The sequence below is a fragment of the Vidua chalybeata genome, chromosome 6 (assembly GCF_026979565.1).
Source record: "Vidua chalybeata isolate OUT-0048 chromosome 6, bVidCha1 merged haplotype, whole genome shotgun sequence".
In the NCBI taxonomy this organism is placed as follows: domain Eukaryota; kingdom Metazoa; phylum Chordata; class Aves; order Passeriformes; family Viduidae; genus Vidua; species Vidua chalybeata.
In genome coordinates, this window is record NC_071535.1 from 46,256,035 (window position 1) to 46,319,009 (window position 62,975).

At 39.9% G+C, this 62,975-nt stretch overlaps 1 protein-coding gene across 1 annotated transcript; it reads left to right on the plus strand.

Annotated features, from left to right (window-relative positions):
• The first annotated feature begins 1,110 nt into the window (after nt 1-1,110).
• Nucleotides 1,111-54,590, plus strand: MUC2 (mucin 2, oligomeric mucus/gel-forming). Its single transcript, XM_053945859.1, has 58 exons — nt 1,111-1,177; nt 2,820-3,084; nt 5,509-5,623; nt 5,774-5,864; nt 6,258-6,367; nt 6,589-6,805; nt 7,247-7,372; nt 8,058-8,175; nt 8,490-8,628; nt 9,157-9,267; nt 10,248-10,317; nt 10,681-10,818; nt 11,362-11,526; nt 12,079-12,173; nt 13,064-13,190; nt 13,849-14,104; nt 14,569-14,621; nt 14,888-14,997; nt 15,411-15,562; nt 15,983-16,121; nt 16,686-16,796; nt 17,097-17,276; nt 18,255-18,494; nt 19,757-19,913; nt 21,100-21,228; nt 23,073-23,223; nt 23,936-23,979; nt 24,549-24,755; nt 25,108-25,137; nt 25,502-25,939; nt 26,518-26,700; nt 27,772-27,933; nt 29,101-29,694; nt 30,349-30,501; nt 31,652-31,876; nt 32,833-32,970; nt 34,141-34,371; nt 35,173-35,334; nt 36,502-37,095; nt 37,750-37,932; nt 41,337-42,184; nt 43,368-43,542; nt 44,099-44,346; nt 45,470-45,653; nt 45,776-45,980; nt 46,617-46,795; nt 47,441-47,510; nt 47,834-47,934; nt 48,094-48,125; nt 48,300-48,474; nt 49,100-49,204; nt 49,805-49,845; nt 50,471-50,593; nt 51,035-51,133; nt 51,787-51,915; nt 52,607-52,646; nt 52,925-53,054; nt 54,164-54,590. Exons 1-58 carry the CDS (start codon nt 1,111-1,113, stop codon nt 54,336-54,338), a joined length of 10,035 nt encoding a protein of 3,344 aa, XP_053801834.1. The 3' UTR covers nt 54,339-54,590.
• Nucleotides 54,591-62,975: the final 8,385 nt, after the last annotated feature.

Consider the following 62,975-nt stretch of genomic DNA (forward strand, 5'->3'; position numbering starts at 1 on the left):
GGAGGAAGTGTGCTTTGCCTCAAGGAGCCTGTGTTTTGTCTTCTGGAGAGAGTTGCAGAAAGACCTTCTAAATAGAACTTCTCAGCACAAAATAATGTGCATGTGGAAATCCTGTATTTCTGAAACAGCATTCTGAACTGGTTCCTGATTCTGTTTTCTGCTTTCTTCTTCTCCCAAGGAACTTCCCATCTTTCTCTGCACAAAGCTGACCCTATGACTTTTGTAGGATCTGATGTGGGACAGCAGACTGAAATTTTATCATTTATGTAGAAAGTAAGCCAGAATGAGCAAGAACGTTTAGGAGAATTAAGAACAGTAATGTTTTTCCATTTTCCCTTCTTCTTTTTACTTTTTCTCTAAAGCTTAATATTATGTGAAGATCTCTGTAACTTTGATGGACATTCTGTTACACCATGATAAGGTTTGAAAGAGCACCTCTTTTACTGTAAAATCCTTGAACCTACTGTTTCACCCAGTCTCGATTATGTTTTGGGCAAAATATGCAGTATGGGCAGTATTTTGGTTTAGACATTCCTAAGAGCTGTAAAAATTAAAGAAATCCAATAATTGCCTGCAAAATAATTTTACAGCACATGATGTGCCATTTTATTTGTAAGGGTTACTGTTAATAACAAAGTGCTTCAAAAACATCACTTAATTTTTACAGAAATAATTCTATGTGATGATGAAAAATTAAAAATTCTTTGGTTTTGAAGCCTTTATTTTAAGGTCTCACCTTAAAATTTCTTCAAGGGATTTCTTTGTTCAGCCACCCAAAATTCATTATTTGTTATGGGAGTTGCTGAAGGTTAAACTTGGTGTGAGTGTTTGAAGGATTTAAAAGCACAGCATCCTGTAGATGAAATAGAGCAATAAAAAATTACATGATTACTGAATCAATATTATAGTTTCCTGTATGCTGAATTCCTTCATTTATGGTGAAAAATGATTGTCTGTTTACTTCTTATCTTCTGCAAATACCACACCTGTTTTTTCACCCCTCCTCTTGCCTCCTCCCTTTGAATTCCCCTGTGACAGAATCAATTGCCCCAGTGGGTATTATAAAAAGCTGAGGTTCCAGTGGTGTTCCATTCACCCACCTTAGCCACCATGGGGCTAAGAGCGGCCAGCCTCCTCCTCTGGCTGGCTCTTTCCTCTGCTAATGAAATAAAAAAAGGTAAGCTCTGGAGATAAAAGGGTATCAGATTGCCTCCTGGAAAATAAGGAGAGAGTTAAAATATTGCTGTGGTGCTAGAAGGAGGCAGTGCATTTAAATAATGCTCTGGAGTTTTAGGATGCCTTAAATTGCTTAAGCTTTCAAATACTGAGACTGCATTGCTTAGAAAAACTTGGTAGCTCCTACTTTCTTTGGAGAGATTAGTGCCTATCTCTACTGCATTGATTTCTAGTTTGATGTGCTTGGAAAATATTTTCAGTGTTGCTTTTCTTTCCATGCATTGAGTCTATACTAGTTATGGCAAGAAGGGAACTGTAAGGCAAGAAAGGAACTGTAAGGCAAGAAAGCAACTGGGAGAAAGGAACTGTAGGACTTTGAGAGGTTAATTGTTAAAGCAATGAAGGAAATGGGTGATTGTGTTGTCTGTTGCTTTGGAGCAACGTAAATTGTTCTTGAAAAATGAATGTAATAACATTGAAAAAAGTTTATTTTGTCATTTAGGACATTTTTAACCCTTTTGCAAAAGCTCTGACTTACCGTATTTGCTATCAAATTTGAAGTGATGGAATTGAGCACTTGTACTGAAAACTGCTTTTTAGAGGAATAAGTGATTAATTATATCCAGTGATCAGGTTTGGGCTATTGAGCTTGTCTGCTGTGTCTTGAACTTAGCAAAGGGAGGAAAGCTTTACCTTGCATTTGGTTTCCCAGCTGTGAGCTCTGGATGGATCTCTGTGCAGCCTTCCTTCTGGGGAAGGAAGTGTTTCAGCTTGGCTGGATGTATCTGGTATGATTGGTACCATCAAAATACAGTAACCTAGAGGTTTTTTTAGCAGTTTTGCTTTCTCATGTTAAATGCTGCAAGAAAATCTTGTGAAATGTTAAGATTCCCAAGGAAGCTCAGCTTTTATGATTCGCCCCTAATCTACAGTACAGGAGATTGATCAGATATTGTTGTTAATTTGTATTTGTTTTTTTTTTTTTTTGGTATAGATAGCAGGAAAAGGAACAAATAATCTTCATACTTTGGTATTGCAAAAACTTTTTTTTTCTTCTCCTACTACAGCTATTTTCTGACCTATCTTCTGAAAAATTCCTGTCTTGCAGTAATAGAAATCCCTACTGCTTTTAGGAAAAGAAAGAATTCCCTGAAATCTCTTGTTGTGCAGAAGCCCTTTCATAACCTTGAGACTATTAGTCTTCCAGAGTTGGTAGTACTTTCTTGGTTTTCTACGTGTTTTGTTTCTAGTACATTTTGCACCAGGGAAGAAGATAGTTCTTGGAAAAACTTAATATTGATAAAACTAATACTGTGATTCAGAATAAAATAGTATGCTTGGCACAGAAGCCAAGTTAGTGATCAGTATTAAGTTTCCTCACCTGTTGCAGGTAAGTTTCTTCACCTCATTGAGGATTAAAGGATATACCCTGGTCTCAGAATTATTTATTAACATCTTATTCTGCTTTTGAGATTTCCATATTTTCAGCTGACCTGGCAGATACTTGATCCTGCTTGAAATCTGTGGAATCACTGTGAACATAATTGCAGATGGTTCCTACTGTAAAATGGAACACAGCATTTTTCACATTGGATCGTTTTTTGCACTTCTTTTCATCTCTATTTCTTTTTCATCACTAACAGGAAGGACAAGAAGCCATGGCCACTATGTCTGCAGCACTTGGGGAAACAACCATTTCAAAACTTTTGATGGAGATGTCTACCAATTCCCTGGTGTTTGCGAGTATAATTTTGTTTCCGACTGCCAAGAGGCTTACAAGGAATTCTCTGTCCACATCCAGCGTGCTCTCAACAGCAATGGCCATCCTGAGATCCAGTATATTCTGATGAAAATCAAGGATATAATGGTCTACCTCAAACCCAACCTGGTTGTGGTGGATGGGCGGATGTAAGTTCCTTTATTATAATGGTATTCAGAGAAATGTGCCGGGAAGATAAAAGCAGGATTGATTCTTTTCACAACTGTCTGTGTACCATTACAGAAACTGCTGCAAAGCATTTCCACAGACAAACAAACAAATAAACAAACAAAAAAGCCTTTTGAAATTCAGCATTAAATTGCTTTGGGGAGGGGCTTTAGTACTAATTATCATTTCTACACAGGCATAAGGGATTATTTAAATACAAGTCAGGAACAGGTTTGAGTGAATTGTTCTTCCAGTTGTGCAGAAAACAGTGCAGCTCATGAGCCAGATTTTTCACTGGCTTAAAATGACGTAGCTTCATTTGTTTAATTTAATTTGTTTAATCATCTTGAGTTTACCTTAGCAGATGGTCTAGCAAATCCTTGAAAAGGAAATGCATTTCTCTGGGATCTTTTCCTCTTATTTTCTGACAGAAGAGAGGTAGTTTTTTCTGATCTTAATAAATAATTTTTAAAGATCTGATGGCCATTCCTCAGGGGAGTTTAACAGATATAAGACAGGTCAAAATTCACACTAATTTATCTGTGGCACTATGTACTTTTTCAGACTAAGCAGTGTTATTTTTCTCCTCCTATAACATGATTACACAAGAAACTCGTCTGACACCATTACTGATGCTAAGTAGTGTCTTAACCTAGTCTTTCCTATCATTAGCTTATCCTTGTAGTGTGTGCCTTTATAGTCTGAAGCAAGTGAAGCAACTCATGAGTTAATTAGTATGTTTTAACATAATTGGAAAAAAGAGAACTTTTTAATTGTCATTGGAGAACTTGGTTTTGCCCAGAATTCAGCTTTTGCTATAAAGTTTGGAAGACATTACAATGAAAATATGTTCAAGGATTGAAAGTAATATTCAGATTTCCAAAGATCATACTAGAATGCATAATAAAATGACAGAAAGTTACAAAAAATACATTATTGCCTCAAATTGGAAAAGCTCTTTTTGTGTACTCAAGTCTTAAAAAGAACTCAATGAAAAACAAGTTAGAAGTCCTTTTAAAACAGTTTCTCTTAAATGGAACCATTTTTGTCTCAGACCTTTTTGTCATAAAACAACAGATCCCTGCCAAGCTGGCTTTTAGTGCTTGGAGAATTTTTTTTTTTTTAAATTTTTATTTTTTTATAAATTATCTATTGTCATGTAAAATAGCATTTCACAGTGCTGAAATGAAAACTGTAAAGTAGAAAAGTGCATGGATTAGCTTTCAGGTACCTGATCTACTGATTGATCGAATGTCCTACTATTAGAAAAAAAGATAAATATTCTGTGCTGTGATACCAAAAAGCTGAGACGATGTCCAGCATTTTATGCTTCCCCTCAAGAAACGTAATCCCTCAAGACTTCATTGTTTATTGATGAACAATGCAGTCAAAAGCAGAAAAAATGATCTCTGAGTTTGCACCTAGATATGTAAGTCATTTGAGCATGTTAAAAAATGCCTGAGGTAAATGCTGTAAAAACCCCAGTGACAGAAAATCAAGAGAAAAATTTCTCCCAGTCAAGAGACTAGTTAAGAGATGAACATACACATGCATAAATCTTGATGGATAACAATTACATTGGTAAATCTGTAGAAAAATCACCAGTTATTTTGACTGGATTCCAGTTTACATTACTTCTGTTTGAGCAGACTCCAGTTCTCTGGATTTCACAGGATAAGACTGCCTGCCACAATTCTTTTATTGCTGAATGAAATTCAGCAGTTCTGTTTATATGTAAGACAGACAGGAATTATCACACAAAAATATCTATGTTCAGCCCTCTGCAAAGTGTCTTCTGTCACCATTAACAAGCTCAGTCCTGTCCACTTAAAACTAAGTAACTAACTACTGAAACAGCTACTGAATTTCTCTTAACATGCTCTTTTCCTTTCAAAATTGTGTTGGCAGTCCCTGTAACTGCCTGTGCATTCTGAACTCTCTCTTAAGGAGGCAGTTCCTTGCAATGAAACATTAATTCTCTCTGAAATGATTATGAGATATTTTGGTAAAGAAATGCTGTAAATTATGTTGTAGCTCCTTTCATTGATGTAAATTATTAGTGAGTATTTGGATATCCTCTGTTAATACCACAGTGATGGTGTTTTTTCTTTGATTAATTTGAAGACATCTGACATTTTGGACTTTTTTAAGTTAAAGAGCCCGAAGTGTTGGGTAGGCTTTTCCTCTGATATTGCTTTGCCTTTTAAATGACTTTTTGCAATGAGTTATTGTCCCGAGTGTCAGAGAGAGAAGACTTTATGCCTCATTAAAACAAGGCACCCTGTGCAGTTAGGATGAGGTAGTCAGACTAGTTTCTTTTTTCTTGCGGTATTTGGCTTATTACAGACATTCATGTCAACCCTTAAGTTTCCTAACTAATGCAAAGTCTGTGATTTTCTTCCTAGTGTGAAGACACCATACTACAGCTCTGGTGTCCTCATTGAGAGCAATGAAATTTACACCAAGATTTATGCCAAATTAGGCTTGATTCTGATGTGGAACCAGCAGGATGCCCTGATGGTATGTATGATCAAAGTATTTTTAATTGGTCTTTCTTGGGTTTCATGGGATATTTCTCTGTCTCAGTAGGAAAAAAAATAAGGGGGGTGAAAAAAGGGAGAAAAAAAAGATAATTATTTTATGTTTTTCCTTTGTCTTTTCATTATTTAGGTGGAACTGGACAACAAATTTAATAACCATACCTGTGGTCTCTGTGGGGATTACAATGGCATTCAAATCTACAATGAGTTCATCAAGGGAGGTGCGTCATCCCACCATACTGACAGCTGTCCCCGGAGATAGGCTGACAAGCCCTGTGCATATAAATATCACAGGAGAGCAAATTTTACTTGAGAGGTTTCTGTGATTGTTCCAGACTAAACATTAAGTTCCAGTGTTGCATTCCTGGAATTCCTGCATTCTAAGTTAATTCTGTTCTAGATTAATCTTTTTGTTCTTTACCAGCCTTTTCCTGTTTTCCCTTTACATTTTAAAGCACAGTTAGACATCATTCAGAACAAGTACCTGTGTCTAACAGGCATATTTGTTACCATAGTAACTGCTTCCCTTGATCAGTAGAGTTCCAGGAATCAGGTGTTCCTTGTTATCAATTTTTGGGGTTCAGCAAGTTCTCTTTCTACTTTTTTTCTCATAGATGCAAGCTACAACTCAATTACATATGGGAATATGCAAAAGATCAGCAAACCAAATGCCAAATGTGAAGACCCAGATGAAACTCAGGCTCTTCCAAGCTGTAATGAGCATGTAAGTATTTCTTGTGGTGAACTTCCTTGACATGGGCACATGGAGACATCCTTGTGCACCAGGAAGTTAGTTGTCAGAAGCTGGGAGGACTGTCCCTTCCAGGATATATGGTTACTTTTTCCTAGCTGTTCAAAAGACAACAGTTTTTTTGGTAAAATAAGAAATGTCCAGAAGCTCAGATACCTGTAAATCCCTTAAACATTATTCCTCTTCCTCCTCAGCATGACGAGTGTCAGAGGTTGCTGACTTCCCCTGCATTTGCTGATTGTCGGCTGCGTCTTAATTTGGAAATGTACATCCAAGCCTGCATGCAGGACAAGTGTGCCTGTAATGGGAAGGACGACTCCTTCTGCCTCTGCAGTACCATCTCCGAGTATTCCCGCCAGTGCTCGCACGCAGGCGGCCGCCCGGGAGAATGGAGGACACAGAACTTTTGCCGTAAGGAGCTACACAAATTTTACAAATATCCAAATGTTTCATGCATGTAGCACCATGAAATTTAAATTCATTACTTCTTTACAAAGCTGTTGGGATGTTTTATAAATTTCATACCAGTAGTGCTAAAAATATTATGGTCTCCCTGTTTTCTTCTTCTATTACTTTTACTATTAAGAAATATTTTTCAGCAAATTCTGTTCCCATTAAAAAACCTGAGATTTCATGCTGCAGGAGATGGGAATAATTTGAGCTATTTGAAACCAAAAGAAGTAAATGTAACAACCAGGGAAAGCAGTTCAGATTTAGATAAACATGCTTTGCATGTGGAGTCTGGCTTGAGACACCACTGACTTCAAGGGAGTAGGGTGTATGATTTGTGGTTTCTCAGGAATGATGGACGTAACACTCAAGTGACTCCTGGTGTCTTTCTTATTCATTCAGCCAAGACCTGTCCTGCTACCATGGTCTATAGAGAAAGCAGCTCACCCTGCACGGATACTTGCTCACACTTGCAGATCAGCAGCCTTTGTGAGGAGCACTACATGGATGGCTGTTTCTGCCCTGAAGGCAAGTGTTATTCTAGCCGTTCCATCTGGGACAAAAGCAAGAGCCGTGGCTAAGGAAGTCATACGAAAATACTACATGTAGTCAAATTATACCTCAGAAAAGAGTAGTGATACTTATTATTCCCCCCCCCAGAGTAAAATAACTGTGAAATTTTCTAAGGAGGTAATAATTGATTCATTAATAAATTACTTAATAGTTCAAACATATTAACACAGTGACAGGTAATAGGCCTGCTTTTTAATTCTCAACAAGTGGGTTTTTGATACTAAATAGTAAATCACGCTTTTTAGGTTGAATAGTTCTGAGACAATGGACATCATTTGCCCAGAGAGTGGCAGTGAGGGACAGTGAGTGAAATTCTCAGGCTTGCTGTCAACCTTAGGAAAGAAGTTTACAGAGATAGTCTTCACAGCCAAAAAGACTAAGAATCTAAATATGTGACATTCTGAGATTGTTCTTATATGCTTGCAATAACCTTTTTATCTGTGTATAGTTATATAAATTAACAGACTTGGATTTTCAAAGCTGAATAAAAGTGCTTTCCAATTGTCTTATATTACAAAAAATAGAGCCAGTATTCTTCAAGGTTTAGATAATCTCAGCCTGTGCGGCAAATTAGAGTTTTTCCTCTGTGGAAATTGCTTATTTGAAAAAGAGTTGGAATAGTAAATGTTGTGTTTTATAGGAACTGTATATGATGATATCAGTGAAAAAGGCTGCATCCCTGTTAACCAGTGCCACTGCAAACTCAGTGGAAAGGCGTATGCACCTGGAGAAAGCATTTCCAAAGAATGTGAAGAATGGTAAGGATCCTGGTTGTTGTTCACCTTTCTTTGAATGATTGTAAATGGGCCTGCATTTTTCAAATTTCCACTTGGTCATAGGAGATGTTCTGAAAAATCTCTGAATTTAATGTTTATATTGCATGTCTATAGAACAAAATTTCTGGTAAGTTTCTATGGCATATGTCAGAGGGAAAATCTAAAGGAAATGGTCAAGGATACAGTTTTAAAACACCTGGGGATAGCTTGCTGGTTGCCAGATATACAGATACTTTCAGTGCTCTCAGCTCCTGTAATAACTACGAGCATTTTTTGTATTATTTGTCTGTTTATAGCACCTGTAATTCAGGCAGATGGACCTGCAAAGATCTACCCTGTCCAGGCACATGCTCAGTGCAAGGAGGTTCCCATTTTACCACCTTTGATGGGAAGAAATACACCTTCCATGGAGACTGCTACTATGTGTTGGCCAAGGTATTGTATACAGTGGGGCTGTTCTCTTGTAGAGTAAAACAGTGTCTGTGGGCTGATGTGTGTCAGCTGGGAGTTGTTATTCTATTCCACTTCCATAGAAGAGGGAAGCTGAAATGCTGGAAGTTGAACTTTCAGGAAAATTCAGTATTTAGTTGTAATAGCCCTAAGGGGAAGCTGGGGACTTACTGCAATGGGTGATTAACTCAGTGAGACAGAATACTGCCTATGCTGTCATTATCCAGTGGAGTCCTTTGTATATAAGAAATTGAAAGGTCTCAGGATTAGAAGATTTTGGCCACTTCTGTAATAGCTATTTCTAAGTCTGAGTGTCAAAGTCAGTTGGGGAAAAGAGGTAGGCAGCTGTTTCATTCATCCCTAAAATATCTGGTGTCCGCTCTTCTAGAGAATGAGGAAAATCTTGTTGAGCTAAGAAAGTTATTGTAACTGATGAATTTAGTCTTTGTTATGGAAATCATCTCATGAGAGTTTTAACATGACTAATGGGCATTTCTTTCCCCGTGATTTTAGGCTACTGCAAATGAGAGTTATGCTCTCCTGGCAGAGCTGGCTCCCTGTGGCTCCACAGACAAACAGACCTGCTTGAAGACTGTTGTGCTGTTAGTGGATAACAAAAAGAATGTAAGTGCTGTTCTGTGGATTCTGCTAGATATGTTGAAAATTAACATATTTCCCTTAATGTGGGTGAATACTTTTTTCTTCTGGAGTCATTATTGTGGATAGATAAGGAACCTCAGACAGGCTGACAAACAGCTCCGGTTTCTGCCTTGAGAATTCAAAATAAACATAAACTTAAGAAAGCATGAGATTCAAAACAACTCACATTTCCCCCACTTCTTTCCTCTGCTCTGTGCAATGTGATTTTTCTCACAGGATTCCAGGTGTCTGGAAGGAAGGGTACCTATTCTTTTCTACCTCATTGTTTTTTTCTTCATTCAGATACAATTTTATAGTTCTACTTGAGTCTTTTTCAGAAGAAGTCCTGTCTTTGAATTGTGATACAATCCAACCTTCTTAAATATTCACTTTAGCATTCTCTTTGTTTATGAGAATATATAGACTATCTCTATACATAGACACATGATTTTCCTCACATATTTATGGACTTCCATGTCCTTGCCAGTATTACTAGAACATAAGATAACCAAATCAAAACCCAATAATTTTATGTTTCTGTATGTAGAGTAGCATTTTTTGAGGAAATTTAATAAACTGCTTTCTTACCGTGTCAGAATCTTATTAACCATCACACAGAAGCTGTAGCACATGTTTTAATAAGGAATAAGAACTTCCTACAGTTCCTGAAGACCTAATATTTGTTTCTATTTGCCAAAGTGCCCAATATAAATGAGTTTTTAATTTCATTATTGCTATGAATTCTTGCAGGCAGATGTAAGAGAAACACTGAATAGCAAGACAAAACCTTAGGCATAACCTATAGGGCTGCTGCCATGTTCAATTTTCAGACAGGCTTTTCCTTTCAAAAATTTGGAGTTCTAGACAGTCTAAATGTACAAAATGCCCTTGCTGTTAATCTTATTTGTATTAGTTTGTTTTCCTTAGTCCCTGGAACCTCACTGATTCCATTTGCCGTTACACAGGTGGTGGTTTTCAGATCAGACGGCAGCGTGCTCCTGAATGAGATGACAGTGAATGTGCCTCATGTGTCAAGTAAGGGACACAGCCTTGTATGTCAAGTGTCACACACCTGACTTCTCATGTAGGGGTGTATTTCTATAGAGGCAAAAGTGGAAGAGAGGTATTTAGCACTTTCCAAACCTGGATACATGGTGTGGGCATGCCCATTTGGTTCTGATCCCAGAGACCCTTCTTTATAAGTAATTAACTTGTTAAGTTTGTAAGCACTAGCATCATATCTAATTGGCCAGTGATTTTTAAAGGAAAAAAGATATTAGTTTGATCCTGGTCTCAGAGATCTCATGCTGGGTGATACATGAGAATCTAATAAGAAGTGTTTCTTTTGGTAGCCTGTGTGTGTTGGTTTATTGCAACAGTTCATATTTTGTTTTTCAGCCAGCTTCTCAGTATTCAAGCCATCTTCCAACTACTTTATTGTACAAACTCCTTTTGGGCTTCAGATGCAGATCCAGCTGTTTCGAGTCATGCAGCTGTTTGTGACTGTGGATCAATCAGTTAAAGGAAAACTTCAAGGCAAGTGTCTATGCAAATGGGAAGCAAAGTCATGCTGTTTCACAGCTGAATAGTCATGTATTCTTTATATGAGTGATAACTCATGTTACTTGTTGGTTCAAGGGGAGAAAACGGAAAGAAAATTGACTCAAGCAAACTTGAAATATGTTTTTATTTTTTGATATTGAAATAACCTATCACTCTATTGCCAGTACATAAGTATTTCTTAGAATATTCCTAACTTTTGTATTTAGTTTAATTTTAAACTATCCACAAAACCAGGTTTATGGTGTATTTTGTGCCTTCAATATCATCAGAAGGCATAAAAAAATATGCGTTAGAGTAGTAATCTCTTGAAGCACAGATATCTTCATGATTACTATTCTTGAAGATGTTGAAGATTTAAACCAGGACTTCTAAAACTTCAGTATTTGTAGTATGTATTAAATTGATGTGGAATAATCAGCTGTTTCTAGTGTTCGTGTTCAGTTGTCCCTTTCCTTTGATCTTTCAGTATGAGAATAAGTAATGCTTATGTAAGATTTTTACCGTGTTCTCAAATAGGTCTTTGTGGAAACTTCAATGGAATGGAAGGTGATGACTTCAGAACTACCAGCGGACTGATTGAGGCTACAGGATCTGCCTTTGCTAACACGTGGAAAGCTCAGTCCACCTGCACAGACCAAGTAGAAAAGCTGGAAGACCCCTGCAGTCTCAACATTGAAAGTGGTAAGCACATTAATAAGTCAGATGGTTGGCTTCTGCCAGGATGAGCAGAGTCTGCTGTGTGTTACTGCAACAGGCGTGTAAGAGTTTAGTGGGGCATTGAAGATTTTTTACAGGACTGTAACATTAATAATTAATATCTGCAAGTATGTATAGATACAAGCACTTCATCAAACTGAAGTGAAAATATAAGAGGTGATTAAAAGAATCCTAAGGTGGAAGAATGGGAAAAACAGACATTAATTTGTATTATCTGCAAAGACAGCTTGTATCTCCTATCATTATCTATCCTTATGTTTAACTTAGCTTTATGGTCCCCAAATGGAAAGAGCTGTGTACAAATTGCAAAAGTACAGTGCAGTTTTTGGTTTTATGATTGCATGTCTCTAAATCAAGATTAGAAATACATGTGTGGTGATTGCATGCAGTTTCTCCACTCCCCAAAATGCACACAGTTCTCTCATTTGTATTTCTGCTCTGCATTTATGTGTCAGCATAACTAGGCATGGCACAAGGAAGATAAGGAAATGTGATGAATTTATCTTTTTTTTGCAGCAAATTATGCTGAGCATTGGTGTTCTTTGCTGAGAAATCCAAAGGGTCCTTTTGCAAGATGTCACTTAGCCATTGATCCTTCAGAATACTATAAGGTATTGTAATTTTGCACTCTTTTAGTACTGCCTTATTTCAGATGGTTAACTGTAGACATTTATCACTGTTTGAACATTTGAGACATCAGTGAGTAACTTGTCCATAAGAGATGCTGAAGTTTTTCCATTGACTGATTCAAGCAACATAGCATCCAAAGTATCTCATATGATGAGATCCTTATGGCCCGCTGCTGAATAATAATGTACATTTGTTTTGCTTTTTTACTTTTGTGACATGTTTATTGGCTTGGATATGTGGATTGAAAAGAAGACTCAAGAGTTGCAGATGTACACAGTTTAAGTTTAGAAACATTAGTTTCTATGAAGTGTGGGGGGGAAATTCCAACCATATATTGGTTGGAATGTAGCACCAAATCATTTTCATGCCAGAATGTCCATGAATTCTTTTCCCCCATGCTCATCTCTGTTGAGCAGTAACAGAGGCTCACCTGAGGAGAAGGAATTCTAAAATCATTGCTTATGCTTGGAAGTCAGTATGAGCTCAGATGTTGTAAAGGTCTTTGTAGACCTGTTTAATATTTTGCCTTTATTATTCTAGTTTTTTGTGGATCTCTGCATTTCTAATTAGTAACTGGGAACGAATTGTATCAATATCCTTTAAAAAATGTGTTCTTAGGAGGCTGACTACTTTTTAAAGGTTCAAGAGACTTGGCTTAGGTTAGAATAAGCATACAAATATTTTCATTGTGTATGAAATGAAGCAGCACTTTAACTCTACGGTCTTTGTCCGTTCCTTTCATTGTTTTCTGATCATGGGAATTAATACAAACAACATCAGAAAAAGCAGACAGGACATTTTGTAGCAATCAAGTTGCAATTGCCCATTGATCTCCTGTGGAGTTATTGACCCTTTTGTTCTTTTTTTCCAGAAATGTAAATATGACACCTGCCTCTGTGAAGACAATGAAGAATGTTTGTGTGCTGCCCTGTCCTCTTACTCAAGAGCCTGTGCTTTCAAAGGGATCATACTGGGAGGCTGGAGAAAGAGTGTCTGCAGTAAGTAGTGGAACAGTAATCCCTGTGGAAATAATTAACCATGAGAAATAAGCAGGCTCTCTCTGAATTTGGTTGTCAGTGATCTATTTCACTGGTAAGGGATTTGGAGTATCTTAGAAATGTCTAATGGACCACAAAGAGGCAATGCTGATAATGTTTACTAATTCATGTTATAGTCTTCATATGTAATTTGAAATTTTTATACTTAAAAGTAGAAAGCAATATTTTTAACTTTCATCTTCTTTCCCCAGTCTAGCTAATATAATTCCATTTACTAATGGAATCCCAGCCATCAGGGCTTTTACTGTGCGTTTGTTTATCAGTGTCTTTGTTTCTGATCATCCTTGCTTTACATCAACAGTTCAGTATATTTGAGACTAGCAGTTTATTATATTGTGCTCCCTATCTGATTATCAGTATGTGAAACAAATAGGGCTATGAAAGTAGAAACTATTGGTAGCAGGTAAAAGTAAGTATTCAACTAGTAAAGTTAGGTTAGTGTTACTTGTGACTTCTGATATTTTTGTGCTTTAATGAAATCTAAGGGGATGTTTTTATCATTACATTTGGCACAGCCAAAGAAACCAAAATGGAGATGTCAAGGCCAAATTGCCCATCCTGCATCTCTTATTTATCATTTTGGTTTTTTCCCCTCCAGGCAGTGAAGCGTCTTCTTGCCCAGGAAATCAAGTCTTCCTTTACAACCTTACAATGTGCCAGCAAACCTGTCGCTCCCTTGCTGATGGTGAAAAGTATTGCTTGCAAGACTTTGCTCCTGTGGATGGCTGTGGCTGCCCACCCAATACATACTTGGATAACCAGGATAACTGTGTGCCTATCTCCCAGTGCCCATGTTATTACAAGGGATCATACCTGGAATCTGGGGAATATTTCACAAAAGATGGAGAACGCTGGTATGTTTTATTTTGCCTTCTTGTTTGTGGGGAAAAAGCCCTTTAAAAATTGCTTGTTAGGTGTAAGGTGCTTAGGTTTTTTTGGTACTTTAATGAGTGTTTGTAATGCCTTTCACAACATCTTCATGCTGAGCAAAGCATTATTCTATTGCAATGCAATTTATTAATAATTGAAAAGTGCAGCTTGCTTTGGAGGTGTGAGTATTGGCCTTCACAGACAAATGTTATTCTGAAGCTGCAGTGTTAATAAGGCTTTGTTAAGCAGAACGGTGAAATGAAGATAAAAGGCCATCTATGTGTTATGTTTGCTTTTCTAGCAGACACGGATTGCTTGTGTTTTACACAGGAGGAAGGTCCCCTTAATATGTATTCATTGTAACACAGGCTTTTGAAAATAACATACATGACTCTGTTATATTTTCCCATGATCTCTGGCAACAGTTCTACTTACTTCACTTTTCTAGTGTTTGCCGAAATGCAAAGATCCAGTGCACTTCAGTGAAAATAAGAATGAAAAGTAAGTGACATTTTATAAACGAAACTAGAATAAAATCCATAGCCAACCTCCCAACCCAAACCTACATCCCTTTTGAATTCTCCATTTACTTGTTTTGCATGTTTTTTTCTTTTTATGTAAAACAGTAACACATTTTCACTTTATTCTCTCTTCACTGAACCCATTTTTTTCATAAGGATAGACTGAGATTTCTGTCTGAGAAACTACCACCTTTCACTAACATTTCTTTTGCCTTGATTGATCTAAACCAACAATGTACCTTTCAGGTGAAAAAGAATGTTCTTCTAGCAAGACATACTTTGACTGCAATGCATCCTCAAAGTGGACTTCGCAAACACCTCTTCAACTTAGCTGTCATACTCCTCAAACTGATCATGTATGCATTCAACTTTTCTTTGTGTCTTGTTTTTTTATTCCGTATTCTTTACCTCACATGGTGCTACACAGCAAATACAGTTGTAACTAGCAGTTTATTTCTCTTTGGTTTAATCTACCCTTCCCCTCCCCCCCCCCCCCCCACCCCGGTGTTAATCTGTTGCCATTTTCACAACGGTTTCCCTCTCCTCTTTACTGTGTCTTCAGTAGTCATAATTTCCAAGTAAAAAAGAATTTGAGTTCTTAGACAATCAAAAAGGAAAAGACAAACATTAGAACCTAGAAAAAAAGAACCTTATAAAACTAATCACTATTAGACTGTGTGGTTTTAAATGCAGTTTTTAAAGAGTGAAGAAGTGGAATTAAGATGCAGTGCTTTGTCATAAGGTAACCATTTCTCTTTATATTCCTTAGTTCCAGACAGAGTGTGTCTCAGGCTGTGTGTGCCCTGAAGGTCTATTTGATGATGGCAGAGGGGGCTGTGTTGAGCAAAAAGATTGCCCGTGCATTCACAACAATGAGTGGTATTCTTCTGGAGACAAGATAAAAGTGGACTGCAACACCTGGTGGGTTATAAGTGAATACTCTCTTCTAGAATATATTCTGTGCAGTATATTCATAGCCATAGTACTAGAGTAGCTGCAAAATTATCATCCTTAATTTTCAGGAATACTTTTTGCTATCTCAGTAAATACAGATTCTGCTGGCAGTATGGGGGTAGTAGTTACCTCTGTTTTCAGTAGGCATCTCTTGTTGGGAAAACTCACTCATTTTTTAAAAATAAATGCTATCAGATCTAAAGATTGTAGCTCAGTAGAGTAAAAATCACGTTATAGGCTTAAAAACAGGCTTAACAATTGAAGTTGAGGCTTGGATATTTTGCTCAGTATCACATTATATCAGGCAGTTGCTTGTTTTGTTCTCCAGTTTTAAAACCACACACTCTTGGTGAGATCTGAAAATCCAACTTCTCTGCTCTCTTCTAGCACCTGCCAGAAAGGAGTTTGGAAATGCACTGATGACGTGTGCTATGGGGCTTGTATGATATATGGAAGTGGCCATTATAACACTTTCGATGGGAAATTCTATGACTTTGATGGGAGCTGTGAATATGTGGCTACTCAGGTAATGCTCATCAGGAGGGCTGAAAAGGAATTTGATTGCCTTGAAAATCTACTTTCCTCTTTGGTTTTGTCATTCCTTATTGCCTATCATCGTTGTTCCCAAGGGGTTCACACATTCTGCCAGGATAAATTGTGTATTTTCAGTGCAGGCAAGCTGTGTGAATGTGTTTTTTTTGGTTTTTTTTTTTTTTCAGATATAGATATCATAAATTACATGTAACAGAACTACGTTTCAATGAGAGCTAATTATCATTTGTTAAATAAATCCAAATTCTAAGCTTAGAAACTTGAAACTTTTATTTAAATATATATTCCTTGCTTTGTTTTATTGTCCCACTCTTTTTCCCAGACTGAGACTGTGTTAACTGCTTATGTGTATGCATGGAAGTATGCATTTATGGCTATGCATCTGTAAAAATATGTGTGTGTAGGATGTCACATTTGAAGGAGCAGTAACTATTTATACATTGTGAAGATTTAAATGATTGCAATTCTTATGAGATTGAACTACAATGAAATATTCTTCCTAATTTTCTCATGTTCCTTTTTTTTTCTTTTTCAATAGGACTTCTGCGGTGACAAAAATTCCAGCGGCTCATTCAGTATCATCACAGAGAATGTCCCTTGTGGAACTACAGGAGTCACCTGCTCAAAGGCTATCAAAATGTTCCTAGGGGTGAGTGACGACAGTCAGTACATATCAGGAATCAGGCATTACCAAAAATGTAATGCTCTAAAGTCATGCCCCTAAAAGCAGCTGTAACAAGCATTAGAGGCCCTATCAAATTATTCTGTAAAGGTGTAGGTTCTCAAGTGATGACAACTCTCTCAGAGGTGCTACACCACTCCCTGCCATCTTGTGAGTCATTGCAGAGGCTGAGCTACTGGTTTCAGAATGAGTTGCATTGTTACAAGTGTCTAATATTTTGTCTCATCATAGACGTTAGTGTTACAATACTTCTTTTTTATCGTTCAGAAAACTGAACTGAAATTGGAGAACAAAGAGTACAAAGAAATTCAGCGAGATGTTGGCGATGATGTGAAGTATTGGAACAGGACAGTTGGCCTGTACCTGGTTATTGAGGCTAGCAATGGTGTGATGCTGATCTGGGACAAGAAGACTACTATTTTCATCAAGCTGAGCCCTGATTACAAGGTTAGTGCCTGTCTGTCTTCTTCTGAAGTAGTATTGTGAATAGACAAGGAAACAAATGTTCTTTTATTCTGACTCCATGTCTACTTCCTATATCCTCTGTGCACTGATGGTTAGCTGCATTATTACTGTCATAGCTTGCAGAAGTGCTTCTGGGGTTTCTTACAGTATGTCACAATGCATTGCACAGGATGCATAGGATGCTATTCCAATAGAGATAAACATCTCAGGCAATACTCTTGAGTTTATGAGTATTGATAGTCAATCATCCAGAATAATTTAGGGGATGTGGACTGACTGCACACATGCTTGGAAACTTACATGCAATCTCAGCCCTGTTAAAACCAAACTTCCTCTGCAATGTATGGCCATGGTTCTGTTTCCTGAAATTCAGCATGCTGAATTGGAGAATATTGAGGCATTGTACAAACAGTGACATACTGTTACTTGAGGGGATTGGTGGACCTTAAATAACACTACCAAAAATTCACCATTGAGGGCAGATTGATACATTTTCTTTCAAGAAAAATGGGTCCCAGTCATTTCTTTTCCATGAATGAAGAAATGGTGATCATTATGTTAAAAATTTTTAATAAAAACTGCTTTGAGCAGAAATTAATTACCTCAGGCTTATATTATTGCGTTAGTTATGATAAATTGAGAATGGAGAATAAATAATTCTTCTCAGCTGTAAGAGACTTGGGCACCCTTTAATGTTTTAAGTTGGATATGGAGACAGAGATATGGGAATACACTAGATATAAATGATTTCAAGGAGAGAAAACATGGCAGCTGAATAATTTGCTGACGACAGACAAATAAAAATTTATTTTCTGAACAAATTATTTGACAGTAAAGAAGAAAGTAATCATTTACACAGACAGTCATTTGTTGTTTTTCATGTCAGTGTTTTGCTCTTACTTTACCAGAGCCTGTTTCTCATTTCCATGGTATATTTAAAAACTCAATTTTCTTTTCCAGGGCAAAGTGTGTGGTCTGTGTGGCAACTTTGATGACAAGGCAAACAATGACTTTACAACAAGGAGTGGACTGCAGGACAGTAATCCCCTGAATTTTGGAAATTCCTGGAAACAATCTCCCATGTGCCCAGATGTCACACAAGAGATTAAGCCCTGTGATCTGAAACCACACCGGAAGTCCTGGGCAGAGAAAGAATGCAGCATCATCCAGAGCGAAGTCTTCAAAATTTGTCACTCCAAGGTTTGTAGAAGACAGTAGGTGATGGGACAGCACAGTGCATTTCTGATAATGCAGAACCAAAAAGCCCACATGAAATGAATGAAGAGATGGTTAAATAGATTGATATCTTCAATTAAGTCTCGAGTACAGCTACAGGTGTCAGAACATTTCATGTGGCCTTAGTCAAAGTAGTCTGAGTCTCTGTGGCAATGGGACTGTGTTAGTGGTGGTGGCAGCCCCAGCTGTACAAACCCATATTCATCACCACAGTTTCAGTGCTACTACTCTGCAAGTTAGCTTCAGAAATGTATCCTGAACAGATCTGTGTTTGCTGCACTTGCACCATCTCTTGTTGAGAGATAGTCAGTATTACAAGTACTGAAGGGCCTTACAATGATCAGATCCATCTCCTGATGGAAATTCATACCAAACATGAAAGGTGGCTGTTGAAGAGGCTACTACTTATTGTAGTATTCAATCCACAAAAGGATCTTTTTAGACACCACTGACATCATAGTTTAGATATACAGCTGCTGGTACTGTGCCTCCAAATTGTCACAACAAACACTGTGACAGCCCACAGCTTCCAGAGTACAGTGCACAGAGGGCACTCCTCTTTATTTCTCATCTCTTTCCTGATGTATGGTAATATTAACAACAGTTAATTACCATTACAACAGTTTGTTCTTAACTCACAGTGGAAAAGTCACAAACAATTATTAATTTAATTAATTTGTTATATGTTTTCATGTGGTTTCCTTCAGCAGCAAAAATCCAGTCTAAGTTTCTCCTCTTGCAATCTCAAATTAAAAAAAAAAAAAAAAAAAAAAAAAAAAAGCTTTTTTTAATGTGTCATTGGATAAACTCCAAAAACTGATAGGCACAAAATTACATGCTTTATATGTGCTGTGAATGCAGCCTTTCTGACATTGTTCACCATTTGGTTGGCAAAGCTTGCTGGAAGATAAGACTTCACTGGCATCAATTCAACTTGGTTTTGGGAGCACTAAAATGGAACTCTATTAGAAAATGTGAACACTGCCAAGGACTCTTACTTAGTTTTTTCAGTCATAGCAACTTATGAAGGAGCTATATTATTTTAAGTCTATCATTCCCCAAAACATATTGAGCAGCTTCAAGCCTGTAAGTGTGTGTGATTTGGTAAGTCTTAGACGCAGTCTCATTCCTTCCCAGCTCAATTCCCATATATCAAGAGCTCTCAAACATATTAATTTGAAAACTAATTTGGAGATGAACTGGGGCATCATTTCTTCCCCTGACAGGTGGACCCACTTCCTTACTATGAGGCTTGTGTTCATGATGCCTGCTCCTGTGACAGTGGTGGGGACTGCGAGTGCTTCTGCTCTGCAGTTGCAGCGTATGCCCAAGAGTGCATCAAGGCTGAGGCCTGTGTTTTCTGGAGAACTCCTGATATCTGCCGTGAGTAACAGACAAACACAACTGTATCTTTCTAGCTGCTGTCAGAAAGCCGGTCAAATAAATCATTAGTACTGTCACTGCAAGGTCATGCTGGCTACTTGGTGAAACCTTTCCTCAGCATATCAGGGAACTAACAGGCTAGTAAATTTGTGTATTTCAGCTGTCTTTTTTTCAGCCTGGCTCTTCTCTTCTCTTCTCTTCTCTTCTCTTCTCTTCTCTTCTCTTCTCTTCTCTTCTCTTCTCTTCTCTTCTCTTCTCTTCTCTTCTCTTCTCTTCTCTTCTCTTCTCTTCTCTTCTCTTCTCTTCTCTTCTCTTCTCTTCTCTTCTCTTCTCTTCTCTTCTCTTCTCTTCTCTTCTCTTCCTCCTTCAGTTCTTCAAATTACTCAGAATTTGATTTTAGCAAAAAGTATATATCACTCCCATTCTTTAGCACTGAACCTAATCAGTGCTATGTATATTAAGCGGGGTCCATTAGTGGTGCTAGTACTCATACCAGTACATCATAAATTAATGTAAAATAGTATTTAAATTAATATTACCTAAAAAACACTCAAATCAAAATTTTGAGATTCTAAGTAGCATAAATATATAATTATTTTAATTTTAAAAAATAATTCAGATTCAGAATTTGGACTAATTGGAGCTTTTAAGTGTAAGAAGCCAGTGAAACAAAAATTATAAGTTTCATTCAGCTCTGATACATAAGATAATAAAAGCTCCTTCCTCTGTCTCTAGTCATCTAAGTTAAATTTAAGTTGTATTCATAATGGCTCATATGCTTCCTCTTGGAATTTCAGCTTGTGTGATACAGCAAGATGGAACTATTTTGTATAAAATTGAAAATATTTAGGAGTTTGCTAGTAGCTATGGAAGAAAAATATTCTCAGAAATATACCTTTAATTTTAAACTAAAATAATTTTTAAAATAGTTTTTCTTTATGATATGAAGCATTTTTACCAGTGCCCTGAATATTTAAAATTTCAGTCTTTGGCACCAGTGTTTTGATGTATCCTAAATTTAAGCAGAGTAGCAGAAAGTCCAAGATAAATTTGGATAAATTGGATAAATTTGGATAAATTTGGCCAGCTTAACTTGTCGATTGATGTAGCTTGTACCTTTAAAGACCTGCTCAGAAATGCATTCTGGGAACCTTGTTTTTAATCAGCCTCTCTCTTTTCTCATCAGCAATATTCTGTGACTACTACAACCCTCGCAATGAGTGTGACTGGCACTACGAGCCTTGTGGCAGTAATATCACAACCTGTAGGATGATCAATAATGTCAGCACCAACTTTACAATACCACTGCTGGAAGGTAACAAATTCCCTGTCACTTTATATTGTGTTTTGTATAACTTTGTTCAGATATCTTTTAATAATTATGGACTAGTCAGTCAACTTGATGAGATGTTCCCAAATCTGCTACATTGAGTTTGCCTCCAGTCTTACATAAACATTTCCTATAATGTAATTTATTATTTATTAACATCAATGAGTGATAGTTACATTGCTGTCAGCCATAAAACTAGTTCTCTGTTTGGATAATATCCTGAAACATGCATTATTATTACATCACGGTTATTTTGAATCCCATGCAAAAGTATTTCAAAAGCAGGAAAACTTTGATATGGCAAAGAAGCAAGTCACTGATAGTTGGATGTTTTTAACCTTACCATTTTTTATGTACCAGATCATCTTACTAGATTAGTTGGCAACATTCACCTTCCTTTACACTGGAAAATATCTTTCATAGCAGACACACTGATGCTGCTATATATTGGATCTGTACTGGAGATTCTGTTTCCTTTGTAAATGAGATAGTAGGTGACAGTCCTTGTGGTTGATAATGCAATAGGAATTTCACATTAAAAGGACAGCAGTGATCCAATAATGTGAAAGACTTTACAAGCATTTTCTGGTTTACCACATGGTAAAACTGGAGAAAGAAGCTGTGTTTTTAGCCATAGAGTCTTTTTGGTCTGTACTGAAAGCACTTATCTCCAGTTTAGGAACTGGCAAGAAATGCCTTGAGTATGGCTTTGCTTTGAACTGCTAGTAAAAAAATTAAAAGGAAAAAATAAAACAAACCAAAACTCAAGAGAAACAGAACAAACCAACCAACCAAACAAACAAACAAAAACAACACCAAAAAACATACCAAAAATCAACTAAAATCCCTAGCCAAAATATTTTTTAAAAACCCAACAAGCCTTTGTATTTTAAAATAATTTATCTTATTAGATAGATAAGATTTGGGAGATGTCAGAAGGCAGATTATTTTATATCCAATTATCTTTCTTAATTTTTTTTGTTGTTGTTTAATTTCAAAAGAAATATAGAGCACACCTATTTTTCTTAGGACACCTTAAGTATAGTCTGGCAGTTTAAAGTGACTTTTAAGTACCAGTTAATTACATGGTGCTTCAGTTTAAAGGCTATTTAGAGCTCCAGTACAATAAAAAGAGAACTTCATGTCATTAATAATTGGAATTAATAAGAGTTTATTTGGAGGAAGGAGATACAATAATAGCAACAACAGAATAATATTTTAAGGTGTACTTACATAAAAAATGGAATGACAATTGACAGTCAATTATTCCCTTGCAGTGAAGTTTGGATCACTTCCTGAGGGTAAGGAAAAACACAGATAAATTATCTGTTTGTAGATAATTACCTGTACACCAGGTAGAGATACCTGGTATATTCAAGACATATAAAAAAGGTCTAATGTTGCAAGAAATGTAGTGAAAAACATGTTTGTTAGTGAATTTGCTTCCATATTCCACACAAAAATATTATTGATATAGTGATCTATACAAAAATTGGGGTATTTCTTTGTCTTAAAATTACTATTTGCCCATAAAAATGAGTATGAATTAGGGGTTTCTCCAAGGTATTGAACTAAGAAAAAGAAACTTCACTAGTTTTCTTAAAAAAACTTCTTACTTAATTCTCCTCACACCACTATTATCAGTGAGAACTGTTGAAGTCTTTTGGAAAGACTAATTGTCCACAGTTTGATTTGAATGGGAAGTTTTAGAATTCTTTCACTATGCTTGATTCAGTGAGAATAATTTACCTTCAGAAGGCATCATATCACTGTGTTAACTTTTTGTACTTTTTCTTCATATTGTATTCTGTTCTACCTGTCATCAATAGGCTGCTACCCCAGATGCCCTAAGGACATGCCCATTTATAATGAAGAGACAAAGCATTGTGTGACTGAAGATCAATGTGGATGTTACCTCGAGGATGGAACTCATGTACTCCCTGGGCAAGAAGTACCCACAAAAGAAAACTGTACAATATGGTATATAAAAATTACTTGCAGTAATTCACTAAATAATTAGTGTATGCTGAGTCCTTCATTTACTTTACTGGCCCTCAAACAAATAGAGATGCAACTTCAGGTGAAGAGCTGGTATATTCTTGCATTTCATAATTTTCCAAGCCCATAATAATCCAGATTTCAGGTTGGTAGTGTTATTATAATAAGTGCATTAGCAAATTCATTAATTATATCTGTCAACTGTCATAAATTATATAATGAAACATCAATGAACTTCTAAAACAACCATTCAAATCTCATTACTCATTGGGAAGAGAGGGGCTACTCTGCCTTGCATTCTCACTTAAAACTGGGACTTCAAAATCACTGTAGTCTAGAATACTCTTGCCCTGAAAGAGATAGTTGAGTCCTAATTGTTCATGCTTAGAGTGTTAGCAATGACAGCACTTACACCTCTGGCTCCACGTGGTGACCAGAGAATAATCTGATCTAGCTGTAAGTTCACTCTGCAAAACAGTTGTTATTGCAGTATTGCAACTCACAACTGAACTGAAAGTGGTGACTTAGTTTGAAAGAAAAATGGTAGGCAATACTAGAAAATATACCAAGAAAAATATCCAGCAGTGTGAATGAAGATCAAATGACAAATATCTATGTTTCTGTGCTCTTGACTCTGCTAACAGGTGTCATAAAATATCAGCAACATTTTAATTTTTGAAATTTTTTCTTTTAGTGTCTGTGTCCCGTCAGGATCCATACAGTGTAAACCAGTCCCAGGTAAATAACATTTGGGTTTTTCTGGAAACAAGAAGAAAAGAAAATGTACAGAACTGCTCTGTCTGACTTTACAAAGGCTTAGTATTTATTTAGAATAATTCTTTCCAGTGCTAGTGAAAGTTGTGACTAAAGAAAATTTGGCAGCACTTTTGTTGAGCCTTGCTGTTAGCACTTCTGGTTAAACCTTTTTGTCGTGCCCTTTCAGTCTTTCTCCTTATGTCCCATATCCAAACAAATGGATTTCACTACGAGTTTGCATTTCCTGAACATATAGTTAATAATGTAAAAGTGTCAGATAGTAAATTGCAATTATTATTTCTCTTAGAACGTTTAAAAAAAACTACTTTCTAAGTCTGTACCACCAGGCATTTTATTCAGGACTTGATTAAATATGTTCTAACATTGCTTTAAATGTAAAGATAAATTAGCACAATATAGTAGATCTAAGCTCCAGGTACAGGTCTGAAAAACATGCATGACTCATGTAAATGCTCTCTTGTCCATCAGAATTTTGCCTCTGCCTCTTATGTGGTAGTAGAAAAATTGCACAGTAAAGTTCTTTCTTGCAGGGTGTCCTTGTGTCATCAATGGAACAAGTTATGAAGTAGATGCTACTGTGGGAGTAGTACAGGACGGAGACACATGTATAAGATATGTTTGTGCAGAAAATGGCTCTGTAGTTCCTGCTGAAGTCTATCCTTGTCCAACATCTTCACCTACAACCATTTCAACCTCCTCCCCTCATAGTACTCTTACCACCACCACCACCACCACCGGTAAATCATCAATAGAATTGTGATCTAAAAATTATTTTCTTTAAGGAAAATATTTTAAATATAGAATATACAATTTTACAGGATTATAGTTGACACAGATAGAGCAATATTTATGGATTGTTTTATCACACCACACTAAGAAAGACTTGTAGCATTTTGAGTTGATTTATTTCTCATGAAAGAAATTGTAAATATAAATCTATAGGGTGCCTTCCTATTTTTGAAAAAAAAAAGTTAGCTTTTCCATATCCTAATGGGAGAGTAGAAACAATGTTAGGAGTGTCAGAAAAAAAAAAACCCACAAACTATTTTATTTCTTTTGAAATGATGATCTCTTTTTGTTCTATTTCAGTTTCCACTACAAGCCGCCCAGTAACTACAAGTAAGTTATAAATACAAAACAAGGTTGTTAAAAATATCAAAGGAATATTTAAAGGAAAAATAATTTAAAGACAATCAATACAGAAAAAAATACATTTTAAACAAAAATGAATAATGTTTTTATAATTTCAAAAGTGCCATTAGTATAAAGAGAAGAAGGACCTTTAAAGGCTTCAGCTTGGTGATTTTATTTTGATGCAAAACTTCCAGTTTAAAGACTTGGTAATACAGAACCGATTTTAGAACTCTTTTTGGAAAGATTACAAATTGTAATGCAGTCCTCTAGTCCTTAATGGAAGAAAACAAAAAATGGATCTTCTCAGGATGTTCTCTGTAAAGTCTGAAACCTCTGTCTTCTCTTGCAGCTCCATGCATAGTCACAGAACTAATCTGTGATTGGACTGAGTGGTTTGATGTTAGTAAACCTGAAGAAGGTGGTGGTGACTATGAAACATATGATGAAATAAGAAAACATGGAAACAAAATATGTACAGCTCCTGAAGAAATTGAATGCAGGGCTAAGGATAAACCTGATGTTAGCTTAGAAGAACTTGGTCAGAAAGTAGAGTGTAATGTTAAATATGGGCTAATCTGTAAAAATGATGAGCAGGATGTAACTATGTGGCCACTTTGCTATAATTATGAAATCAGAGTAAACTGTTGTGAGTGGCAACAAAATCCTTGTGAGCCTACAATTACACCTACTATACCACAAACTTCCACTTCAACTACCATCCAGACAACAACAACCAGCACTTCAACAGAAATTACCACCATGCCCATACACATCCATTCCACAACATGTGAGTATAAACCATCAGTCCCCACTCCAGTAACTTCAACATCTACAGCTATTTAAGAGAAAAATACTCTGTGATCTTACTTTGCCTTTGGAGAAATAAAGGGCTATTGGCTACTAAAGTCAGGTCACAATCCTAGAAAACATTGGTCTGCAAGGAAGTCTTACTTAGGAGGGTTTGGACTTTTAAGCTTCTGCTGGAGACAATATTTCCAGAGGGACCTGCTGTGTGAGAAAAGAGTAGTCCATGCTTCAAACTCCTGTTGCTAGAGGCATTATCTGGGTGGGGCTGCACAGGCTTCCTTCTTCAGGCTGACGTGGTCTTGCTGATTTTGTGAGAAGCACTTTCCAGCACAATGCCTAATCTCTTCACTAGGAAAAAAGGGCCATGACCCTCTCTGTGCATGGATTCTGCTTTCTGGGGCCAGAAAAGGAGGGCTCATGCTAGGGACCTTTGCAGTGCTAAGGGTGGGCTGAACTCTCTAGGTCTGTGCCAGCTGCTTCATGCACAGCTTCTGTTCAGTTCCTATTGAGTCCCACTCATGCATTCGTGTCTTTGTTCTCTGTCCCTGCTGTTTCTAGCCCCACCTCCACCCACACCAAGCACACCAAAATCAACAACCACTACCTTGCTGACGGAGACTCCCACCACCACCAGTGCCCCGACAACAACAACCACTGTTACTGGACCACCAACACCCACCTCAACTACTTCAAGCACATCCTCACCAACAGCAACATACACCATCACCACCACAACTCCAGGTACTTCTCTGGACTGTTCTCTGATGTGTTCCTTTGCTATGGGAGAAATGAAGGTGCCTTGGCCCCTCCTTCAGTGTGTCTCCATGGGATTGCAGATTGGAGGAATTACTGTTCATCCCCTGAAGTGCCCTGTGTTCAAAGCTCATCTTTCAGCCAGTGAGTTAAGAAGAACAAGGATTTAGGGGTCCTAGGGTGAAGGTCTTTGTTTCCCTGACTCAAAAAACTCCCAGGCAAAATTTCATGCTAGTGCCCAGCTTAGACAGATGCTGAACTGATGGAAATTCTTGATTTTCTTGCTGTTGGACCTTGTCCTTCAGGTGGCCAGAATGTAGTCACTGGACCCACACATGCAGGGAAATTGGAGTGAGGCTTTAGTCTGTGACACTCATTCTAGGAACAGCTGGGCAGACTTTCTTCCTTTTCTCCTTCTCCTTTGGCATATCAGTACATGTGCCTGACAATGGTTCTAGATCTTAGAAGCAAGGCTTACACTGGGAGATTTTTGGAAACAGTCTTACACTAAAAAATGCCACTTCTTGTGAACTGTAGCCTTTTGCAGATGACATCTGCTAGAACTCTGGTAAGCCCTTCATTAGGCTGACATTCCACGAGGGGGAAATTTCATGATGGTCAATGCAGGAACTTACTTCTCTTCACACTTCCATCTCTGATGATGAATTCATCACACAGCTCTTACTGCAAGGATTTGTGAGGTGTTAAGATAGTGAAGCAGAGATAGAAAGTCCCAGTGACATAAAAAAGCAATATGCCTCCTCATCTCTTACCTATTGGTATGTCTCTCTGATTTGTGAGAAGCACCTTCCAGCACCATCCCCAGTCTCCTAGTTAGGAAAGGAGGGCCATCACCCTTTCTGTGCATGGATTTCAAGGATTCTTCTCTCTGGGGCCAGAAAGGAAGGGTTGGTGCTAGGGATCTTTGCTGATCTACATGTGGGCTGTTACCTCTAGGTCTGGGGCACCTCCCTCATGCACAGCTTCTGTTCAGTTCACACTGAGTCCCACTGATGCCTTTGTGCCTTTGTCTGTTTTCTCTCTCCCTGCTGTTTCTAGCAGGCACACCCAGCACAGCATCTCCTACACCAGAAGTGACACCCACTTCCACGTCAGCAGAGACTCTCACCACCACCACCACCACCACCACCACCACCACCACCACCAGCAGACCAACGACGACAACAACAACTGTTACACCAACCATCTCAACTCCTATAAGTATGATCTGAAACCAAGTAATTCCTGCCAAAAGCCCTGTGCCTCCAACTACAGCACCAACAAATAATTCTCTGGCTTTGTTGTCATTTCTGGCCTTGCTGTGGGAGTAGTGAAGATTCATGAGCACATGCATTTGTGGCTCTGGAAGGGATCAGGGATGGGTGTAATTTCTGGGCAACCTGTGGCCAAGTCTGGCCCTTGTTCTGGCTATTTCATAAGGAACAAGGATTTAGGGGTCCTTGGGGAAGGTCTTGTCTTCCCTGATTCAACAGTGCTCCAAGGAGGTATTTCATACTTGTGCCCAGATTAGACAGATGCTGAAGTGATGGGAATGTTGCTTTTGCTGCTATTGGACTTTGTGCTCCAGCTGTCCAGAATGTAGTCACTGGACCCTAGGTGTGCAGTTGGAGTGGGGCTAACGTTTGTGGCGGTAGCACTTCAGGCTCTGTTTGGTCACAGCTGTGCAGACCTTCTTCTCTTTCTCTCCTGTTTTGTTTCTGTGGCCATCTCTACTCCTTACCAGCTGTTTGGGCTGTGGGATGCTTCCATGGCTTTTGCTGGCTGAGTCTGGGGATTGGTTTCAGAGCTCAGATTGCCACATTTGACAGACATAAGCTCTGGGCAGCATTCCCATTGGTGCTTGTCTCCATCGATCTGTGTGCTGCTGGGAAGCGCTGGGAAGCACTGGGAAGCAGCTGAGGCTTAGTCAGCAGTATGTGTCCAGTGCCTGCTTTCCCTGTCGTTGGGTGCCTTCCGAGTGGTTGTTTTCTCTGTGCGATATTGAGGTGATATGCATGGCCCAAGCAGCTGAGGGAGTGGCAGGAGTGTCTGCTTAGTCCCGCTCTGCCGCCTGTATGGGTCTTATGTGAGAGGTTTATTGCACACGAGAGTCCATACAAAGCCACGTGACCCAGCTGTGGGGGACACACACATAAGTCATGAGTGCCTGTGTCCTGATTTGGGCCAGGAGTGGTTTGTAGGGCCAAGGAGGAGAGGCTGGCCACACCATCGAGCTTTCTTATGGCCAGTGTTGGCTGAGTGCAGTAGCAGCCTGTGGGGCACTGCTGAGTGCAGGGGATGCCCAGAGCACGACCTGAGTGTGAGGTGGTGCCCTGCATTGTTGTCTCTGTCCTGTTTCTAACTGTCTGTCTCGTTGTCACCTCTCAGAATGTGAGTGCATCTGGTCAGACTGGATCGACGTGACTTACCCGGATGGTTCTGACAGGAACAGTGGTGACTACGAAACCTTTGAGAACATTTGGAAGCAATACCCCTCCTGGGAGTGTGCAAAAGTTGAGAATATTTCCTGCCGAGCAGAGAAATTCCCTAGCTCTTCCATTGCAGATTTAGGGCAGAAAGTGGAATGTAATGTTAACGTAGGGCTCATCTGTAACAATAAAGATCAGCAGATAGGAGGTATAATACCAATGCCAGTCTGCCTCAACTACGAGATCAGTGTCTGCTGCACCCCCAACAAACCAGAGTGTCTTCCAACTCCAAGCACCACAAGCACCACAACTTCCACAGCTTCACCCACAACGAGCAGTGTGTCCCCTCCAATATCAACCACCGCTCCAACGACAACAGCAGAGACTCCCAGTCCTACCACCACCACCACCACGATGCCCCCCAGCAGCACCACCACTAGTGGCAGCACCTCACAGACAACAACAACTGTTCCTATCTCAACAACGCCCGTTTCAACTACTTCAAGCACATCCATGCCCACACCAACCCACACCACCACCACACCAACTCCAGGTACTTCTCTGATCTGTGCTTTCACATGTTTCCTTGCTGTGGGGAACTGAAGGTCTTGTGAGCACCTCCATTTGTGCCTCTCTCTGGGATCTGAGATTGGACTAATTGTTGTGTTTTCCCTGAAATGGCCTTTGCCCAAAGGTGGCCCTTCGGCTGGCTGTTTCAGAAGGAGCAAGAATACAGGGCTCTATGTCCTCCTCTCCTGTGGAGATCTTAATCCTCTTGTTACTGTGCATACATCCTTCCCTGACCACAGATTCCCGTATCAGCTCTTACTCCATGAGTTAGTGAGATGTTCAGATAATGAGGCAGAGACAGAAAGCTCCCAGTAGATGAAAAGCATTACTGCTCCTCCTCTCTTCCCTATAGGTAGATCTCTCTGATTTTGTGAGAACCACCTTCCAGCACTATCCCCAGTATCATCACTAGGCAAGACGGTCTGTGACCCTGTGTGTGCATGGATGTCAGGGATTCTGCTTTCTATAGCCAGAAAGAGAGGGCTGGTTCTGGGGACAATTGCTGCACTAAGGGTGGGCTGGCCTGTGTATGTCTGTGGCTGCTGCCTCATGCACAGCTCCTGTTGAGTTCACATTGAGTCCTTCTGATGCCTTTGTTGCCTTTGTTTGTTTTCTCTGTCCCTGCTGTTTCCAACAGGCACAACTCCACCCACACCGAGTACACCAAAATCAATAACCACTACCTCGCCACTGGAGACTACCACCACCACCACCACCAGCCCTCCAAGCTCAACAACAACAACCACAACAATGGTTACTGGATCACCAACAACCATCTCAACTCCTGGAAGTATGTTCCTAGTAGTAGTAATTCCCAACAAATTACTCTGCATCTAACTACACAACTAACAATAATTACCTGTTCCTGTTGTCATTTCTGACCTTCTACTGGGAGTACTGAAGGTCTGCGAGTACCTCCATTTGTGGCTCTGGATGGGATTTGGGATCAGTGTAACTTCTAGACATCGTAGGAAATGTCATGTGCCCAAAGCTGGCCTTTTGGTCTGGCTATTTCAGAAGGAAAAATTATTTTGGGGTCTTGGGGAGAAGGTTTTGACTTCCCTTATTCAACAGTACTCCAAGGAGGGATTTCATCCTGGTGCCTCATCTTAAACAGATTCTCAAGTAATGGAAATTTTGCTTTTACCTCTGTTGGTCTTAATCCTTCAGCTGGCCAGAATGTAGTCACTGGACCCATGGAGTGCAGTTGGAGTGGGACTTGGTCTTGTGCCACTTGCATTTCAGGCTTTAGTTGGGCACAGCTGTGTGTAGTTTCCCACCTTTCTCCTTTACCTTTTACTGTTAATGGTGTTCGGCTACTATAGGTGTAAGAAGGAAGAATTCTTCTGCCAGGCTTTTGGGAACAGTTTCAGTCTGCATACTACCCTTTGCTGTGAACTGTGGTCTTTGGCTGATCAGATCCACTAGTACACTGGGAAGCCCTTTATCAGGCTGCCACTGGAAAATCACATGACAAACAGGCAGGAAGATATTCCTGTGCATGCTTCCTTCCCTTACCTCACATTCCCATCTCAGGTCTTGCTCATGTTTAGTGAGATGTTCAGGTAATAAGGCAGAGATAGAAAGCTCCAGCAAGTTCAAAAGCATTACTCCTCCTCATCTCTTACCTATTGATAGGTCTCTCTGATTTGGTGAGAAGCACCTTCCAGCACCATTCCCAGTCTCCTAGCTAGAAGAGGAGGGCCATCACCCTCTCTGGATGTCTGGATCACCCATCATCCTCATGGTTGTCAAGGATTATTTTCTCTGTGGTCAGAAAGGAAGGGTTGGTGCTAAGGATCTTTGCTGTGCTAAGTGTGGGCTGACCCTTCTAGATCTGAGGCAGCTGCCTCATGCACAGCTTCTGTTCAGTTTCTATTGAATCCTGCTCATACCTTTGTACCTTTGTCTGCTTTCTCTGTCCCTGCTGTTTCCAACAGGCACACCTCCATCCACACCAAGCACAGTATCCACTACAGCAGAATCTCCAACCCCTCCCTTGCCACCAGAGACTCCCACCACCACTGCCAGCACCATGATGCCCCCCAGCAGCACCACCAGCACTCCAAGCGCAACAATTGTTACTGAATCACCAACACCCACCTCAACTACTCTAAGCACATCCACGCCCACACCAACGTACACCACCACGACAACAACTCCAGGTGTTTCTACATCTTGTGCTCTCACACGTTCCCCTGCTGTTGGAGTAATGAATATCCATAAGCACCTTTTTCTGCCTCTGTGTGGGATCAGGGATGGGTATAATTGCCAGGTGTTCCAGGAAATGGCCTGTTCCAAACCTGGTGTTTTGGGCTGGCTGTTTCATAAAGGAACAAGTATTCAGGGATCATGGGAAGAATGTCTTGGCTACCCTGAGTCAACAGGGCTCCAAGGAGTTATTTCATGCTGGTGCCCAGTTTAGAAAGATGCTGAAGTGGTGAGAAATGTTGCTTTTGCTGGTTTTGGACCATTCTTCTGCTGGCCAGAATGGAATCACTGGAGCCATGGAGTTCAATTAGAGTAGGGCTTGGTCTAGTGACAGTGGTATATCAGGCTCTGTCTGGACCCAGCTGTGCCAAGTTTTTTCCCTTTCGCCTTCTTTGTCCAGTCAGTTTTAACAGTTGTCTGTTGTAATAGATGTTGGAAGGAAGGATTCCCATGCCAGACTTTTGGGAACAATCTCTCTGCAGACTACCCCTTGCTGTGAACTGTGGCCTTGATGAGATTCACTAGTGCCCAGGGAAGTTGTTCATCAGGCCTTCATTGCACCACAGGGATACCACATGATGATCAGGCAGGAATATATTCACAGAATCAGTTAGGTTGGAAAAGATCTCTGAGATCATCATGTCCATCGTTGCCATGTCACCTAGACCATGGCACTAAGTGCCACATCCACTTTTGTCTTAAAAGCCACCAGACACTGTGGCTCTGTCACCTCCTTGGGCAGTCCATTACAGTGTCTAATCATTTGTTCTCTGGAGAAATTCCTCCTAATATCCAGCTTAAACCTTCCCAGCACAACTGCCTCATGCACAGCTTCTGTTCAGTTGACATTGAGTCCCACTCATACCTTTGTGCCTTTGTCTGTTTTCTCTGTCCCTGCTGTTTCTAACAGGCACACCTCCATCCACACCAAGCACAACAAAATCAACAACTACTACCTCGCCACCAGAGACTACCACCTCCACCAGCAGCCCTCCAAGAACAACAACCACTGTTCCTGGATCAACAACAACCATCTCAACTCCTCGAAGTATGTTCCCAAAAGCAATAATTCTCACCAAAACCCCACTGCCCCCAGGAACAGAACCGACAAATAATTCTCTGGTTCTGTTGTCATTTCTGGCCTTGCTGTGGGAGTAGTAAAGGTCCATGAAACACCTCCATATGTGGCTTTGGATGAGATCAGGGATGGGTGTAACTTCTGGGAATCCCAGGAAGAGTCTTGTGGCCAAATCTGGCCCTTGTTTTGGCTATTTCATAAGGAACAAGGATTTAGGGGTTCTTGGGGGAAGGTCTTGTCTTTCCTGACTCAACAGCGCTTCAAGGAGGTATCTCATGGTGTTGCCCAGCTTAGACAGATGCTTAGACTACCCATTAGAAGTAATGGGTAACATTACTTTTGCAGCTGTTGGACAGTGTCCTTTAGCTGGCCAGAATGTAGTCACTGGACCCATGGAGCGCAGTTGGAGTGGGACTTGGTCTTATAGCAGTAGGATTTCAGGCTGTGTTTGGGTTCAGCTGTGTAGACTTTCCTCTTTTTCTTCTCCTCCTATGCCCTCTGGGTGTTAGTGGTTGTCAGCTGTTAAACATGTAAGAAGGAAGGATTCTCCTGCCAGCCTTTGAGGGAACAGTTTCACGCTGCAGACTGCCTCTTGCTGTGAACTTTTGGTCTTTGGCTGACATTTCACCTGGTGAGATCCACTAGTGCCCAGGGAAGCCCTCCATCAGACTGACATTGGAACACAGGGGGAATCACATGCCAATCAGGCAGGAACATACTCCTGGGCATGCTTTCCTTCCCAGTTTCCACTCTTATCTCCTATTCCATGAATTAGTGAGGTGTTCCAGTAATGAGGCAGAGATAGAAAGCTCCAGCTTGATCCAAAACATTCCTCCTCCTCATCTCTTACCTATTGGTTGGTCTGTCTGATTTTGTGAGAAGCACCTTCCAGCACCATCTTTAATCTCTTCACTAGGAGGGAAGCGCCATGACAATTTCTGTGCATGGATGTCAAGGATTCTGCTTTCGACAGCCAGAAAGGAAGGGCTGTTTCTGGGGACCATTGCTGTGTGAAGGGTGGGCTGACCTCTCTAGGTCTGTGGCAGCTGCCTCATGTACAGCTTCTGCTCTGTTCCTCTTGAGTCTCACTGATGCCTTTGTGCCTTTGTCTGTTTTCTCTGTCTCTGCTGTTTCCAACAGCCCCACCTACGAAGACACCGAGCACACCAGAAACACCAGCTACTCCCACTCCGACAGCATCTGAATCTCCCAACATCACTGCCAGCACCACAATGCCCCCCAGCAGCACCACCAGCATCAGCACCCCTAGGACAACAACAACAACCGTTACTGGCTCATCAACAAACTTCTCAACTATTTCAAGCACATCCACACCCATAGCGGAATATACAACCACCCTACCAACTCCAGGTACTTCTGCCTTGTCTGATCTTGTATCCCCTTGCTTTGAGAATAATGCAGATCTGTTGGCACCTCCATTTGTGCCTCAGTATGGAATTGGGGATGGGTGTAACTGCTGTGCATCCCATGAAATGCTCTTTGCCCAAAGCTGGAACTTGGGCTGGCTGTTTCAGAAGTGATGAGAATTCAGGGATTCTTGTGAGAAGCTCTTGGCTTCCATTAGGCATCTAATAAGGTGTTTCATGCTGGTACTCCTGCTGGGCTTAAAGAGATGCCAAACTGATGGGAAATCTTGTGTTCTTGTTGGACCTTGGACCTCCTTCATCTGTCAAAAATTTAGTCACTGGACTTAAGTGTGAAATTGCAGTGAGGATTACTTTTGTGGCACTGTAATTTCAGGTGCTTTCTGGGAAAAATTTTGCAAACTTTATACACTGTCTTCTCCTCCTTTGCAATGTCAATGCTAGTGGATGCCAGTGTTCATAGATATAGGAAGCAGGGATTTCTGTGACAGGCTTTTGGGAACAGTTTCACTCTGCCCCTTGTACCTGGCACATAAATGTCAAAAGGGAACACTTTCACTAGTTAGGAAAGGAGGGCCATCACCCTTTCTGTGCATGGATTTCAAGGATTCTTCTCTCTGGGGCCAGAAAGGAAGGGTTGGTGCTAGGGATCTTTGCTGATCTACATGTGGGCTGTTACCTCTAGGTCTGGGGCACCTCCCTCATGCACAGCTTCTGTTCAGTTCACACTGAGTCCCACTGATGCCTTTGTGCCTTTGTCTGTTTTCTCTCTCCCTGCTGTTTCTAGCAGGCACACCCAGCACAGCATCTCCTACACCAGAAGTGACACCCACTTCCACGTCAGCAGAGACTCTCACCACCACCACCACCACCACCACCACCACCACCACCACCAGCAGACCAACGACGACAACAACAACTGTTACACCAACCATCTCAACTCCTATAAGTATGATCTGAAACCAAGTAATTCCTGCCAAAAGCCCTGTGCCTCCAACTACAGCACCAACAAATAATTCTCTGGCTTTGTTGTCATTTCTGGCCTTGCTGTGGGAGTAGTGAAGATTCATGAGCACATGCATTTGTGGCTCTGGAAGGGATCAGGGATGGGTGTAATTTCTGGGCAACCTGTGGCCAAGTCTGGCCCTTGTTCTGGCTATTTCATAAGGAACAAGGATTTAGGGGTCCTTGGGGAAGGTCTTGTCTTCCCTGATTCAACAGTGCTCCAAGGAGGTATTTCATACTTGTGCCCAGATTAGACAGATGCTGAAGTGATGGGAATGTTGCTTTTGCTGCTATTGGACTTTGTGCTCCAGCTGTCCAGAATGTAGTCACTGGACCCTAGGTGTGCAGTTGGAGTGGGGCTAACGTTTGTGGCGGTAGCACTTCAGGCTCTGTTTGGTCACAGCTGTGCAGACCTTCTTCTCTTTCTCTCCTGTTTTGTTTCTGTGGCCATCTCTACTCCTTACCAGCTGTTTGGGCTGTGGGATGCTTCCATGGCTTTTGCTGGCTGAGTCTGGGGATTGGTTTCAGAGCTCAGATTGCCACATTTGACAGACATAAGCTCTGGGCAGCATTCCCATTGGTGCTTGTCTCCATCGATCTGTGTGCTGCTGGGAAGCGCTGGGAAGCACTGGGAAGCAGCTGAGGCTTAGTCAGCAGTATGTGTCCAGTGCCTGCTTTCCCTGTCGTTGGGTGCCTTCCGAGTGGTTGTTTTCTCTGTGCGATATTGAGGTGATATGCATGGCCCAAGCAGCTGAGGGAGTGGCAGGAGTGTCTGCTTAGTCCCGCTCTGCCGCCTGTATGGGTCTTATGTGAGAGGTTTATTGCACACGAGAGTCCATACAAAGCCACGTGACCCAGCTGTGGGGGACACACACATAAGTCATGAGTGCCTGTGTCCTGATTTGGGCCAGGAGTGGTTTGTAGGGCCAAGGAGGAGAGGCTGGCCACACCATCGAGCTTTCTTATGGCCAGTGTTGGCTGAGTGCAGTAGCAGCCTGTGGGGCACTGCTGAGTGCAGGGGATGCCCAGAGCACGACCTGAGTGTGAGGTGGTGCCCTGCATTGTTGTCTCTGTCCTGTTTCTAACTGTCTGTCTCGTTGTCACCTCTCAGAATGTGAGTGCATCTGGTCAGACTGGATCGACGTGACTTACCCGGATGGTTCTGACAGGAACAGTGGTGACTACGAAACCTTTGAGAACATTTGGAAGCAATACCCCTCCTGGGAGTGTGCAAAAGTTGAGAATATTTCCTGCCGAGCAGAGAAATTCCCTAGCTCTTCCATTGCAGATTTAGGGCAGAAAGTGGAATGTAATGTTAACGTAGGGCTCATCTGTAACAATAAAGATCAGCAGATAGGAGGTATAATACCAATGCCAGTCTGCCTCAACTACGAGATCAGTGTCTGCTGCACCCCCAACAAACCAGAGTGTCTTCCAACTCCAAGCACCACAAGCACCACAACTTCCACAGCTTCACCCACAACGAGCAGTGTGTCCCCTCCAATATCAACCACCGCTCCAACGACAACAGCAGAGACTCCCAGTCCTACCACCACCACCACCACGATGCCCCCCAGCAGCACCACCACTAGTGGCAGCACCTCACAGACAACAACAACTGTTCCTATCTCAACAACGCCCGTTTCAACTACTTCAAGCACATCCATGCCCACACCAACCCACACCACCACCACACCAACTCCAGGTACTTCTCTGATCTGTGCTTTCACATGTTTCCTTGCTGTGGGGAACTGAAGGTCTTGTGAGCACCTCCATTTGTGCCTCTCTCTGGGATCTGAGATTGGACTAATTGTTGTGTTTTCCCTGAAATGGCCTTTGCCCAAAGGTGGCCCTTCGGCTGGCTGTTTCAGAAGGAGCAAGAATACAGGGCTCTATGTCCTCCTCTCCTGTGGAGATCTTAATCCTCTTGTTACTGTGCATACATCCTTCCCTGACCACAGATTCCCGTATCAGCTCTTACTCCATGAGTTAGTGAGATGTTCAGATAATGAGGCAGAGACAGAAAGCTCCCAGTAGATGAAAAGCATTACTGCTCCTCCTCTCTTCCCTATAGGTAGATCTCTCTGATTTTGTGAGAACCACCTTCCAGCACTATCCCCAGTATCATCACTAGGCAAGACGGTCTGTGACCCTGTGTGTGCATGGATGTCAGGGATTCTGCTTTCTATAGCCAGAAAGAGAGGACTGGTTCTGGGGACAATTGCTGTACTAAGGGTGGGCTGGCCTGTGTATGTCTGTGGCTGCTGCCTCATGCACAGCTCCTGTTGAGTTCACATTGAGTCCCTCTGATGCCTTTGTTGCCTTTGTTTGTTTTCTCTGTCCCTGCTGTTTCCAACAGGCACAACTCCACCCACACCGAGTACACCAAAATCAATAACCACTACCTTCCTGCCGGAGACTTCCACCACCACCAGCGCCCCGATGACAACAACCACTGTTACCGGACCACCAACGCCCACCTCAACTACTTCAAGCACATCCTCACCAACACCAACATACACCACCACCACACCAACTCCAGGTACTTCTCTAGCCTGTGCTGTTGCTTGTTCCTGTCCTGTTGCCCTGAAGGTACATGAGCACCTTTACATGAGGTAAATTGTGTGTCTCAGATGGATCTGGGATGGGCATAACTTCAGGGCACCACTGGAACAACCTTTGCTTAAAACTTGCCTTTCATCTGTCTATTTAGAAGGAGCAGAGTTTTGTGGTTCTAGGGAAAAGTTCTTGGTTTCCCTGACAGAGAGCCTACTATGAAAAATTTTGTGCTGCTGCCTAGCTTACACAGATCTTGAACGGATTGGAAATTTTTGGCACTGGCATTTTAGGCACTATTTGTACATAGCTGTGTAGACATTCTTCCCTCTCTCCTGTTCCTTTGCCCTGTTAGTGCAAAAAACATTTCAGTGGTTATAGATGTAGGAAGAAGGATTCCTCTGCCATCCTTTCAGAACAGTTTCATCCTGCAGACTGTGACTTTCTTTGAACTTATTTTTGGCTGATCAGATCCACTAGTACTCTGAGAAGCCACTTATCAGATTGACATTGAGAAAACCACGTGCCAATCAGGCAGGATCATACTGCTGTACATTCTTCCTTCCCTGAATACAGATTCCCATCTCAGCTCTTAGTCCATGAGTTAGTTAGGAGTTCAGGTAATAAGGCAGAGATAGAAAGCCCCAGCTGGACCCACAGCATTACCCCTCCTCATCTTTACCTATTGGTAGTTTCTCTGATTTTGTGAGAATCACCTTCCAGTACTATGCCCAGTCTCTGCTAGGAGAGGGGAGCCATGATACTTTCTGTGCATTGATTTCAAATATTCTGCTTTCTACGGCCAGAAAGCTCGGGCTGGTGCTAGGGACCATTGCTTTGCTAAGCTGAGCTCTTTAGTTCTCTGCCAGCTGCCTCATGTGCAGCTGCTCTTCAGTTCACATTGAGTCCCACTGATGTCTTTGTTGCCTTTGTTTTCTCTGTCCCTGCTTTTTCTAACAGTCCCACCTTCATCCACACCGAGCACACCAAAATCAACAACTCCACCACCAGAGACTACCACCTCTACCACCAGCCCTCTGAGCACAACCACTCTTCCTGGATCAACAGTGCCCACCTCAACTACTTCAAGCACATCCTCACCAACACCAACATACACCACTACTACACCAACTCCAGGTACTTCTCCGGCCTGTGCTGTTTCTTGCTCCCATTTTGTTGTTGCCCTGAAGGTACATGAGCACCTCAAATTGTGCGTATCAGATGGATCTGGGATGGGTATAACTTCAGGGCAACACTGGAACAGCCTTTGCTTAAAACTTGCCTTTCATCTGGCTATTAAGAAGGAACAAGGTTTTGTGGTTCTGAGCAAAAGATCTGGTCTTCCCTCACTCAAAAAGGCTCAGAGAAGGTGTTTCATGCTGATGCTCAGCTTACACAGATCTTGAACTGATGGGAAATCTTGCCTTTTTTTTTTGCTGCTGGACCTCGTCTCTCAGCTGGGCAGAACACATTCACTGGACACACGTGCAATTTTGGCATGGCTTTGGTTTTTCAGTACTGGCATTTTAGGCACTGATTGGACATAACTGTGTAGATCTTCTTCCCACTCTCCCATTCCTTTGCCCTGTCAGTGCTTATGCTTGTCAGCTGTTATAGATGTAGAAAGGATGGATATGCTTTTGGGAACAATTTCATTCTGCAGACTGTGACTTTCTGTGAACTGTGGTCTTGGCTGATCAGATCCATTAGTACTCTAAGAAGCCACTTATCAGGGTGACATTGTGAAAACCACATGTCAATCAGACAGGAGCATACTGCTGTGCATGCTTCCTTCCCGGATCACAGCTTCCCATCTCAGCTCTTACCTGAGGATTTAGTGTGGTGTTCTAGATAATGACATGGAGATAGAAAGCCCCAGCAAGATCAAAAGCATTGCTCCTCCTCATCTCTTACCTATTGGTAGGTCTCTCTGATTTGGTGAGAAGCTGAGAAGCACCTTCCAGCACCATCTTTTTGCTCTGAGGGAAGGGACACAACCCTGTGTGTGCATGGATTTCAAATATTGTGCTTTTTGGGGCCAGAAAGAAAGGGCTGGTGCTAGGGTGGTCTGACCTCTCTAGCTCTGTGGCAGCTACCTCATGAGTTCACATTGAGTCCCACTCATGCCTTTGTGCCTTTTTCTGTTTTCTCTGTCCCTGCTGTTTCCAACAGGCACATCTCCATCCACACTGAGCACACCAAAATCAACAACCACTACCTCACTGCCGGAGACTACCACCTCCACCACCAGCCCTCCAAGCACAACAACCACTGTTCCAACTACCACCACTATTCCAATTAACACCAGAACCCCGACGGTTCCACCCACTGAACCAATAAGTAATTCCCAGGGTTTCATGTTCTTTGCTGATTTTAGAAAGCCGTGTTTATTGGCAGCTTAACTTGTATTTTAGTTTCTATACTCTGCACTACTGTAGTCAATTATATTTCAAAAATATCCCAGCTAACATTTCAGCAGCAATGTTGTATCTCCTACTGTGCCAGTTCATCTGCTTCTTTTAAAGGGCATGAAGTACATGAAGGAGTTTGCCTGCTCTCACCCAAATGTAAATTAGTTTTCATTAAAGGACTGTTCTTGTGGCAGAACCAGTGTATCTTAATTCCTCTAACATTATTACTGCACTCTTATTATGTACACAGTGCTTCTCTCTCCACCATGTGTCACTTATATCATGCTATAAAAGCACGAATAGATGGCTCTGAGGCTGGCCTGTGAGAATCATGAACACTTTTAAACATCGTAATAAAAAACTATTTTAAAGGAGTCTCCATTAGCAACCATAATGAAAACTGGCCATGTGGAAAAGCAGAAAAGTGTATTTTGGGTTTGTAGCATCCCAAAATAGCTTGTGTGTGAGTAATCTTAAAGGCTTGGGCATTAGAAATGGATGGAACACATTAGAATGCTCCAGCAATGGCTCAGTTTCTGTAGAATCAAATGACTCTGAGCAAAATCAATGGTGGTATGAACGTACCACATGGAGCAGCACAGGGAATAATGGTCTTTCCATAGAATATAGTGTGACAGAATACAGTATTAACCAGAGTTCATTGATCTACTCAGTGGATTCCCCTGGGATCTTGGACTGCTGGACTCTTCCATGCAATATAAAGTTTAAATACTGCAGAAGATGTTCCCTCTGACACTGATTGTTGATAAAGTGTTTATATCAATGTCTCCTATGCAAGAGGTAGGATATTTTGTTCATAATCCCTCAGTGATGCAAAACCATTAATAAAACAATTTCTGTCTAAAGACCCTATGCTTAGGCTTGTTGAACTACATATGCTTAGTGGAAAATGAGATGACATTAGGAAGAAAATGCAATTTCCCTACTTAAAATACTCTGTTTTCTTCCTGTCTTAAAGAGACACTTGAACCAGAGACAACAAAGACAAGCACTCCAGTTACTCCTTCAACTACCCCACTGCCAACAACAAGAACAACAGAAATAAGTACAGTGTCTACTGCAAACACCACTAGCCAACAGTCAACATCACCAGTGTCAACAAGCCCAGTGACAGCTACCATCTCTGAAGTCACTGAAACAGGATCAACCACCAAGACCACCACTTCCGGCCCCACGCCCTCAAGATCCACCAGCACCACACCAGTAACAGAAACACCTATCCATGAGACCACTACCACCAGGACCTCAAGCCATCCAATAGGATTATCTACCACCACTTCCACCCCTGGCACCACCACAACCTCTGGACCAAGCAGCCCTACAGGAACACAACCACCAGTATCAACAACCCCATTCACTGGAACAGGATCAATCACCAAGACCACCACTTCAGGCCCCACACCCTCAGTGTCCACTCCACTCACCACCACAGTAGGAACAGAAACAAGCACCCCAATGACGACCTCTGCAACTGTTACTACTCCAACATCACCTACATCAGCCAGCCCTGTGTCAACCACCACCTCTGGTACTACTCCAACACAAAGCTTTACCACCACTTCAGGAACCACCTCTAGTAGTTTTATCACAATCAACACAACAACCACCATCTCCACCACCTTCAAAACCTTTCCCCCCGTCTCAACTACTACATCTGGGCCTACTACAATATCAACTGCAGTCACCACTACAGGAAGCTCTACACACAGTGCAACTCCTCCAGTTAATGGCTCAAGTTCAACTACAGGTCTAACACCAACCACTGCTAAAAAAACTTGTACTATTTTCCCTAATGAAACTTATGAGGTGAGTGGATTTCATACTTTCATTGTGCTTTGGATGGAGACTAGACACATAACTTCAAAGTTAGAAACATAGAGAGTAGGCATTAATCTGGATAGGAAAGGAAGTATTAGTCTGTTCTATTTCCTTAGTTTTCTTGGGCATCAGCAGGACTTCCAATGATACTTGTATTGATAGCTTACATATTGCAACTAGCTCTTCAAGGATAATTTTTTAAAAGCTTTCTGCAAGGAGAAAGATCTCAGTTCAGTGTTTGTTGGAGGATAGTTCTGATGAAGAGGAAACCAAGAGCTAAGTGGTCCTAAGCTATCTCTTCTATTTCTGTTTCTGAATAAGTCTAGAGTGTGTAAAAGTTGTTTGCGTGCTTACATTGCAGCCTAACAAAAATCCACAGGGCTGAATTTGGAATGAGTCATACTTGTTCGCAGATTGGTTTCAGGAGAATGGTTCACAGATTGGTTTCAGCACTGTGAAACAGATCACTGCATTCAAATGCTTACGGAATTTGACTCAGAGTTCTTATTTTTATTCTTTTTTTTTTTGAACCCTCCACCTTTGACACAGACAAATTCGTGTCTTGTATATTTCTAAAGCCTCATCATAGTTTAGATGCCTACCAACTTGCTCAGTAGATCTGCAGGAATAAAAATTATACATGTCTGCAAAACTGGTAGAAGATAGAAGAAAACTCATGCAATCATAATGCATGAACATAACCACCTTGGACATTTTTCCCTGAACAGTTGGTGTTCACCATAGCTTTAGATATTAATCTGTTCTAGGCATTTGTGGAAGGGAATTGATCATATATTGGCCATTCATATTGATCAGTGTCTTTCACTGTTCTTTAGAGAGGGTGTAAAGGTGATGAGATTAGGTGAGACATCTCACTTTTAGATAGCTGAAATTAGAAAAGGTGATTCTCATTTCGGTTTACTGGCTTGACTTTTGTAAGTAATGCTTTTCACTTAGCAGCTCTCAGTTGTTCTAGCTCATATTGCTGACCTAGATAGTGCTGACTGATGCACTTCCATCCCATTTTCAGATTTCTGATGGGGGAAAACTTGTCAATAAACATATGGCTTTTTAGAAACCTGCACAAGATATTCAGGCATAACTGTTGTCAGTCTCACTACTTCCTAAAGGTTTGTCTCTGTCTCCCCCCTCCCCCTCTCTTCAAACACAGCAAGGTGACTCATGGATACTCTGTAACTGCACTAAGGTTATATGTATAGAAGACAACATTGTCCAGGTGATTCCAATAATCTGCAATCCACCCCCAAAACCCACGTGTGCCAATGGACTGTCTCCTGTGCCAGTCATGGATGAAGATGGATGCTGTTGGCACTGGGAGTGTGATTGTAAGTATATATTTTGTTGAATATTTAATCTCCTGAGGAAACGATACTATTGTCAAGACCAACAATATTTATCAGGGAACAAGTATCGTGCAAGGCTGTGACTCAGTCCTAGTGTTGGTTAGAATGCTCTGTTGATTCTTTTTAGCTAATTGAGTGATTGGCTTAGGTTGTCATTATCTCTAAATAACTGTTGTGTTAGTAGAGTAAATTGATCTCCCAAAGAAGGATTTAAATGTCCAGATGCAGACATTTATAGGCTAGAAGCATATATATATATATATATGTTACTTGTTCAGACTATTGGTAAAGATATATCTGTGGTACAGTGAATCCTATTCTCAGTTGTCTGTCATTAATGTCAGATGAACTGTGTACTGAAAGTGCCTGTTTTTTATTGATAACTTCTAGCTAATGAGTTCATGCATTGACATATACACTTCATTAAAATTAAAACGCCCAAAGTTCACTGAGATGTTTCCCACATCTACAGATTTTGCTTGTAGTCTGATATGATTTTGTATGCCATAAGGTCTAACTTAACTATATGTTTTTTTAGGCTACTGCACTGGCTGGGGAGATCCACATTACATGACTTTTGATGGACTGTACTACAGCTATCAAGGGAATTGTACATATGTCCTTGTGGAAGAGATCAATAAGAAAGTTGACAACTTTGGTGTCTACATTGATAACTACCATTGTGATACACGGGATGTAGTGTCCTGTCCTCGAACACTCATTGTGAGACATGAGACTCAGGAAGTGAGACTGACAACAGCACAACCAAATACTCTACAAGTAGAGGTACTAAAGAATGTTACCATTGATTTCTTGATTCAGATATTAATACTGCATCAACAGGATAATTATATTCACAAGGTTTGGGAAAAAAAATTAATCTGTGTTTTAGATTCAGTAACAGTTCAGATTATAAAATTAGACTGCTTCAAAGCATTTCTTTACTCTGAATGTGGGGGAGAAAAAATTCTACAACTTCTTATCTTTTTAATTTAAAGTCTTTGCAGATCTCTCCTAAATACACAAGTGTGGAAAAATTGCTAAGAGTTAAGGATATAAAATAAGTTAATTTATAATTAACAATAATGTAACAAAGGAAAACAACGTGGAATGGGAGGAGATAATGTAAGGTAGACATAACAATAAAGTGCTGGCCTGAAGCATTTCTTAAAAGCACCATTTGTACCTTTGACTTGTGTCATCTTCTTAATTTTTCAGAGTAGGGCACTTATATTTTTATTCCATTGCTAAATGTGATATCAAGGTTTTTGGACTTCAAAATTAGTGAGAAGTTTTTGGGGCTTTTTGTAGCTTTTTCCTGTTTGTTTGGTTTATTTTTGTACATTACTGTGTGAGAATATTACAAGTTAGGTTGCAACATATTGCTGGAAATTTACAACATTTAGGCCTCTTTTTTTTCTCTAAAGCAAAGAAATCTCTGATTGCTGAGTGAAAGTAGTAGTATTAGTTTCACAGGTATATCATGGCTACTGTATTGAAATAAATAATACCGTTTTAGTCTTATTTCCATTATTTAATTTTCCTATAAGCACGTTCCCTCTATGCCACAAAACCTAAAACTTTATACCATATGAATTTAGGAGAATTTTATATTCCACTTTCATGAGGAGTCCTTGGTGCCATAGTCACTCTAATAAGTCTGTTGAATGTTAGGATTTATCTGGTTTAAACCTTGAATAACTTCATTTGTCAGAGGTTAATGGGCTTTTTGTGGCTCAGAGAAGAAAAGTTTGACTTTCCAGTAACAAAGGAAACACAGGAACATTTGTTACAAATTCAAAGGATATTATTTACCTTTACATTCTCTCTGCAAAACAAAGAAACAGTCAATTCTTTTGAAAAGTCAAACTAAATTTATGCCTCTTTTCTGTTTTCCTTTATTTATTAGGTGACAGTAAACAACCAGCTTGTGGCTTTGCCTTATAAGAAGTTTGGTGTGAGCATCTATGAATCAGGCATAAATCGTGTTGTGGAAATTCCTGAGCTGAAAATGAACGTGACCTACAATGGCTTGTCCTTTTCTATCAGAATGCCCTACAGCCTGTTTGGCAACAATACCCAGGGACAGTGTGGTAAGGCTTACTATTCCAATTTTTGCACTCTCATAAAACCACTGTGACAGCCCTGCTGCAAAGATAAATGGTATTTCCTAACAAATCTGTGAGTGAATTCTTCCTCCCCATACGACCCTTAGGCACTTGCAATAACAACACGGCAGATGACTGCATGCTGCCAAATGGAAACATTGCAGAAAACTGTGAAACCATGGCAGATCATTGGCAAGTTGTTGATCCTTCCAAACCACAGTGCTCTCCAGGCCTAGTTCCTACAGGTTCACCTAGCACAACACCAACACAACCTTGCAAAGAATCTTCCATCTGCAAGCTTCTTTTGGGAAGGTAACAATCCTCTTGGTTTTACAAGCTTTGGTCTTTGATTTAAATGGAAATTTTAGGATTAATTTACCAGTGGAAAGTGTTTCTAACTATTTCTCCATTTCTTGTATCTTTATGATTTGCATCTACTCCTTTCTCTTTTTCCGGTTTTTATTTTTTGCTGACAGTTTCTTTCAACCATTGGCTGCCACATTAACCATTGCTGATGTTCCCATGTTCTTCTACACTCTCTGCCCTCTCCTGTCCCATGTTGTTGCCTTTTCCCACATTTACTTAGCAGAAAACAGAGTCCAGCTGAAAACAGAGATCTTAATTTTTAGAACACTATGTCAGAACTGAAAAAGAAAAAAATCAAAATCACTTTAAAGAGATAGCACATGGTTGCACCCAATAATATACAACTCCTGGACTCAAAATGTTAGTGTCAAAGTGTTTTGTAGGTGAGGGAAGAATATTTTAAGATATATTGGAAGGTTACTATCTGGATAAGTGCTTTTATCACAGATCTCTCATTAATAGTCCATATCCACATCTCCTTAATCTCCCATATCCACTGTTGCCATATCATAAGATGTTAAGCACATTGAAAAATATATGAATTATTCAGTAACTAATAATGATAAATATTTCTGTTTCTAGTGTGTTCAAGCCATGCCATGCATTTGTCCAGCCTGAGAAGTACTATGCAGCCTGTGTTTTTGATAGCTGTGTACTTCCCAACCTAGACCTGGAATGCTCAAGTCTGCAGATCTATGCTGCCATCTGTGCTGATCAAGGCGCATGCATTGACTGGAGAAAATATACCAATGGTGTATGCTGTAAGTATCTGGCCATAGTAATTCATCTTGAATTATTAAGGAAGATTATGTGGAACTGTTTCAGCAGTAAGGTCATACTGCTTTCAGAGTAATGAAGGCACCAGTAAATTATATCAGCTGCTCTCCTTAAGTAATTTTGCAGGTAACATTTTTAGCAATGGAAATGATAAATCGGCCTGCAAAAAAATACATGTATTGAATGTGCCAGAAACATCTGTATCAGTACATACATTTTTTGTATGCAGGCAGTTCTATGCTTTGCAGGCATTGGCAAATTACTCTCTATTTGGTGACATGTGCATTAGTTTTCATCTGTAGTAAGAGCACAAAGGGAAGGATGACACTCCCCTTTGAGAACTTGTGCAAAAGAGACTAAAATTATGCGAAAAAATCATAGTCAAGATGTAGACTCTTGGCTTTATCACCTTAGTGTAAAGTACAGTATTATATCTCTATGGCTAAATTACACAAAATTATTCCATTTATACACATAAGTCTATCTGGAATTTTTCCTCTTTGCTTCTCAAGATTATCATAGATACATAGGAAAATGACTGACCAGTATTTAAGTTCTTGGCATAAGATCATGGGGCTTTTATACAATATTGCTACTGAGCTGTTCCTCCTTTTTGTTCTTCATTCCAGCTCATAAATGTCCTTCAGGTAAAGAATACAGAGCATGTGGTCCTATTAAAGAGATGACCTGCAAATCAAGGTAAAAAATTCCTTCACAGTTAGTTATGACTTGTACAACTATTCAGTTGTATCTAATGCACAGGTGAATGAGCAAAATCAACCTCCTCTCATGTCTTAAAGTGACTGTCAAATTTATTAGCACTATTCTGTTGACCCTAAATCTGGGTGCCTGAACTGTTTCTGTTTCTGTTGTTTGGCTATATCAAACACAGACACTGCAAACCCCAATCACAAATGTGCAGATCATTTGCCACTGTATTTTCTGTGAAAGGTTATTTGGCAGAATCCTCCTGTATGTGCCTATGACATTAATGGTCTTCCTCTGAACATTTTATCTCACAGAGGACAGAATGAGACATCAACTAAACAAGTGGAAGGCTGTTTCTGTCCTAATGGAACCATGTTGTATGACTCTGGTGTGGATGTCTGCGTGAAAACCTGTGGTGAGTTTTACTGCTTCACTTGGATGCATGTTTGTTTCCTCTTTATTTCCTTCCATATATACAACAAAGATTTGACTGTATGCAGTGCTCATACAATGTATAGTAGAGATGCCTCCTGTTATATGACTGGTAATGGAAATTTATTTTGATATTTTCCAGGCTGTGTTGGAGTGGATATGATACCAAGAGAGGTATGATGCTGTATGCTTTTGGATTTCAAGTAGAAGTTTGGGTGGGGAGAGGAGAGTGGTCTCCACTGGTACAATCTTGTTTTGTCATCTGCATACTTTGTATTCCTGGTTTTACTTCTGTTCCTTTTAATTGGCTACTATGCAATCACTCATTTTATTGTTTTTCAATGGCAGTTTGGAGAAAAGTTTACAGTGGACTGTCAGGACTGTATTTGCCTGGAAGGGGAACATGGCATTGTATGTGAGCCTCATGTATGTGAACAAAAGAAGGTCACTTGTGATGGAGAAGGCTTCTATGAGGTCACTGAAGTCAATCCTAAAGACTCCTGCTGCCCTCTTTTCACTTGCAGTGAGTTTATACTCTTGTTTCTAGTCTTTCTATACCTCTTGGAAATAGAAAGGAAAAAAGACTGAACTACCTTAATACCAGAGATCTACAGCAGGGAGTCACAAAATAGTATCTTTCCTCATGCTTTTTAAAATCAGCTTGCCCAGTGCTAGGGAAAATACATTTTAATATTGCAATGATTCAGTATAACTGAATTTACAGTTATGGGACTCAACATAACTAAAGCTATAGTTTTTGTGTTCAGGGCTACATTTTATTTAAGCAAAATGCAGAGAGATTATGGAATTCTCTGTGGATTTTCATTTTCCAACAGTTGCCTAAAATAATGGAGAGATAATAATGGAGTACTTCTTTGCATAGAATGGTGATACTTTATAAGCACAGCATAATTGCATAGTAGAAAAAGAACCATAAACTAATACGGTACCCCATATCCAGTGCCGGGATTTATGAGGAAAAACATGTTCCCTATCTGCAATTTGTTTCTTTGAAGAGAACCTGGACTGTTTCCTAGCAATGGAAAGTTCATCCTAAGTACTTTGATAGGTGTTTATTTCTTGTAGCTGTTATTTAGTGTATTAGTGTGATTTCTGTCTTATTCTTTTTTTTTTTTTTTTTTCCTCAGAATGCAATACAAGCTTGTGCACAGCTAAAGCCCCCAAGTGCTCACTGGGATTTGAAGTTCATTCTTATATTCCCAGTGGTCAGTGCTGTCCTGTATACCAATGTGGTAAGTCCCTTGGAATTATATTACAATGATTAGCCTTATAGTTTTATTTATTACATAATTTAGCACTACACTTAATAAGACTGTATGCAATAGCCTGTTGAAAGAGGTGTTAAACACAGATTCTACAAATTCACTACTATTAAAATTGTTACTAGTGCTATAGTTATGAAACTAGGCAATCAGATATAGCTCAGGTGACTCAAGTTCAATTTCCTGCTTGTAAATACACGTAAGAACAGCTACAGAATTAACTGGGATGATGGTCTCAGCTTAATCTAGCAAAAAGTCCCTAGAAGCATCCCCAGTAGAAGACAGATTTACAGTTCTTGGTAACTGAAACAAGGAAGTGCTTGTATCTGTTAAGTGGACATTCTTGGCGATGAACTGGACTGCTGCATATTTTGGGACAAATCTTTTTCCCTTCTTGCACATGCAGTATTAGTTTTTATACTTTATACATGTCCTATCTGCTACCAGAATTGGGGAATAACCATATGAATTGTGATTCACTGTGGAAGAAATGAGTTGGATTGGAGTGGGGTGAAGACATTTTTTATTCATTTTTCCTATCTAAACATCTAACTCTTTGCTTATTAACAGTTCCCAAGGGGGTTTGCGTACATGAGAATGCTGAGTTCTTGGTAAGTTCCTGTTTCAACAGTCTTCTAAAAATGCTTTAAAGAACAGTTAGTATACTTGATCAGAAGTGCTATGAAAAGGTTTATCCAGTACAACAAATATTTTAGGAATTTTAAAATTTCTGTCAGGAGTTTATCACAATTTGACAAAGCCTAAATCTTTTCTGAAAAATTTCCTGTGTAGGAAAGAAATTGAAGAGCTGCATGTATGTCAGTATCATAGAGGAATTTGGGTTAAGTGTGCTGACATTTAAAAAAGTCAGTCCACATTTACTGTCAGCATGTTATTGCAGTTTTAAGACTCTTTTCAAAAATTAAAAGATATATAAATAACTCTTATTCTAACCAAATTTAGATTTCTAATTCTCTTGGGTCTAGTAATTGTACCTTTTCATTTAATATCAGAATTTGTCATTGCTATACAGGACTCAATAAAGACATATTAAATTATACTCAGTATTTAAAATGTTGTCTTCTTAAATGACTAGCCAAATAGCTACCCAGTTGTCTTTGTGATTTTTTTTCCTTTTTCATTGCTTCATTTACAGATTTAAAAAAAATATTAAATGTTTAAACAGACATTTATTAACTCATTAATATGTGATTTTTTTTTCCTTAAAATGTGTAGCCCAACTCCTCAGTCTTTGTTGACAAGTGTCGGAATTGTGTCTGCACGAATGATATTAATGTCAGCACTCAACTGAATATCATCTCCTGTGAACATGTCCCCTGCAACACAAAATGTCAACCAGTAAGTGGCAAACTTAAAGGAACAAAAGACCCCAAAACACCCATATATGTGAATTCCAGTTTGATCCATGAGTGATATTAAGCAGAGGAGAGGGAGTTGAAACCCAGAGACCAACTCCAGCATGGATATCAACTATTCTTTGAACAATCTGCTACCTGAGATTGACTGTGTAACTGTCAGCATTCAGTTCACACTGGCAGAATTAGCTGGGAAATTTCTGTAGACCACCTTGTGGAGTAATATTTAATTATTATGCATATTTATTCTAGTGCTTTATTCCATTTATAACCTGCTTCTATTACTTGTCTCCTGTGGTTTGGAATACAAAAAGGCACAAATCTTGAGTGCACTTCAAAGTGTAATCAATTAATGGATTCACATGTTTTCATTTATTTCTCAAAAATTATAGTGCTATTGTTTTTAATTACTTTTAATTTCTAGGGATATGAACTTAAACCAGTGAAAGGTGAATGCTGTGGAAAATGTGTGCAGACCAAGTGTATTATACACACAGTAGAAAATTCTGAACTCATCTTGAGTGTAAGTATGCTCTATGTCTTACTTCTCCACCAAATCTGTAAAGTTCCCAGTTCCAGAAAGGGAACAACCTCCTTGCCAGAGACAAGACTTTAGTATAAGTTTGCACCTGAAAGATCAAAATCTCATCTAAAGCAAAACCTAGCTTTTTGACCTGAAGGTAGGTCTCATGAAATAAAATTAACTGTAAGGCCCTTCCTGGAATGAGAAATCCAATACCCTTGAAAGGGGTTTTCTTGCATAGTCTGGAAGCTTGGGCTTTTCTATGTTACTTGATTTCTATATGCTGAAAAACACTATTAAAGCCTGCATATGAAACAATTCTATTGCCCTAGTAGGATGAAGGTTTAGAGTCTTTCTTAATTAACATAAAACAGTCTGGCGTTTTGAAGGCAAAGTCCATTGGCATGGATGATTTTGTTAAAGTACTCCATGTACTTTAGAGACATTTTTCTTTCTCAAGAAAAATGCCATATAAAACTGACATTCTCTCCATGTTGCATATTGCAATCCATGTCATGATCTGTATCCCAAATGGCTGTTAACCTAAAAATAACTGACGAGGAAACAAGATGAAAGTCATTATCAGAGGGCAAGAAAATTTCTGTCTAAGCTCTCTTCAGCTTTCCTTATAACATTTTGCATTTCACTTTCAGCCTGGAGACTTTAAAAATGATCCTCACAACAACTGCACCATTTATAGCTGTGTAAATAGTCATGACCAGCTTATCGCTTCCACATCTGAGATTACCTGTCCAGCATTCAATGAGGAGAGCTGCAAACCTGTAAGTAAAAATAGAAAATTTACCCTCTCCTCCATACATAGATTACTTCATTTTATTTCAGCCATCTAACTAACAACAAAAATAAAATTTAGCTCTGATGGCCTTTCGTCATAATTTCTCAGTCCTAAGGGCAGAAGTTCCAGATGCATCCATGCACAGCCCTCTAGAGTATATAAGATAAGATACCCGGGTGAGAATTCACCCAGGTATAATTGGTAGCTGTCTCTCAGTAGCCAAAATACTGGTCAGCACCAAGATACTGAATCTTTGCTGACTGCTTTGTTTGGAGTTCTGTCTCAACAAGAACTAGGTTTCCTTGAATGTTACAGAAACACAAGCTGTTCAGTCAGTAAGTAGGCTGCTAGTAACACTCTGCATAGTCCCCATTCAAATACAGAGGACTCTGAGAAACCATTTTTTGGAATTGCTTCTGAGCAAAAATTTCATTATGTTAACTGTAGACTTCCTTCAAAGAATTGTTTGTATTTTCAAAATCCTTTGTAAGTTAATAAATTTCAAGTCAGGAAGAGGCTGTTTTCTTTGCTTATTTAGATCAATGTTACAGTACAATAATCAGATTTCACTTGTTATTTCCAGCCACTGAAGAATTGCTCTCCTCAGTTTTTGCCTTAATGCATTTTTAATATAGAAAAATAATATAATGTAATTTTTTGTTTCTTTTTTATTTTAGGGAACTATTTCATTCTTACCTAACGGTTGTTGCAGAACCTGTAAGTATGCCAGTGTATCTGAATCAACAATACAGAGAATGAATTGTCTTCTTAAATCAGCCCATTTCCCAGATAAATTTGTATTTAAATAGATACTTCTATGTTTATATTTGTTATTCCAAGCTTTCACTGTCTGATCTCTCTGGAGAAGTTGAAGCTGAAGCAGAAAGACTACTTAAGGCAATTCTTTGAGTGCGCTAGTGAAGCCCAGGGAATGCTGAGGTCGAGGGATTTCTGGAGCTATTTCACTGAAAGCATTTTTTGCCCTTTCCCTGCAGGTGCCCCTCTGGACAGCCGCACACCATGCTCTGTGCGCCACAGAAAAGATTTTATTGTCTACAATGGCTGCCGCTCTGTGGACAGAGTTGACTTGACTGAATGTGAAGGAACATGTGGAACCTTCTCGCTGTAAGTAAACTCATCAGACAATGAGATTTAAGTCCTGGTGGCACTGAGCTTGTTTATATAAAAGGAACAATAAATAGTAGACTACACAATGGTAGAAGAACTAGAACTGCTTCTGCTTCATGAATCATGGACATAAAATCATGGAATCTGTGACTGATGAGCTGATTTGTCGTAATACTAAGCAGAAAAGTGTATTAAATTGTCTTGGGATTCAGACAGCTCTGATAAGGCCTATTCATCCATTAAGAGCTGGCTTTGTGTCAGACCACCTAGGCTAGAAATCATCACAAAAGAACATGGATTATTTCCTGTAATGAGAATGAGCCCAGAGAACAGTCAGACTTGACAACTGGAAGTGGAAAAGCTGCTTCTCAACAGTTAACATCTAAAATGAAATGCACATACATCTTTCAAAGGAAGTTTCAAATATGCACAATTTTTATACAATGAAGAAATGAGAAAATGGATGCTTTAGGTGTGGTGTTAGTAGAGTGACTCGACTGTACATTTTTCTCTGGAATGAGAGACTATATTAAAAATTGGTATAAGGAAGTGGTTAGTAGGACACCTGGTAGTGAGCTACTAAAACTTTGGAAAAACAACTCTTAACTCTCCAAAGAAACTGTCACCTACTGCCTATCACTGAGTCTGCCACAGTGCACCTTACATGGATGAAAACTGATCTTTAGTATCACATGGAACTCTGAGAAGCCAGGAAGTTTATTAGTATTTTGAAATTCCTGATCATCTTAGGGTCTTGCTGGAATTGCTTCTACCAAATACAAGAAAAAGATGGATCTTGTCACAGTATATAGCCTGATATTGACAGATTCTTCAGGTTAGGAATGGTGCTTAGGAAGCTGATGAACACAAGAGTGCAAAAAATACTTTGCAGTGAGATGGGAACAGAAAGAGCTGCTACTTCCCCTTCATGTTAACACTGCCCTGATTGGGTTAGGCATTTTATAATCACTGCTCTGTCAGATGAGCTTAGCACTTCCATTAGCCACAACTGTGGCTCTTCTCATAGGAGTTCTGTACCTGATTTCACCCTCTCCTGTGTGTTGGCTTCTGACACCGAGTAATGTTGCCATTTTTCATGTTGACAGATACTCTGCTGAGGCCAATTCTATGGACCACAGCTGCTCCTGCTGCAGAGAAACAAGCGCCACTGAGAAGCACGTGGTTCTGAAATGCCCCGGTGGGCACTCGGTGTCACACAAGTACCTCTATGTGGAGAGCTGCAGCTGTCAAGACACTGAATGCCAGGCCACAGTCCAGTGAGCTGCAGAACAATGAAGAAAATTACAAGGCGAGAACCCCAAACCGGATCAAGAGAGCCATCAGCTTAACATCAAAATGAAGGCAAAAAAACCCTGGCATCATTAATTAAAAGGACTGTGAACCATTCTTAGCTTCCTTGACTACTTTTGAACTTTACTTTTCCCAGTAACTACATCCTGTTTGTTCTCTAATTAAATAACTGTGCCCTATTTATTTGTGAACAAAATAAGAACACAAATATGTATGCTTACAAGTGCACAACCTCTTGGTTCCTTTCCAAATCTTATTTTTCTCTGAATGATTAAAAGAACATCTCAAAAAGCATGGCTTTTGTACTTATACAGTCTTGATGAGTTTGAGTTTGAAGAAAGAAGAAAACTTATTTTTCAAGTTATAGGAAGTCAAGTGGTTTCCTAAATTCCTTTCTACTCCTGGCTCCTTAAAAGCTGATCAGATTGTTCTGTTCAGAAGACCCAGTCTATAAGGTGGGAGAGAATATGATGCTCTCTGCCAAAGCAAAGGCAAAGATGAATAATGATCATGAAATTATTCAGATGACTTGGAGAGACTTCTAGTTCAGCACCAGAACTTACTTTAGCAGAGCTCTGTATGTCGCAACTGTCTCAGTTCATTGCAATTATGTATTGTCACTAAAAAAAGTATAGGAAGATCACTCACCGTGCTTTCAGGATGTACAATTGCTACATAGTAAGAGCTCTCCAATTTCCAGTATTTTTAAAACAGATGCCCATCACTAAGCTAGTAATCCTAGGCTTCCTCTGCAGAAAATGGAAAACAATAGCCATTTTTTATATTAATTTGTCTCTCAACAAAGGACAAATCTAAAGGAGTGCCGGTTTGTCTTATTGTAAGGGGAGCTGAAACAGGTAACTGGAAGATGTTAATTTCTCTTGAATCATCTTAGAGTACAGTGAGGGTAAACCACACCTGTTGCAGTGAAAAAAAAGCTTTTGGGTTTATTTTGTCTCTATTAATGAAATCTTTATCGGCAATAGCCAACCCCAATACTGACATCTTTGCTACCTAAAGGATTGGTGGCACCATTTTTTGCTACTATCAAATGTACTGCAGCTTAAAAGGCAAATAAGATTTCTGCCTTTTTATAAGACTGATAAGGATGTGCAGAAAATGAAACTCCGTATTTTTTTCAGCATTACAAAACTATGATTGGAAAGCAGATTTCTCTGGAGTTGGAGAGATAGCTGATCTAAAAAGAAGGACGTTTTGTCAGTTTACAGAGCAATCTGCAGATTAAAGGAAGCTAAGTTTCTGCTTTAGTTTCTAAGAATTAGTTTCTAAGGATTTCTATCTCTACATTCATTGTAAGATGTGACAGAGTTTCCTCCCAGGGCACATACAAAGTCACTCTCCTCTGTGGATCCTTTGTTATCCAACAATTTCTATGCTGACACTAGAACCATACATTTCCTTGAACTTTTCACAAAAACTGCCTTTCTTAAAATCTGTTGACATGTAGTTGTCTATGAGATTTTCATTTTTACAGTTAAATTTGACTGAAGTCAGCAAATAACTTCTGGAGACAGATACAAGGTGTGATCAAATCTGCCTTGTTTCCTATGAAAAAGAGATAAAATATTACTAGTCAATAGTGGCATTTTGCTGCACACTGTATTAACATTGAAATATAAAATCTTCCTTGTTTCATTTCTTTTTCATTTGGTCTGTAGTTTGCACAGGCTCTTCCTGTCCCTTCTAGTGATGGGTAAACTACTTCTTAATGAGAAATTCTAAAGATCTTGGATAAAAGTCAGTAAGGCTGCAGATTTTAGCTTCACCACTGCAGGGCAGTCTATGGCTGAGAATGTAAAGTCATTTCATAACAAAAAAGCAAGCTGCCTTGAAAGGGACTTTTTATTTCATCACATAGAGAGTTTTATTTCTGAGAAGAATGAATGCTGATCTCTCCCCACAGCCATGTATATGCTCTTAGTAAGCCCTGGAAAGACAATTATTCTGACAAGAATTTACATGCAAGGTGTTGTTTTTTACAGTGCTCTGATTATGGCAGCCCTCTCAGTTTTGGTGCTGGGTCACAAGCACATGCTGTCAGAGAATTCTTGCTTACAAGTTCTTGGCAGTTCCAGGTCACACTGCACATGTCAAACCACCACCCACTTCTGCATTCTTAGTCACCTTAGAACTTTGTGGTTCAGTTTGCACCTGCATTTCTAATGGAACTGGATGACAGAGTTGAACAGATTAAACTTTCTCCAGTGGAGAAATCCACTGATAGTACTTGGGAAAAAAAAGAAAGAAAGAAACTTTAACTGTGTATCCCTACAAAGGCTAATAGTGGCAGTGAGCAGCACTATTGCTCCCCTTCACAACCCTCTTGGAAGTAAATTGAGATGTGTATTATCTGATCCCAGGAAGCATTTTGTTTCTTAAGCAAGAGCTGCTGGTCTGCAGGCCACAAGAGGATATTCTTCTGGCAAACCCAGAAAAAAAACTGAGGAAATGTCTCCCATGACCCTCTCTGAAAGGGTGATATCAGCACATTAGAGACTCACAAGATTGTGGAATCTTCTGATCTCATTGTCTTCCAGGTCAGACCTACCACAAAGGACCCTGGAAGCTCCATAGAAAGCATTAGTGCTGGAAGGGAGTGGGCTTGACTCTCTCTGTCCTCAAAGAAATACTCTATTCTCCAGGAACTGCCTTGTCTTCTGGAGTCTAGCAAAAAAGAGAGCAGTAGCAAGAACCCATGTCTTGTCTCCTTGCCTGAGTCCTGTGTTCACCTCCTCCAGACTTTCTGTCTAGACTCCCACTTTCACTGGTGGTAAAAGGTTTCTCTGTTCTGTTTTTTTTTCTTCCCCTCTCAGTACTTAACAGTTTCAGTTTTGTCTTGGAAAATGGGGAAGCCTTCTTGGGAGGCAAGTAGGACTTCCAGTCACACAGCCTTTGAAGGCACCAAAACCCAAGGCCCCAGCTCCTGCTCTCCAAAATCACATGGGTTTCATTCCCACTTGTAGTCTTCTCATCTGAGATAGTTTTAATCTCAAACAATTTCCTCGTAGTCCCTTGGAGGTGCACTGGAAACTCAGTGTTGTTCATAGGACTCTTCAGCAACATAGTGAGAACTTCCATCTGCAGTTAAAAAGGAGTTCACAGAAGATTTGCTCATAAAGAGAGCACAGTTGTTTTATGAAGCATTACTGGATAAGTGTTTTGAGAACACCAGAGATAGAAAGGAAAATACTTGTTAGCAATATGCAAAAAATCACTGCTGCTATCTGAGGTGAGGCAGATGGGATTCAGAAAGAGGGGAAAAGCCACGTGCAAACCAAGAAGAATTCTTCCCAAAATAATACAAGGTAGGGGTTTCTGATCTAATAACTGCCTTATCTTCTGATCTAACTATGTTCTTTAATAGTATTATTTTGTTCTGTGGGAAGGGTAAGATAAAATTTTCAGTGTGTTTTCCATTTGAGTGTACTTTGCTAGACCGCACTTCACTGAACTAAGCACATACAACTCTGCACATATGTCCCAGTGAAAGGACTTTAGCAAAGGCAAAACCCTAAGTAAATAATCGTGCAGTTACTGTGCTTGTTATGTACTGTTGCACTTGTCTGGAAAAGCAAACTCAGATACCAAGAAAAGACAGAACAGACTTAAAAACTCTGAGATCATAGGGAAAAACATTCTTGTAGTTTTAGGTCTGACAAAAAACGAAATATGTTTAAATAACTGCAACACTGATATACTGTTTCTGAAATTTCACCTCCCAGTGGAAGCTTTGAGGGGTAGGGGGATATTTTAAGGCAGAACAAGTTCTTAAAATTGAGCAACCCTCTTCCAGGGCCAAATTTCCAAAATTAACTTACTCTTTTCGGGCTACCACAAACACCTAAGTTCTTAACTTGCAACCTTGCAGACTAAGGTCCAAACAGGTCTAAGCAGATTAAGCCATATTTCCATCACTAATATGGAAAATCCCATAAGTTCTTTTTCAGCATCATGCTTCTAAAATCTGCTTTGTACAAACTGAATTCCCTGTAATGTTCCAGTGTTTCAGCACTCTTACATAAAATGCTTGAATTCTTTTCACAAACTAGTCTCTAGAACACTAAAAATCACCACTGTGATGTTTTCATTACCCTAAGGCTTTGAAAAAACTCAAGCAGAGAGAAAGTATGGCAGAGCTGGCACTGAGAAGGAGCACCTGTGCTCCATGCAGCTTTCCTTTAAGCAGTAACAAAAGGCAACAGGAACAGTGATCAAGGAATGTGGCTTTACACAGTGCCTGTGACCTGACACAGCAGTTAAATTTCAATAGCCTGTCCATTTGGACTAGCGTAGCTGAGCATTTCTTGCCCTTTTTTTTTGCAGAATCTATGGGATCTGTATGATCATTCTTCTCCTTAAAAGTACAGGGAGTCTGAGCAAAACGTAAGCGCAGGTAGTTCTTGGGTGGTTAATTCTACCTTCCACACAAAAACCCCTAGGCCAAGGTTGCTTAGATTCCCACCTTAACTTGTTTTCTGCCCCATCTCTTAGCCTTTCTTTTGGCTTGCAGTAACTTTCAGTCATGGTGGACATGGTTACCGGGTATGTATTTCATATAATTTCAAGGTTATAGAGACTTCAGTATTAAGCATGCAATGGCCTCTTCTGAATTATCTTGGTACCCAGGAAATAAGAAATTCCTTTTTAAAAAGAGGTAGAATCTGCTCTAGCCTAAACGCCATGGAAGTTCTAAATATTAAAGCAGAAAATTCATATGCTTCCCTTTGTTCTGCTACCCCATATTTGTCCACCAGGAAGGTTGTTTAAAGTAAAACCTTTCAAGTAGAAAATCTCTAGGGTTCAACCTCCTGATGAAGTGACTTTCTATGCAGGGAGTCTCTCTTACGTGAGGAAGTGCCAATAGGTCAAAGAGACCTGTGTGCATGAGCACCAATCAGCCGTGTCATTACTTATGTGGATTTTGAAAGATCTACATCTTCTTAAAGAAAAACAGAAAAGAGCAGCTGGACTTATTCCTTGCAAACAGGAATAACTAATGTCCTTGATTTGTTCAGAAAAAGTCAAGGAGTCCTATGGCAAGATTAGAGGTTAAGGAGCTTTGTGTCCATTCTAAGGCAAAATGTAAGAAAACATTCAACCACCTCCTACCAAAACTGAAATACTGAAGGCATTCATCATGTATTTTAAGGGATAATTAATGGCAGATATCCATTCCCTCCTTTCCCACTGCCTGCTACAGATCACCTTATACTTAATGACATCTGTTTCAAACTGTGTGGTAGACACAAATCTGATAGCTCAAATAAATCTTTAATGTAACATTCCTAAATTCTATGATATCATGCAAAGGATTAAAAAGGATAACTCATGTTGTTCTTGAATTCTACTGGTAATTACTGACTGTTATAACTACCAGTTATGTAAAATATTTTGCCAAAATTACTTTGGATGTTTTTTATCATGTGGATTATTGGCACAAACTGCCTGACAAGTGAAATGTTTTCCTGGCTAACATTACTTTGTTAACAGAGCACACATAATTTCTCTAGGGTTATTTTCTAGGCAGTGCTTGTAAAACACCATCTTATAGTAGATAATAATTTCAAGGAACAGCACCAGTTTTGCCTGAAATGAACTAGGTTGTTAGAGGATTTCCAAGCTCAACCTCCCAGTGTTGAACTGACTCAGGATGGCCATAACTCTTTACAGCACATATGGAATCATCATCCCCTTTTGACAGAAGAATGTGATACAAACACAACTGCCAGACTTTAGTACAGTGGCTGGCTATGAAGGGCACTGATCCACCAGACACCTCCTACTTGAGTATGTCTTTTACCAAGTTTATAGCAAAAGTATATTTTTATGAGTCACCAGTGTATTACATTAGCTTCATGATGGCTTATCTTCAGTGAGTCAGTGGTGGTAAAGAAACTGAGTTAATATTTACCTATTGTATTTACTAAAATCACATACCCTTTAATGGCAAATGATCCATGAAATGGGCTGTAAAGGGGCCAAGAGGAGTTGTTCTTTTTGCTAATACAGCTGCAGAAGAGGGAAGGCTTCTTATCCTGCAGGGTCCAATAAAGGGAAGAGTTATTAATCCCACTTTGTCACTGTGGGGGTTGTAGTTATAACTTGTGTGCCAATAGCAATGATTCAGTGGTAAGTGATCAACACAGCCTGTAAACTCGCTGTCAGTGTGCATTTCCTTCTGAAAAGCGTCCATGTATTTCTCCTGAAAACCTCAGTGTTTCCACGCTTGAATATAAAAACTTCATTTGAATGCAAATATCCTCCCCCTGTCAGTAGCCCTGAAATCATTGCAGAGGATTGAAGAAACCAGTGATTTCTAAGGAGTGTAGCCCGCAGTATCTGTGGAGAAGCCAGAAGCAGCAGCTCTGGTTAGTCATTGACAGAAACTCTGCTCCCCAAGAAATGGCAAAGGAATGGCATAAATGACAGAGCAGACAAGCAGAGGTAAGAAAATGGCTAGGTACAGAGCAAGAGGACTGGGTTTCCTATTTCTCTGAGTAGAGTTTTGCTCTTGCTTTTCTCAGGGTAGGATCCCAGATGACTGATACTACTATCTCTGCTGTGTAGAGCATAAGTGAATGTTGGTTCAATGAATCATTTGTTTTATTCTGCCTTTTCCTTGAAAACTTTTAATATGCGCTGTTCATGTTCTTCCCAGGCCTAAGTGCTAAGTGGGACTTACAGGGGGAAAGCATGCCTTAGCTCATTCCTCCTGCCGATCCTCACATTACCTTGAATCACCCCACATGTAGAACACAAAGGACTGGAAGTTGCAGAGGTCAACCTCACTATGTCTTTGTCATCAAAGGACTACTCCAAACTGAAGGGTATCTTTGGCAAGAAGTTATTACATGCTGCCTGCTGCTTTTGTGCAGTTCAGTGGGAATAAAGGTTTTTTTTTTTTTTTTCCAGAGTCAGGAATAATATTCCTAGAGTCTGATTCTTCCTTCTACTCTCATACCAAAATGAATGAAATAGATACTTTGATTTCTTGGGTGGGAATTGGTAAGGAAGAGGACAGTGACTGAAGAAACATGGTCTTTATCTCAGCAGAGTTCTGCATTTGGATTTTGACACTAGCATTGATTTTGGAAAATTAATGTATTTCAGCTATCCATCTTTACCCTCAACTACACTCTCTTAGTCTGTATCTGCAGTCTACTGACCTATATGCTTTTCCTCCTGGGCTTCACAGCCCTTCCCCACACCTGCCCCTAGCCTTGTTCTGTGGCCTGAACAAGAACTCAGTATAAAAATGACCAGGAGAATCTGTTGAATTTGAGTGTTGATATTTCACTATATTCAATTTCAGATCATCCTCATATTTCTAATGTCATATTCTCATGGTTAAATTTAACTACTAGATATTCTCCTAACTTTGTACCTATTTGGACAGAGATCAGGAGAGAAGATGTGTTGTGATTAAAAGGAAAAGCAGCAGCAGTCCATGACTTCTATCACCAGCGCCATAAAGTCTGTTGGTTCTGTATTCCAGCCAAAATGGCAGGGCTTCAAGAACTGCCTTCCAGTAGCGCCCTGCCTCAAGTGCATTGACAATGGAATTAATGAGACATGGACAGTGGCAAAGGGGTAACACGAACTCATGTTTCATGTCCTTCACAATGCTCACACACGCTGGTGCAGAGTTTTCTTTAGAGCAAGGGCAGCAGCAAATCTTTGTCTGGCAGATGCTGTCACCTGCAATTCTGTAAAGCACCTTGTACCTGTGTAGGGCAGCAGCAGTGGGCCAGCTTTGGGACACTCCACTTTGGCAATAGCACAAAGTCTGGCAAAGCAGTGAGCAAGACCCTGTTCCCAAGGCCCAGCTTGCTGCCTGCCAACCAGATAAAAGGCATTCATTATTCCCCAATGGGTGCATGGGCAGGCTTGACCTGAGGCCTTGTGAGAAGGGGCAAAACTATGTCCACCTTAAACTGTATCTGTGCCCATTTAACTACTGGCAATCACTCTGACTTTACTGTTTTCCCAAAGGGGATAGAACAGCTGGAAGCATGGGAATGTCTGTTATCCATGTTTGATTTTCTGGGAGTAGGTGAGAAGCTTCCTCTCTTGTTAGGAGCAGTTCCCCCGTGGCACAAATGAGGAAAAGAAATGCAAGGTCAGTTTGTGTCAAGAGAGAAAGTAAATCTCTAGAAAGGACTCTAAAATTACTGATATCAAAATACCCCTGTAGGATGTCCTACAAGGGGCTGTAGAGTTCATGACTGAGCTGACTGAATTTTTATGGGCATGTGGTAGGGTATTAAAGTACTTTGAGGGCACCAAGGGACCCTTTCATAGCAGTGTATTTTAGGTGGTGAAGGAACGAACTGTGGTCTACATTATGATGGGACTTGGGCACTGCTCCCTTATGATGTTTGGAGAATCCACCAGTTCTGTGTGCATACAGAATAAATTAAATCCTATTTGTGCAGTTGAGGTGAGAATTTTTACACTTTTGGTTTTGTTTCTGGTCTATTGAAGCAGTAGATCTGGCCTTTTCTTGTAAGATATTTTGGATACACTTCTTAAAGGGCAATACTCTCCTGCCAAAAGATTTTGCTCTAAATAAACCATACATTATGC

What these genes read in the sequence shown, in the direction of transcription:
- MUC2 (XM_053945859.1), top strand. Translation starts at nt 1,111, where the DNA reads ATGGGGCTAAGAGCGGCCAGCCTCCTCCTCTGGCTGGCTCTTTCCTCT. An exon ending in AAAGAAAACTGTACAATATG is followed by an intron (nt 23,224 to 23,935) that starts GTATATAAAAAT and finishes TTTTTCTTTTAG; the next exon opens with TGTCTGTGTCCCGTCAGGAT. An exon ending in TCCCTAATGAAACTTATGAG is followed by an intron (nt 42,185 to 43,367) that starts GTGAGTGGATTT and finishes CTTCAAACACAG; the next exon opens with CAAGGTGACTCATGGATACT.